The sequence below is a fragment of the Microcaecilia unicolor genome, chromosome 8 (genome assembly GCF_901765095.1).
Source record: "Microcaecilia unicolor chromosome 8, aMicUni1.1, whole genome shotgun sequence".
Taxonomy (NCBI): Eukaryota; Metazoa; Chordata; class Amphibia; order Gymnophiona; family Siphonopidae; genus Microcaecilia; species Microcaecilia unicolor.
The window spans coordinates 209,020,610-209,084,922 of NC_044038.1; the positions used below are offsets into that span (position 1 = coordinate 209,020,610).

A 64,313-nucleotide genomic window follows, 5' to 3' on the forward strand; every position below is an offset into this window, starting at 1 on the left:
TCTGCCATGTGCGGTGAGTTCAGTAAGTTCTTTTCTTCGTAGGCAGAGGGGGGTCCATTTATGATTGTAGTTACTTTATTAATATTTATTTATAATATATGATTTATTTATAATATAATATTTACTATAATATTTATATTGACCTCGTTCATATTTATATTGACCTATGACCTCATTCATATTTATATTGACCTTTGACCTCATTCAAGAATTAATTATTCTTTTTACAGACTTGTAATTCTTTTTATTGTTACTATGTAAGCCGCATTGAGCCTGACATGTGTGGGAAAGCGTAGGGTACAAATGTAATAAATAAAAAAAAAAAAAAAAATATTTATATTGACCTTTGACCTCATTAATATTTATATCAATATTGGGCCGGAAGATTTTTACCATTTGGCAACAGACAGTGGAACTACCCTTACAGGTAAGCAACTTCTATTTCTACTTACTTTGAAGCCCTGCTCAGCAGCCACAGAGCTCGATCCCTTTTTTGCTCCTGGGAATTCCATGATGTCACGCGGCTTGAAAGAAAGTGACGCGGTGGAATAAAACATTTCAGTTTCACTTTCTATTCACGGAGTTGAAGTCATCGGAATCTGACACGCGATTTCGTTTGCAGGTGCGCTCAGTGGGGAAGAACCAGCGCTCCTGTTTCCAGCTCGATCCGTTTCTGAATTGTCTCCGGATCATAGCAGAGCAGCAGGTACAGTGTACAACTTTCTCTGTAACTTGTCTCCGGCCTCGTGACGTTTTGGTGGTGCCACTCGAGACCCGGGAGAGAGGGAGAGTGACGTCACTCGGCTGCAGGAGGTCGCGCGGCTCCCCGGGACTGGCAATTGCAGGGCTGTTTTAATTGGCATCATTTGTCCAGAGTAGTACATTCGTGCTTTCGAACTATTGTATCTGCTGAACAAATGTGTCGCTGAAACAAATGAATCTTGCAAATAGATTTTACAGTAGGGCAGGGAATGCACGATAAATCAATTACCCACTCCTATCGGCAACTCTTGGTGCTCTCATGAGCGGATAGTGGACTTCGATATGGGCAAAAGGTAAAAAAACCGGATACAGCGGGATCCTCGGGATCTTCCCGGATTCTATCAAAAAACTTAAACGTCGACATGGCTGAACTGCGCCTTGTCGTTATATAACAATATGAATATGGTTGTGAAATATGAACAGGAGTGTGAATCTTAGATACATGAAATGACGTACAACATTGGAGAGTCGGTGTGTTACAGTTGAGCAGACAGAAACTTTGTTGTAGTTTTGTCCTGATTGGTGTGTTTCTTTATATATTATGATTTGTTTTATGATATGTTTTCATTAGTTTATTTTAAATTTTGAAAATTCTGAATTGTATGTATCTACTTTTGTACATTTCTCAGCCTGCAGAGATCTTTCCACCTGCATTGGCCTCATTGTTCCGTCTAAGCCAAGGGTTCTCAACCCAGCACAGTCAGGTTTTCAGGATACCCACAATGAATATGCATAAAATATATTTGCATGCCCTACCTCCTTAATATGCATATTTATCTTATGAATATTCATTGTAGGTATTCTGAAAACCAGACTGGCTAAGTGTGTTCTGAGGACTGGGTTGAGAATCTCAGCAGAGTCTCCACAAACAGTCCTGCCAGTGGAGGGCGATGTTTCACTATCACATTTTCAATAATGAGGGACAGACAAGATCTGCAGGACTCCAGGGACTCTGCATGTCCCTAGCAATTGAAAACACAATATTGAAGTGCCACCACCCTTTGACAGCAATGCAGTTGGAGGACTGCCACTCAACTTAGAGGGAACAGTGGTGAGCCCTCATCCCATCCCCCTCTGCAGTACTCACTGCTTTAAATCAGGACCAGTAGCAGTTGGCACTGATGTAGGGAAGGAGAGATGAGATGTTGGACAGCTAAGTATAGGGTAGAGGGGAAGGGGAAATGCTGAGAACCTTGGGGGGGGGGGGGAGGGGAGGTATAGAGCGGGGGAAAGGGAGATACTGGCAACCTGAGGGTGCAGAGTAGAGAATGACACAGGGACAAAGTGTATCCCCGTCCCCTCCCCTTCCCCATGGATTCTGTCTTCATCCCCGTCCCGTCCCAACGGGTTTTGTCCCCATCCCCGGTCCCCGCAGGCTCTGTCTCCATCCCTGCAGGCTCTGTCCTTATTTGAAGATCAAATCAAAGTAGGGTATACACAAAAAGTAGCACATATGAGTTATCTTGTTGGGCAGACTGGATGGACCGTGCAGGTCTTTTTCTGCCGTCATCTACTATGTTACTATGTATGAAAACACCTCGAACAAGTATAAAAAGGAACAATATGCTGTGCAACTGTTGTTTATAAATCACAAATAGAAAACAATAACAACTATAATAACCCTCCTCACCACCACCCTCTACCCTTCCAGCGCCAACAATAGTTGACTTCTACTACCCAAGGAATCCTAATCCACCCTGTTAAAATGTCAAGGGGTACAAATTACAACCCGTTTTGTATGCCCTAGTGGTGGAGAAATATGCCCTGTGAAGCACTGTTATGATTTTTTAATTTGTGGATGAATAAGAAAGTCATCAACAATCTCAGGATTCAGTCTAGCTCTCCTGTCTTCCACAGTCCTTCCTGCAATAGAAAATGTCTTCTCAGAAGATGTGCTGATAGCAGGAATGCACAGGCTCCCCCGTGCAAATTTGCCAGTTGTGGCCAGCACTTTTCCTTGTTTTTACAAAAAACGAAAACATCGTCGCCTGCATCACTCAAGCATAAATAACTGTCCAATTCATTAACAGCCTTCAAAGTAGAGAATGACATAGGGACAAGGGTTGTCCCCGTCTCCACAGGCTCTGTCCCCATCCTGCCCTGTCCACATGATATCTGTCCCCGTCTCCATCCCCACAGTTACCGCGTCATTCGCTAGTGTAGAGAAGGGAAAGGGAAGGAGGGTTTAGGGCCTTGGCACACCTGAAAGGCATGGAGTGGAGGAGTAGCCTAGTGGTTAGAGCACTAGCCTTGACATCCAGAGGTGTCCAGTTCAAATCACACTGCTGCTCCTTGTGGTCTTGGGTAAGCCACTTAACCCTCCATTGTCGCATGTACAAAATTGGATTGTGGTGAGCCCTCTAGGGACAGGGAAATAACCAGTGTACCTGAAAGTAACTCACCCTGATCTACTATTGAAAAAAGGGGTGAGCAAAATCTAAATAAATGGTTGAAGGTTTGCCTAGTGTATCCAATACCCTTGGGCTGGCCCCATCTGTATGGCTTCTGCTTCTTGAATGGATCATTCAGCCATCTTTACTTTGGGCAGACATAAGCCAAACTTTCCTTTTCCTGTCTCTCTGCTGTATCTTCTTAGAAGAGTGATGATCTAGGCAGCCTTAACTTTTATGGGCCCTTCTGTTTGTTATGACTTTCCTCTGTCAGTGTGGTGAAGATTAATAAAATCAAACAACCTGAATCTTCTGCTAAAATAATCCTTAAAAAACAAAGTATATGGGTAAAAGAAAATCATATGTATAAACACTCATTGTACTTCGGTGCTGCAGCCAGAAAATGTTTGTTTCATGTTGTTTCCAGGAATGTTTATTTCAATTTTTTTTGTTGTTGTCGGCCATTTTTGTTCATCTTGGGAGTAAAGTCGTTGACTGCGCACTCTTTCTGAAACAGTGTACAACTTTTTTTCTGATAGCATGCACAAAGCACGATGGTTCACATATGTGCAATCAAATTATTAGAGCAATAATTTTTCATAGTAGGGGCTCACGATTTTACCCAGCACTAACATATCACTCAAAAGTTTTTAAACACTATTGGGAAAAGAGTGTGCAGTATTTCAGCAAACAAAAAACACACATTTTTGTATTTGTTACTGCTCATTTTTGCATTTTCACACCATGCAACAGCATGGGATATCCATGTTGTTGCAAATTACAGCCCCTCTCTATCAGAAAAGGTTTGCAAACTGGTTTGAGAAAGCATTAAATATCGTATGGGTTCATTGCACTGCATTGCAAACCTTCTTCTAAAGAAGTTCTCACACATTCATTGCTCTCCGTGAATGTCTCTAATCTATCTCTTGCCTATTCCACAGTGACCTGTCTGCATTCTGTTGTTATTCAAGAGATAGGGCTGAAGCCTTTTCCTGTGGGACAAAATGGGATGGTCTCTCTTTAGTTCTCTTCCTCCTGTAATAGACTTTGTTGTCTGAGAGTTTCTATGAAATGATATCCATTGAGTTCCAGAAGAACCTCCTTTCATCATATCACAGTGTCAAATCTTGTACCTATTTGTCTGCCCCTACCCCCTGCAGTAAGATAAAGATGCTGACATTGAAATCTGGTGTGTTTTTCCATTAAGAGACCCAGCTGGATTCATCATCTCCTGTGGAATTGAAAAGATGTGCGAGACAAGGCCGCCCATTGTCCAGTCTCACTTTTCAATTTATTTCAGCAAATGCTGCCTTTGGTAATCAGAGCATGGCCACAAATTCTGCTGTCCCAGAAGACAGTGTCTAGATAACTCATGCCCGTAACTGAATGAGGATATTCTCCTCACATTTTAAGCATCCAGTGTTTAACGGTTTGGAATTCTCTTTAGAATGGGGTCTATTAGGTGCTGCTTTGAAACTGAATCACTTAAAGAATTATTATTATTATTGGCTTGGCAGTGCCTCCTTTTCTTCCTCAAATACTGTGTGCAAAACTGGTCACGGCATCTCAAAAAAGATATAGCAGAATTAGAAAAGGTACAGAGAAGGGCGACGAAAATGATAAAGGGGATGCGTGACTCCCTCTCCTTGGGGGTTGTGAAAGCTCCCTCTGCAGTGTCTCCGGTCCTCCCCAACCTGGGAGTGGAATAGCCAAGTCAGAGATCAAACTGAGTACTACCACTAATCCGCCAGGCTTACCCCCGCCCCCTCAAGAATTTCAAACTACGGGGGTCTAGGTATTAACACTTAGCATATATACAAATACAAACGGCAAGTCACTAGGGACCTACCATGCACTGTAAGTAGGTCTGCCATGGTCTTAACACATATGCAAAACAATCTACATGTAAATTAAATAACATTGTATGAAAATGATGCCTTAGCAGACCCACCATGATAATATAACATGATGTCTTGCATTTAATATCCGTTCAAGCCTGAAAATTAGCATCTGCCTCCAACCAGTTGTTGCTTTTTTTTAACATGAACAATGTGTCTTGTAATTTTGCATGCCAGCCTCCCCGTAGCAACCCCACATACCTTGGCTGGCGGGGGTTTCCAATCCCCATCAGCTGAAGGCTTTCTCTAGCGCTATTCTCTGTGCATTGCCTGCCCTGTTTCCCCTCACGTCACATGCTTGCTCGGTTTTAGTGAAACTGAGCATGCGTGAGAGTCGCTATTGAGACAGTCATGGGAAAGCCACTGCTTGCCCTGGGATTGGTAGCATAGAATTTTGTTACTAATTGGGTTTCTGCCAGATCCTGTTGACCTGGATTGGCCACTGCTGGAAGCAGGATACTGGACTAGATGGACCATTGGTCTGACCCAATATGGCTATTCTCATGTTCTTAGAAACTAAGCAATAAGCTCTAAATAGCTCTATAAAGTGACCATGTTAATGTCCATATGGTGAATAATTTTAAATGCTTTTAAATCAAGAGGCCTCAATAGCCTAGGGTACCAACTCAGTGGACACACCTGATAAGGCTCTGAAAAAACTTACAGAATGAAATACTTCAAACAATCTGTAGTAAAAAAACAGAGAGGTTGTAATATTAATGATAATAATTCAAATTTTGAACCACCTTATTAACATAGTCAACAATATATGAGCATAGAGATGACAAAATACCAATCGGAAGGGAGAAAAAAATAACCATATCAAGAGAAAAAAGGCAAAAAATGTTGTAAGATACTTTGGTAACAACTGGAGTACTTTGCTTCAAATCCCGGGAGAAAAACAAACGGGAGGCGCCTCCACATGCGAAGATATACAAACAGTCAGTCTCTTAATCTCTTAGAATTTCTCTCGCTCTCTCTTACATATATGTTCAAACCACTAAACCACAGCTACCTAGTCAATATAGTGGACAGGTTTTGTTGAATAAATTTGAGAGAGTATCTGAGTCGAAGGTACAATCTTTTCGAATGAAATTTGTCAAAGGGATTTGTCCCCTTGATCTATGCCCAGCATATCTCTTCAGAAATCTCCCAAATGAAATTTAGTTAACTCAGTTCATCAATGATATGCTTGCTCGGGGTTGTTACTCATCAATTTAAAGATCAATTGTACTTATTCCCATTCTAAAAGGGCATTCATTCATTTTGTAGCAGTTATAGACCAATAGCCAGTCTGCCTGTACTGGATGAACTTATGGCAGCCATAGCTGCTACTTAGGTGAAAGTCAATCTGGCTTCAAGAAATCAATTAGTATTAAGACAGGATTGGTGACATTATTAGAAAAGCTTTTACTCTTGAATGAATAAAGGCTATAAAATTTTAGTGCTGCAAATAGACTTTTCAGAAGCCTTCAGTGTAGTGGATCACGTAATCTTTTTCAGGAAATTAGCAAGTTATGGAATTTCAAGTAGGGTCCTGCCTTTGTTTAATTCTTTTCTTGCTAATTGGGAAGTGAAAGTTGATAAGGGAGAATTTTCTCAAAGCTTGGTGCCAGAATGTGAGGTCTCACTACTACTACTACTACTACTACTATTTAGCATTTCTATAGCGCTACAAGGCGTACGCAGCGCTGCACAAACATAGAAGAAAGACAGTCCCTGCTCAAAGAGCTTACAATCTAATAGACAAAAAATAAATAAAGTAAGCAAATCAAATCAATTAATGTGAACGGGAAGCAAGAGAGGAGGGTAGGTGGAGGCGAGTGGTTACAAGTGGTTACGAGTCAAAAGCAATGTTAAAGAGGTGGGCTTTCAGTCTAGATTTAAAGGTGGCCAAGGATGGGGCAAGACGTAGGGGCTCAGAAAGTTTATTCCAGGCGTAGGGTGCAGCGAGACAGAAGGCGCAAAGTCTGGAGTTGGCAGTAGTGGAGAAGGGAACAGATAAGAAGGATTTATCCATGGAGCGGAGTGCACGGGAAAGGGTGTAGGGAAGGATGAGTGTGGAGAGATACTGGGGAGCAGCAGAGTGAGTACATTTATAGGTTAGTAGAAGAAGTTTGAACAGGATGCGAAAACGGATAGGGAGCCAGTGAAGGGTCTTGAGGAGAGGGGTAGTATGAGTAAAGCGACCCTGGCGGAAGACGAGACGGGCAGCAGAGTTTTGAACTGACTGGCGAGGGGAGAGGTGACTAAGTGGGAGGCCAGAAAGAAGCAGATTGCAGTAGTATAAACAAGAGGTGACAAGGGTATGGATGAGGGTTTTGGTAGAGTGCTCGGAAAGAAAGGGGCGGATTTTACGGATGTTGTAAAGAAAGAAACGACAGGTCTTGGCAATCTGCTGGATATGAGCAGAGAAGGAGAGAGAAGAGTCAAAGATGACCCCAAGGTTTCGAGCTGAGGAGACAGGGAGAATGAGAGAGCCATCAACAGAAATAGAAAACGGGGGGAGCGGGGAGGTGGGTTTGGGGGAGGAAATGAGAAGCTCGGTTTTGGTCATATTTAATTTCAGGTGGCGTTGAGACATCCAGACAGCAATGTCAGACAAGCACGCTGAAACTTTGGTTTGGATGCAAGGTGAGATATCAGGGGTAGAAAGGTAGATTTGAGAGTCATCAGCATAGAGATGGTAGGAAAAGCCATGGGATTACTACTTCTAGCCCCCTCCCTCATGTTGTCCAACTTCTATGTACGGGATTTGAATGACATCGCACAAGCACATGATCTCATTCACCTTTCATACACAGAGGATTTCCAATTGGTGTCTCGGATTATGAGCTCATTGAGAGACACCCTGTCTTGGCTAGAGGGATTCATTGATTGGATGAGTTAAAATCATCTAAAGCTGAATCTGGAGAAAACATTGGTTTCATGGGTGGGGAAGGATCTTGAGTATATGTCGTCAGAGGTATTAGTGTTGCGTGGGATATCTACCCCTCTTCAGCTACAGATAAATTTTATGAGTTTTTATACATTCGACCTTTAATTTGAAGGTCTACATGTCAGACATCATGAAGAAATCATTTGAAGCTCTCAGGAAGATTAGACAAATACCCTTCGTACTTTGTGAGAATAACTTTACACAAGTGGTTCACGTTGTTGTCCTTTCCAGTACTGATTACTACAATCTTTTGTAATTGGGCTTACCAAAGAAAATTCATGTCCATTTGCAGTTATGTTAGAATACCACAACTAAGATGATTTGTAAGAGCAAGAGATGTGGAAGAGCTTTTGACCTTTCATGATCTCTTTGTATTGGCTACTTATTGACTTAAGGATCTTATTCATAGGCAAGGACCACAACAAGTTTGTGATGCAGTACCAGGTAGCTTGAACTTTGTGTTCACACATGGAGCTACCTGCAAGTGCTTGGCTGCATGAATACCTGTACATTTTTAGGGGAAAGGGTGAACTACAACAAAATAAATAAATATATACTTGAATGAATGAATGAATCAATTGGTGATTAAAATCCAGGAAAAATGAGGCAAATGCCCCCCCCCCCTGCCTCTTTTGTAGGTATCCTTGCCTCTCCATAGCTTTAGTGAAGAATGAATCTGCTCTATGGACTGCACCAGGTACATGTGATCTGGATAGGCCACTGTCGGAGACAAGATGCTGGGCTCAATGCATCTTAGGTGTGACCCAGCATGCCTATCTTATGCTCTTAGGTTCATGTGATGCCAGATAAATAAATGTACTTTTTCCTTAGGTAGAACTAAATATTTCCAGCTGCTGGAGGCAGCCACATGGCACAACTTGGGTCCAGGGGAACTCCTTTTACCACTCCTCTTCCTTCTTTCCTTTCATGTCCATTAACCCCCCTACTTCTCCACTTTGTCCCCTCTTTTTCGCTGTATTTCCTTTCATGAAGCCCAGAGTTAGACCTAGATTGGCCACTGCTGGAAGCAGGATACTATGCTAGATAGACCTTTGGTCTGACCCAGTATGTCTATTCTTATGTTCCCATCTTCTTACATCCCAAATCTCCCCCCCCCCCTTTCATTCTTCTTTCCACTCAGGTCTACTGATACCACCCACTTTAATTCCTACTCTTTGAATTATTTATTCATTTCCTCTCTGCTCCCAAGTGATGCCACACTTTGATTCTCACCAGATCCACATTCCTTCTTGCTTTCTCTAGCTTTAGCCCATGTGCTTGTCTTCTTTCTCCTTTCTCGCTTCTCTCACATGCTTATCTCCCTGGTGCTTACTGTCCTCTAGGACTGGAGCATTTTTTCCACCCCATACACATTCATAGTAACATAGTAAGTGACGGCAGATAAAGACCTGAATCGTCCATCCAGGCTGCACAACACTCACACTCATTATCAAGTCATGATTAAATCAACAATGAATGTGATATTACATACTTTATCACGAGTCTTTCTTTGGCGTTTCTGGAACATAGACTGTAAAAGTCCACCCGGCTCTATCCTTATGTTCCACCTACTGGATTTGCCATCAAAGCCCACTCTAGCCTATCTAAATCAGTCTTGCCATTTGTGGGACCCAGACCATAAGAGCCAGCCCAGCAGTGTCTTCTGTTCCAGCTACTGAAGTTGCCATTGAAGCCCTTTCTAGCTTATCTGAAATCGGATTGCCATATACCGACACAGACCTACAAAGTCTGCCTGGCACCGGCCTTAGTTCTTTACAGCCGGAGTAACCGTCCAAGCATCACTCACACATCCCCCCCCACCCCCACAGCCATTTAAGGTTTTCTTTTTTTAATTTATTTTTGTTTTCTACCATCTATTTTCCATTTTCAATTCACCTCCCTAAACAGCCATTTCTTTTACCTCCATAATTGATCAGTCCTTTCTCCTTTATCAATCCCTGTCCCCGACTACTCCTTCACTGTCTTTTTCTTTTGTTATTACTGCCCTCTTCAGCCCCAGTCTTCCCACACATCACGTTTCTGAGGCCCTCTTGAGACTTTTAGCATACGTACTTTCCTTCTCTTCCTCTGTCCTCTAAACCTTCTGGTCTCAGTTTGCCAGCCTCACACTTCTCCAGTATTCAGAGACACTGCTCATTCACCAGCATCTACACCAACCCACAAACACACACACACACACCTCTCTTCAGGTCCATGCATAAACCACCAGCAAATACCATGTTCATCCACATTACTAATTGAATTAGAAACACGTTTTCCTTAAGATTGACTCCTACTGCCACAAACACCAATATAAAAACAGTGTCAAAATGCAAAATGATTAACTATCACACAATTACAGGTTCATTAATATTCCACTCTAGTTATGACATATATATATCTCATATACTTTCCATAACTATAACCCATATCATCTTTTCATCTATAAATTTTATTATATCACAAATGTCTATTATACAAAATATTTGTTCTCTATTAACCAATAAAACGTTTCATTGATCATATGCATTCTGGTTTTTATATTTCTCAATCGATCCTCAATCAGTTTTATCTCTGCTTGTCTGCAGTATTTTCAAAAACAATGTTGTGCAGGAGATTTTATAAACCTTCATTAATCCTTTGTCATGACAGTGCCCATACTGCTACCATCCAAAGTTTTTAAACAATCATTCTGAAGAAAATAAATTCCAATTATTTATCTGCAGATATCGCTGTTTGTGACTGATGCTCTGAAGAAGTCTTAAATGTCTCGACTGATGAGGACCGATAGCAATGTCCACACTTCTGCGATCCAAACACTTGAACTAATTGGATTCAGAGTATAGTTCTCCTTTTCATGTTAATGTCACCAAACTACCGCTCACAACCCAACATGGTTCATGTTTCGCTATTGTGTCCTCAGGGGTTGAAACTGTAATATTACATCATTCACTAAAAATCCTGATTAGAGAGCCACTGCCTATTTGTTTAAATCTTAAAAGTCAATAAAAACATTCATGCTTACCTATTAATAAAATTCCACTGTTTGGATACAGGAAACCGAACAGCCCAAACTATCACTCCTCAACTGCCATCGGCTGAAAGGACGCCGATGCATGGACAGAAGAGCGCTAATGATTCTCAGCGGACAGATTTCCCATCGTTTAAATAACTGCCCAATCCACTTCCTTATTGAGACCGTATGGTATCACGGTTTTCCATTTAAAGATAAACCGTTGCTCTTAGCACACCAGCAACTGGGATATATTGTCCATCCGTCCCCCTCCTGGGAATTTTGTATCTGTCACAGCACCACGAATCGTAGCTCTGATATTTGGTGCTGAGCCATAATCCAGTGTGCTACCAGGGGGGCTCCTAATCATTGAACCCTCAGATGGCTTAAATGTGCTATCCTATACTTGATTTTCCTTCTAGTTTGATCGATGTACCACAAATTACAGGGACATTCTAGCCCATAAATAACCTGTTGCGAATTACAATCTGTATGTTGCAACAAAGTAAAAAAAAATTTCTGTAGTATATGGAATTGTTACTAATTGGGTTTCCCAAACATATTGGCAATAAATACAGGCATTACATTTAAAATGACCCAACTGTTGTTCCCCTAAAGGTAATTCCTCTTAGCTGTGACTACTAGCGCAGCCTTGAGCGGTCTCTCTGTGTGGCACGAGTGGGCCATTCTTCCGTTTAGCTGTGTCTACTAGCTCAGCCCTGTGCATCCTCTCTGTTTGATTCTGTTTGAGTGGGTGGTTCTTCTGTTTGCTGTGACTACTAGCTCAGCCTTGAGCTGCCTCTCTGTGTGGCATGAGTGGACAGCTCTTCCGTTTCGCTGGGACTACGAGCGCAGCCTTGAGCTACCTCACTGTGTGATTTCTGTTTGACTTGGTTAGGATTATTCGTTTATAGTTGTGGTTTTAACTCTGAGCTACCTCTCTGTGTGATTGATTGATTGATTGATTTATAGCATTTATATCCCACAATATACCCACCCATGGGCAAGCTCAATGTGGCATACAACAGTCTATAAAAACAAACAACAATTCAGCAAACAAACAATGTCGTAAAAGGGTAAGGGAAATAGCTAAGGAGGGAAAAGGGGAAAGAGTAGGGGTGAACAATGTGTCGCTATGTCAGTTGGAATTCAGAAGGCGGGTTTGAAGCGTATGCTCTATTAAAAAGGAAGGTCTTGTGGCGCTTCTTGAAGGTCGGGTGATCAGGAGTAAGTTTGACCAATTGAGGCAGCCCATTCCACAATTGAGAGCTGAGATAGGAGAAGGAGGATGCATAAGTGGTCTTATACTTGAGGCCATAGAAAACTGGGTAATGGAGGTTTAGGTACGAACGAGCTGATTTGTGAGAGTTCCTAGGCGGCATTAGAGTGTCCATGTAAGCAGGGGCGTCACCATAGATGATTTTGTGCACCAAAGTGCAAATTTTAAATGCGATTCGGTCCTTCACAGGAAGCCAGTGCAGCTTCTCACGCAGTGGTCTTGAACTATCAAATCTTGATTTACCAAAGATGAGCCTAACCGCTGTGTTCTGGGCAGTTTGTAGTTTTTTTTAGAAGCATGTCTGTGCATCTCCCATAGATTCCATTGCAATAATCAAGGCGGCTTATAACTAGTGATTGAACTAAGCTGCGGAATACTTCTCTAGGGAAATAAGGTTGTATACGCTTAAGCTTCCAAAGAGAGAAGAACATTTGCTTGGTTGTAGAGTTCGCTTGCTGCTCCAAGGTTAAGGTTCTATCAACAATGACACCTAATATTTTTAGGGACTCTGAGATTGGCAAGACAAGCTCAGGAGTGATTAATGTTGGGGGCGTGAATTTGTTATAGGGAGAGGAGAGAATTAGACAAAGGGTTTTCTCGGCATTGAGTTTGAATTTAAATGAGTTGGCCCAGTCAAGCATGGTGTGCAATCCTAGTCGCATCTCATTGGTAATTTCACTTAGGTCTTTTTTAAAAGGGTTAAAGATAGTGATGTCATCTGCATAAATAAACGGGTTGAGCCCAAGTTTGGAAAGGGCCGTGGCCAAAGGAATCAACATTATGTTGAAGAGAGTTGGCGAAAGTGGGGAACCCTGCGGCACACCACAGTCTGCTTTCCAAAGAGGCGACAAGTTAGAGCTGGAGGTAACTTGGTACATTCTTGATGTCCGTTTGACTTGGTTAGGACTATTCATTTATAGCTGTGGTTCTAAGCTCAGCCCTGTGCTGCCTTCCTGTGTTGTTTTCTTATCTTTTATTCGTGGTCTCTACCATGTGAGTCTAAGTGGGGTTGTATTTTCCCCTTCAGTTTCTTTGTGCCTGTGTGTAGGGTCTCTTGAGCCCTTGTTTGTGGCTCTGTTTAGTGCTGTGTGTGTGCACTGCTTGAGTAGTACTTGCTCAAGAGATTCTGTTCTGTTTCTTTTCCCTTCCCTCTGGTATGAGTGGGTTCCAGTTCGGCCTTGTGACCCGTATGCTTGGACTCTGTTACGGGTGGGTTCCAGTTCGGCCTTGCGGCCCATATGAGTGTCCTTCCTTTGTTCCTGGTTCCTGCTTTTTTTAACTTCCGTTCCTGGTTTTCGCTTTAGCCGGGCTCTGGTTTCACCTTGTCTTGAGCATGCTCTGTCTATTTGCCATGTCTGGTATCTTGTTTGTATTCAGTGCCTGGTTCGCCTCTGCTCTGCGCGTCCCCAGAGGACTTGTCTGCTGCAGCCCAAGGGCTCATTATCCCGGGTTCCAAGACACTAAGTATAATTTGAAACTGGATCAATCCAAGAAAATACCCCAATCCAGTAAAACCCATTATAGAACTCTGCCAGAGCGAATAAACCACTGGTGTATAACTGGATGAAATTATAACCACACTATCTTACAGAGCTCAAGGATTATCTACCTTGTGACTCGACCCACCATCTTGGGTTTGCCATCATCATTGCTTCACTCGGCACCATTTCTCCGAGTCTGGCTTGCTTATACCTGAAGTCTTCTGCCATGTAGACTGGACCCATAGGCATGAAGCTGTTCCTTACAGATCCCCTATTCTTATTTTTTTAATTACTTCTGGCTAACTGATGTTCTGTTCTTACTCTGTCTTTGCCCATTAATAGGCAGAGGAGAGTCTAAGAGGTAAAACGGGCTATTCTTTGTCGCATGCTTGTATTATACTGTGCATTATATTAATCCAGTCCCTAGAGGTACTGCTACTTTTACTGTCAAGTGGGGACAGCTTCTTCAGGTGAGTGTCATGTCTGTAGCAGTACTTTATGGGTAAGAGATGTCCATCAGCTCTTTACCATAGTAAAACATATGTCTCAGGCTTGTGAATTGCACTGGATGGTTTATGCACTGACTTTTGTCCTGTTCTCTTATTTAACAGTATAAGGTTTGTGTGACCTTTGAATGGTTGATGCAAATTTAAAGGTGAAAGGCTAAGGGGGGTCTTTTACTAAGCCCCGGTAGCATTTTTAGCTCACGGTGGACAGCAGCTAGTGAAATATAAGGGGCATCTTGGCATTGACTGCCATCTGATCTGTATCACGAGCTAAAAATGCTACCATTGCTTACAGGGCTGCCGAGAGGGGGGGGGGGGGGCAGAGGGGAGAAAATTCCCCGGGCTCGGCACCGCAGTCCCCTCCACCCGCTTCCCTCTGTCCACCACCGTGCCGGGCCCTCCTGAATTCAAATCATAGCGCCTCACCTCAACCTCGCTCCATGTGAAAGAAGCGCAGTAGCAGCAGTCTGCAGATCGCCTCCCTTCGGGCCTTCCCTCCCTGTTTCTCGCCCTCATCTGACGTAACTAGCGCGAGGGTAGGACACAGGGAGGGAAGGCCTGAAGGGAGGCGATCTGCAGACTGCCGCTGCTGTGCTTCTTTCACACGGAGCGAGGTTGAGGTGAGGCGCTATGATTTGAATTCAGGGCGGCCTGGCCCGGTGGTGGACGGAGGCGGGCGGGTGGAGGTGGTGACGACGATGACCTCGGGGGGGGGGGGGGGCCTTGCCCCAGGCCTGGCCTAGTCTCTCAGCAGCCCTGGTTGCTTAGTAAAAGAGCCCCTAACTTTGTTGTAGGAACCTTCCATTTTCTCTATGTGTTTGTGTGTGTGTGTGTGTGCTGGGGGGGAGGGTGAGGTGTGGGATTAATCTTTCTTGTACCCTTTAATCTTCATCTGCTTGATCTTCACTTACCTCATACTATGCATTTATGGATACACGGGGGAGGGGAGGGTTAATAAAGAATATTTAAAAATCTAAGTCAAATGTGCTCCTTTCTGAAGGCTTCCAAATTATATAAACTCTAGTGCGGTATGATAGCAAATATGGATTCATCTTTAACATCCTAATTCTATATATGGTGCTCAAAATTGCACACAGAAATATGGGTGCACAACCAATTTGTTCATTCCATTTAATTGATAACTGTGCCAATTAACACTGATAATTGGTCGCTAATTGGCATTAATTAAAATTTGTGCACACATCTTTAGGCGCTAGGATCCATGTGTAAATTTTACACGTGAATCTGAAAAAGGGGGCACGGCCATGGGAGGGGAATGGGTGGATCAGAGACATTCCTGGAGTTTGCATGCAGTTTTACAGAATAAGGGAAATCGGCACGAGAATTTGCACCAGGTTTTAATTGGTGTAAATCCTCGCACCCAAAATTGGGCACAGATCCTGGGGCCAAACGCTATTCTATAAACTGTGTCCAACTCTGAGTCCCATTTATAGAATAGCACTTAGCACTAATTTTTTATAAGCGCCCAAATTTGGGCGCCATTTATAGAATTGAGTCCTAAACATTTTTGGATCTGAAGAAGGTATTGCCTTCGAAAGCTAACCAAAAAATGTATTAAGTTAGTCCAATAAAAATGATAACATCTTATTTTCTTTTTAATTTCATTTTATTATCTTTAGAAGTGGACTGACATGGCTACCAAACCATTTTATCCGACAATAAACATGAAACCACTTCCTGTGGGAGACCAGTAAGAATGTAACTGTTGTGTGTTTTATCACATCCTTTTATTTTAGTTTTTAATAACATGTATGATCACTTTTTGTTTGTTTGTTTGGTTGACTTATGTCTGCTTTTTTTAATTTTTTTTAGCTTCTATGGCACTAGTTCCAGTAAACAGAAGAAAGAATGAAAATCTTTCTTCTGACAAACCGGACCGGGACCAAACCACAGAGCTAAGTAAGGACTTTCTCTTATCTGAGTAACTGCCCAGACACACAAACTCTCTTTTCATTCTGGAGTCTTTCCTGATGGGACAAATCTCTCTGTTATACATTCCAGTGACTTACAAACCTCCTATTACATTTGTATATGAGGCAGAGTCCTGTGGTTCCATCTCCTGGATAACTTTATTGATGGTACCTTAAGCAGAAATAACCAGTGTGGATGTAGTCCAAAGCAAAAGAGGAAAACACTCGTAGGTCAAACAATTTCAAAATCAAAGAACCGTAACTGTCTCGCTTAAGAAATATTGCTGTGGATCTGGCCACCTCTGGGAGGCTTGTTGGCCAGAAGTTATTTATTGGGATTAAGGTATAAACAAACTAGTTAGATGTATAGGGCTAAATCTTTTATTTATTTATCTCATCTGTTCATTTCATTATGTTGGTATTACATTTGATTCTGCACTCTCTTTTCAGATTCAGTTATCTAATCTTATGAAAGCCGGCTTTTTTGCCCTATGTAAATTTGTTCACTTCACTCCATACTCGACACCCAGGTCTTTCATACTGTGGTTCATGCCTTCCTGATTTTGTGTATTGACTAATGTAATGTGATTTACACGGCCTCCCTCAAGTCCATCAGACTCTTCCAAACACTGCTGCTCATTTCATTTGCCATGCCTGGCATTTTGACTGAGAGGGGCATAATCGAACGTAGCCGGCCAAATAGTTCGCCGGCGATCTATTTTGGCGGCGGCGCTATAGCTGGCCAGAACCGTATTATCGAAAAAGATGTCCGGCCATCTTTTCTTTCGATAATACGGTTTAGCCCGGCCAAATGCCAGAGTTCACCGGGTTTGAGATCGCTGGTTTTGTTTTTCAGCGTTAATGGAAAAAAAATGCCGGTCATCTCAAACCCGGCGAAATCCAAGGCATTTGGTCGTGGGAGGAGCCAGCATTTGTAGTGCACTGGTCCCCCTCACATGCCAGGACACCAACCGGGCACCCTAGGGGGCACTTCTAAAACTTAAAAAAAAATACAAAAATACCTCCCAGGTGCATAGCTCCCTTCCCTTGGATGCTGAGCCCCCCAAATCCCCCCAAACTCACTCCCCACAACTCTACACCATTACCATAGCCCTAAGGGGTGAAGGGGGCACCTAAGTGTGGGTACAGTGGGTTTTGGGGGGGTTTGGAGGGCTAAACACTTAGCACCACAAGTGAAACAGGTAGGGGGGAATGGGCCTGGGTCTGCCTGCCTGAAGTGCACTGCACCCATTAAAAACTGCTCCGGGGACTTGCGTACTGCTGTCAGGGAGCTGGGTATGACATTTGAGGCTGGCATACAGGCTGGCAAAAAAGGTTTTTATTTGTATTTTTTTAGTGTGGGAGGGGGTTGGTGACCACTGGGGGACTACGGGGAGGTCATCCCCCATTCCCTCCAGTGGTCATCTGGTCAGTTGGGGCACCTTTTCGAGGCTTGGTCGTGAAAATAAAAGGACCAAGTAAACCCGGCGAAATACTGCTTAATGCTGCTTTTTTTATCCATTATCCACGAAAGCCGGCCATCTGGTAGCCACACCCATGCCCGCCCATGTCCCACCTTCGCTAAGCCGCTGACATGCCCCCTTGAACTTTCGCCGGCAAGGCGACGGGAAAGCGACGATGCTGTCAAAAACGCCACTTTCGATTATACCGATTTCGCCGCTTTTGAGAGATCGCTGGCCATCTCCGGATTTATGTCGGGAAATGGCCGGCAGTCACTTTTGAAAATAAGCCTATGAGTGTCTCCTTTGTTTATTTAGTTACACTGCCTTCTGGTATCAGCTAGGATTAAATTTAAGATCTTCTGTCTAACTCACAAGACATACTATACAGGCTCCCCGCCTTATCTGTCCTCTTTGGTTATTCCCTATAATTATTATATGTTGACCTCTTATTGTATATTTATTACTTATTTGAATGTTTTATTTGATTCTGTATATGTATTTGTTTGAAAGATTTATTTGATTTATGTATATTTTTATTTTATTTTTGTTACATTTGTACCCCGCACTTTCCCACTCATGGCAGGCTCAATGCAGCTTACATGGGGCAATGGAGGGTTAAGTGACTTGCCCAGAGTCACAAGGAGCTGCCTGTGCCTGAAGTGGGAATCGAACTCAGTTCCTCAGGACCAAAGTCCACCACCCTAACCACTAGGCCACTCCTCCACTCCTGCTATGTTTTTATAGACTCCTGATGCAGGCCCGCAGGCCGAAACACAACAGTTGTGTCGAGTCTTTTCTTCAATAAAGAAGTTTTTAAGATATTGTCTCCAGGATTTGTATTTCCGTGGTCAAACATCCCACTTTTTACCTATATCTATAATTAGGGTTACTATAGAGCTCCAGAAAAAGGAGGACACGTTGATCCAGTCCTCCTTTTTCTGGAGCCATATGGTAACCCTGCTCATAATGCTACAGAAAAATTTGATCCGTTCACTTCCACCACTTGGTGTTCCTTCTCAGATACCAAGGAATAAAAGAGACTTTTTAAAATAAATTGCAATGGACCAGTCTTTCTGTGTGATAAACAAGGTGAAACGCTGTAAGGTCACACAATGGCAAGGGAAGAGCCAGGAATCACTCTTTTTTGTGAGATGATTTCTGGGTCTTAATTAAAGACAGAGATACAATTGCCTGGTACATTTTCGGGGCAGTTTTCACAGAAGTGACGTGTGAATATCTTATTTTATTTATTTTGGTTCTTCTATCCCACATAATCCGAATATCAATTGTTCAGCTCTATGTGGCTTACAATAGTTAAAGTAAAAGCAGATACAAATATTGATGTAAAGATCGATTTGTTAAAGCAGCTTAGCTATAGAGTTCATAGGCTTTTACAAAAATACCAGAGTTCGATAGATAATGTACTTATTTCAGGAATTTTTCAGAAAGAAAAGTTTCCAGAAATTTTCAGAATATTAGATAATTAGAAATATGTTTAATTTCAGCTGGTAAATCATTCCACCATTTAGTGCCTATATGAGAAAACTCTTTGCATAATATAGACTTGATTTTGATATTTTTTAAGCTAGGATTGAAGTGTAAAGTATTCTCTGGATTTTACGGATGAATTTAGAACTGGTAAATTCGATTAAATCCAACATGTATCCAGGTGCCAAACCATGAATTATTTTGTAAATGAATGTGCAGGTTTGAAGATTATTCTAGCTTTGATTGGAAGTCAGTATAGCTCTTGAAGCTCTCAGGGCTGTGTTTAAGGTAGTTTGCAATTTTTTGATTAAAGATTCTTTCTTCCCTAGGTAATATTTTTTGTTCAAAGAACTTTCCTAAGTCCTCGACACAAGGAACAGGTTCATTTGATGATTGAAGGTCTTCGGTGTTAAATTTTTTTTTTTTTGTTACATTTGGACCCCGTGCTTTCCCACTCGTGGCAGGCTCAATGCGGCTTACATGGGGCAATGGAGGGTTAAGTGACTTGCCAGTGCCTGAAATGGGAATCGAACTGAGGCCCAGATGATCAAAAGCCCCACGCTGTTCCAAACAGCGCCCTAAAAATAGCGCTGGGACAGCGCAGGGCTTTTCTGCATCGATGATCAAAGATAATGCATGCAAAAGGCCAAACCTGTCAAACAGCCTACCGAGGCCCGAACAACGAGGGCTGGAGGCCCGAACAACGGGGGCTGGAGTTCCGGTGGGTCTCCAGCCCCCCCCCCCAAACCCCCAGAAAATGTCGTGGCTGTCGCTGGCCAAACGCTCTCCCACCCTCCCACCCAGCGACAGGGGGAGGCTGGAGGTCCGGTGGACCTCCGGTCCCCCCCCCGACGATTCCACCCCTTCCATGTTCAAACCAGGGGCGTAGCCAGACCTCGCCGGGAGGGGGGGGCCAGAGCCTGAGGTGGGGGGCACTGTTTAACCGCCCCCCCGAGCCGCCGCCGCCACATCGGACACCCCCCTGCCGGCCTGCCCACGATCCCCTTCAACCCCCCTCCCGCCACCAACGCTCCCCCGCCGTCGCCGCCCGCCCCGTCGCCGCAAATGATACCTTTTTTGAAGAGAGACTTCCTTCCGCGCTCGAGTAGCGCCTTTCTTCAACGAAGTTCCGGCGATCAGCTGTTTCGCATGCTGGACAGGGCTCACCATTCCTCCCCAATGATCCGCAAAGTCTAACGCCAGCTTGGAGCTGGCGTTGATTTTGCTGCGGCCAGCGACTCAATCTTTGGCGCGCTGGACGCTGATCATTGGGGATGAATGCGTTAAGCGCTAATTAGCATGCATTTGCAAGCTAATTGCGCTAAGAGCCCTGTTTAGCATGCATTTGCATGCTACTTGCGCTAAGAGCCCTCGAGTGCGTTGCAGGTGCTCGAGGGCTCTGATCATGGGTCGGCTGCAAACTCCGGCGCTAGTATGGCGTTTAACAGCCTCTAGCTCCGGAGTTTGCTTTTGATCATGAGGGCCTCAGTTCCTCAGGACCAAAGTCCACCACCCTAACCACTAGGCCACTCCTCCTTAAATAGTTTAAAAGTGGATTTTTGATCGTCACCAATATATGTTTCTTAGTATTTATATTTGACTTGTTTTATAAGCAATTTACACTCCTTGATGGCTTTCCCCCATAGATAGTGAATATACTGAACACATGGCAACAGACTCAAAAAAGGACACATTAGCACAGATTTAAAACTCGTGATCAGTAGCACCAATCATCGAGGTTTCGACCCTGGTTATTGTCTATGAGCACAGCTTTCAGGATATCTCACATTTACTAACCTTATATTAGAATCAGAACTGGTGGAGTAACAGTGACGCAGCAAACCCATAAGCATTGTCCCTGAAGCATGTAAATATCCATAGGGAGCAAGGATGGCATCTGTAAATAGAAGAATTGGAGCCAACAGAGGCAAAACAGGCATGGGGGAAGGGAAGGGAGGGGGCTGCAAGTTAAATTGACATTTCCACAGGACTTTGAACTTGTCCGGAAAAAAATGAAGTTGAACGGCTCCCTTTGTTTTGCAGGACAAAAGATTTGTGACTTTCTAACCAAGGGTCCTCAGAAAGCTGTAAGCATCGCTCGTAATTTTGGGAAAAAGACAGCCAAGGAAGTGAACCCTGATTTGTATCACCTGAAAAAGACGGGTGACCTGTCCTTTGATGAAGAAACAAAGCTATGGGCCCTCAATAGCTCTGCAATGGCAGCCCACACAGGTATGTGAGAATCTTTTCCAAAATAATCTTACTGGGGGCACAGTTAGCATCTGATCATCAGTGCAGACTTCAAAGTATGCCAGGGCTCAAGACCCTGCATTTCAACTCATTGACAAGCATTGGGGGAGTGAGGGTGAACAGGGTGAAATATACCTTCTGTAGCACTGCAGTGCCAAAGAGAAATGGCAAAATTGTCTGCAGTAAGCTGTGTTGTCTTGCAGTTTGTGCATCATTTTATCTTTCTACTGCATTAAATCCCCTTCCTGGGATACCATTGAGATAGTGGTGCCTTTCATTGGACCAGCTGTTACCTAGGATCACATAACAACAGAGTTCTTTAAGCTATTAAAGTATCTTGAAAACTCCCCCCCCCCCCATCCGAAAGAATTAACCAATTAGCATTCCAGATCATCCTCAAACCTTGTGCTGCCTGTGCTCCCTACAATTTCATGTTTGAAATGTTATTGTATTGTGCTTTCCATAATATTCTTCTGTGGGATTCCCCTTTCAAGTTACAATAATTTGTCTACAGTTTGAATTTGTTTTGACCTGCAAATATAACCCTTAGCTGCAAAAATACCTGTAGATTTTTTTTTAATGGGGGGAGGAGCATAGGAAAACAAAAAAAACAAATGTACAAAATCTATTGGTGTTTAAAATCCAAGGAAAAGGGGGAATCCCCCTTGTCTCCTCTGGAGGTATCCATGCAAAGTTCTGGGAGGTACCTGCAGGCCATGAGGAATGGATCTACTCTCTGGACCGCACCAGGTATATATTATCTGGTTGGCCACTGTCAGAGTGTTGGGCTCAGTGGATCTTAGGTGTGACCCGGCATGGCCTGTCCTATGTTCATATGATGCCAGATAAATGTCCTTTTTCCTTAGGTAGAACTACATAATTTCAGCTGCTGGAGACAGCTTGGCTCCAGGGGGAACTCCTTTTACTACTACCTAGACCTCCTTCCCCCTCCTTCCTCTCTTTCATGTTCATTAATCCCTTACCCCCTCCACTTATTTTTTATTGAATTTCCTTTCATGAAGCCCAGACACAGGGCTTATTCTCTTTTTATGTCCTAAATCTTCTCCTGCCTTCGTCCTCTTTTCACCCAGGCCCACTGCTACCACCCAGTTTATTCCTTACTCTTTGAATTATTTGTTAATTTTCTTTCTGTTCCCAAGTGACTTTGACTCGCACCAGTTCCACATTCCTTCTTGTTCTCTCCAGCTTTAGTCCTTGTAACTGGCCTCTTTCTCCTTTCTCTCACGTGCTTATCTCCCTGGAACTTTTTTTTGTTCCATTCCACACACATTCACCTCCCTAACCAGCCATTTCTTTTTCCTCCATGAATGACTGTTGCTTTCTCCCTTATCGATCCCCCTCCCCAACTACTCCCTTACTGTCTTTTCCTTCTTTTATTACCATCCTCTTCAGCCCCAGCCTCTCCACACATAACTTTTCTGAGGCCCTGTCAAGACTTTTAGCTGTACACACTTTCCTCAGCCTAATGTTTCTGGTAATTTGCCAGCTTCATACTTGACCAGTATTCAGAGATACTGCTAATACACCAGCATCTGCACCAATCCACAAACACACACACACACACACACACACTCAAATCAGTGCATCAACCTCCATCCACGTTATTAATTTTAGAATAGAATGAATTTCCTCTTAAGATCAACTTCTGCTGCTACTTATATCAATGTTCAGGTCTGGAACTTTTGGTTGTAATGTTTAGTTGATATATTTTATATGTTGTTTTGTATGTGATGTTTTATTTGATTATTGATGTAGACTGTGATATTTGGTTTTGTTATTTTTATTAAGATAACACGGAATATAAAACTTTTTCAACAGACAATAAAATGTAAAAGCAATGTCCCAGTGAATAGTTACTGAAGCACTTCTTTAAACCATAGGTCAGGTTTAAAGAACTGTAGGGTCCATGATGGATATGTAAACCAGATCTCAGGCTGTTCCTTGGTCTTAGAATACTTCAAATTTGTCACACTTGAAATTGCATTCCTACCATGGCCCCTGAGAGCCAGAGCCAGGCCCGGGGCAGGGCTGCCACAGCTGTTGCCACCCCCCTGCCCCCCCCCACTCAGGCAGCCGCCCCGCCCCTAACCTTCCTGCATCTGCTCCTCCATCGGTCTCTCACTCTTCTGCTCCTGTGTGCTGGGACCCGGGTTAGCGGGTTAACTCAGTCACCCAGATCCCAACACACAGGAGCAGGAGAGAGAGAACCCCAATGCCTGCCTTAGAGACCAGGCCTGGGGAGTCTTGCCCCCCACTTCCCGGCTGCATTAATTTCTACTAAGTAGAGTTGTATCCTAATGGTTATAAGATAAGGCTGAGAACTAGGGAATATAAAACTTGAGAAACCTACTTAATTTAATACACAAACTACTATATCCTATACGTCACAAGTAGTATATAATAGTGTGTGGTTGTGCTCAGATTGCCATGCATGTAGCTTAGCCATAAAATAGCTTATAACATGCCACTGGGATCCACCATCATAGCACGTCCCTCCCTTCCTACCAATTGAAAAATCAGTCAAAGATGGTGATACTCAACTTAAGCCAATTGAAAAAAATCAATCAAAGATAGTAATACTCAGCTTGAGAAGTTGTTCTGTGTAATATGCTGGATCATGGTGTCCCTGTGGAAAATCGGCTGCAGATTAATTTGGTGACCTTCAAGGCTATGCCGTCCCCTTGCATTTTTTTTACTTTATTTGGCTACTGGGTACAGGTAGTTTTAAAGTAGGAATAGGCAGGTCAAAGACATTGCTATACTGGACTGCAAACCATGTATTATGCTCCTTTTGGACCTATTTTCTGGCAGGTAAGGGTTATTGGAACCAAGATTTAAGATTCTTCCCCCTCTGGATTACTGTTATGCAGAATTCCCAATTGTACGTTCCCATACCTATCTTCAGCTCCTCTTCCTTAGGTAACTTGCCCCTGGCATGCAATGGCGCTGCTTGCCCACCCTAATTCTCTCCTGTGCAGAGGTTGCCAAGCACACAGAGCTACCTACTTACTCCAAGCAACAAGTGTCAGGATCCTCAGTCACTCTTCAGCCTTCTTCTCAGTTTTCATCACTGCTTTCTCAACATTCTTATTAAAGCAGATGCTGAGAGATGGGCAATGGAAGAAAACCCCTGACTGGCACACGTCTTGTGGCATGACTTCGCAGTTGTTGCTTGCATTGATCGATGGGACTTGTGATGTGCTCCACTCATTTTCTGGGGTAAATGAATAGCCCGTGCAGTCTGCACATAGATTAAATTCACTTGCCTTGCAACTGCATCATCCCATCCAACTGTTTTGCCAAGGTGATGAACTAATATATGTGCAGACGTGTCTGCATTGTCTCTTAAGAGGCTCTCTTGTTCCTATAAGTGCACCGAGAATCTTGGTGCCATATTCCCTGAACTGCATTCCTTAAAAGCCTGCCCTGTAACTTTGTTTTTGCAGGTGCAAAATTAGGGGTGGTCGAGCCCCAGCCCTTCATCATCTTTTGTTTTATCACGTAGGGGTCCTTTTACTAAGCTATGTTAACCTCTAACACATACTTTAATGCAGCAAAAATCGCCTAACACGGGATGTGCTACAGCTAACCATGTGCTAATTGTTTTGTAACTTTTTTTGAGAGGGTGTGTCAGGAGCGGAGAGTGGGCATTCCTGCATTAACCAGTTATGGCATCTACATTACCGCACATTAATGGGTTAGCACAGGATTAACACTGGCACTCTTATCTACATCTAAGTAGGTGGCGGAAAACGCTCCCAAATAATTTTTTTCTTAATGGCCATGTACTAATGCTAGCATTGAAAAATTGAAAAAAAGCCCTTTTTGCCATCCACGCTAGAAAGGTCTATATAAGTACATAAGTATTGCCATAGTGGGACAGACCAAAGATCCATGAAGCCCAGCATCTTGTTTCCAACAGTGGCCAATCCAGGTCACAAATACCTGGCAAGATCCCAAAAAGTACAAAACATTTTATGCTGCTTATTCCAGAAATAACCAGTGGAGTTTCCCCAACTCCATTTTAATAATGGTCTATGGACTTTTCCTTTAGGAAGCTGTCTAAACCTTTTTTAAACCCCGTTAAGCTAACTGCCTTTACCATATTATCTTTCAACGAATTCCAGAGTTTAATTACACGTTGAGTGAAGAAAAAGTTTCTCCAATTCTTTTAAAATTTACTACTTTGTAGCTTCATCGAATGCCCCCTAGTCCTAGTATTTTTGGAAAGAGTAAACAGAAACTTCACGTCTACCCGTTTCACTCCATTCATTATTTTATAGACCTGTATCTTATCTCCCCTCAGCCGCCTTTTCTCCAAGCTGAAGAGCCCTAGACGCTTCAGCCTTTCCTCATAGGGAAGTCGTCCCATCCCCTTTATCATTTTCGTCGGCCTTCTCTGCACCTTTTCTAATTCTACTATATCTTTTTTGAGATGCGGCGACCAGAATTGAACACAATATTCGAGGTACGATACAAAGGCATTATAACGTCTTCATTTTTGTTTTCCATTCCTTTCCTAATAATACCTAACGTAAGACATGCCAATCCCATTTCTTAGCTTACCTTAGTAATTTTTATTGATTTTTAATAGTATGTACTGTTGGGACAAGATGTTACTTGGTTAAATTCTCTAATCAGGGGTTCTCAACCCAGTCCTGGTTTTCTGCATATCCACAATGAATGCATGAGATTTGCATGTTAATACTTTAAAAATGAATAGGAGGAAATATTTTTCACTCAATGAATAGTTAAGATCTGGAACTCGTTGCCAGAGGATTGGTTACAACGGTTATCATATCTGGGTTTAAAAAAGGTTTGGACAAGTTCCTGGAGGAAAAGTCCATAGTCTACTATTGAGATAGACATGCTTGCCCTGGGATTGGTAGCATGGAATTTTGCTACTAATTGGGTTTCTGCCAGATACTGGTGACCTGGATTGGCCACTGCTGGAAGCAGGATACTGGACTAGATGGACCATTGGTCTGACCCAGTATGGCTATTCTTATGTTCTTTTATATATATATATATATATATATATATATATATATATATATATATATATATATATATATATATATATATATATATATTCAATCTACTAAACCGCAGCTGCCTAGTCAATATAGTAGACAGTTTTTGTTGAGTAAATTTGAGAGAGTATCTGAGTCGAAGGTACAATCTTTTTGAATGAAATTTGTCAAAGGGATTTGTCCCTTTGATCTATGCCCAGCATATTTCTTCAGAAATCTCCCAGATGAAATTTAGTTAACTCAGTTCATCAATGATATGCTTGCTTGGGGCTGTTTATCATCAATTTAAAGATCTATTGTACTTATTCTCATTCTAAAAGGGCATTCATTCATTTTGTAGCAGTTATAGACCAATAGCCTGTCTGCCTGTACTGCATGAACTTATAGCAGCCTTAGCAGCTACTTAGGTGAAAGTCAATCTGACTTCAGGAAATCAATTAGTACTAAGACAGGATTGGTGAAGTTATTAAAAAAGCGTTTACTCTTGAATGAATAAGGGCTGTAAAAGTTTAGTGCTGCAAATACACTTTTCAGAATCCTTCAGCGTAGTGGATCATGCAATCTTTTTCCAGAAATTAGCAAGTTATGGTATTTCAAATAGGGTCTTGCCTTTGTTTAATGCTTTTCTTTCTAATTGGAAAGTGAAAGTTGTTAAGGAAGAATTTTCTCAAAGCTGGGTGCCAGAATGTGAGGTCTCATAGGGATATTATTACTTATAGCTCCCTCCCCCATGTTGTCCAACTTCTGTGTACGAGATTTGAATGACATCGCACAAGCACATGATCTCATTCACCTTTCATACACAGAGGATTTCCAATTGGTTTCTCGGATTCTGGGGTCATTGAGAGACACCCTTATCTCGGCTAGAGAGATTTGTTGATTGGATGAGTTGAAATCATCTAAAGCTGAATTTTTATTTATTTTTATTTATTTTTTTATTTATTGCATTTGTATCCCACATTTTCCCACCTCTTTGCGGGCTCAGTGTGGCTTACAATAAGCTATGAATAATGGAAATACATTTGTTACAACTTGGTTATGGGTTACATTGTACAAGTTATGCGAATCTGGAGAAAACGTTGGTTTCATGGGTGGGGAAGGATCTTGAGCATATGCTGTCAGAGGTGTTAGTGTTGGGTGGGATATCTACCCCTCTTCAGCTACAGATACATTTTATGAGTTGTTATACATTTGACCTTGAATTTGAAGGTCTACATGTCAAACATCATGAAGAAATCATTTGAAGCTCTCAGGAAGATTAGACAAATACCCTTCGTACGTTGTGAGAATAACTTTACACAAGTGGCTCATGTTGTTGTCCTTTCCAGTACTAATTACTATAATCTTTTGTGGAAGAGCTTTTGACCTTTCCTGAACTCTGTATTGGCTTAAGTATGTGAAGGTACCAGGTAGGTTGAACTTTGTGTTCACACGCAGTGCTATCTGCAAGTGCACCCCTTGGCTGCATGAGTACCTGCGCATGCTCAGTTTCATTAAAACAAATGTGCACAGCGACTGAAAACAGAACAGGGCACCAGGCAATGTGAGACCAGCACGGGACAAAAGCTTTAGCTGGTGGGCATTGGTGACCTCCGCCAGCCAAGGTACCTTCACAGTGGCGTTGGGGGGGAGGGGAGAATGGCGGCTGCTGGGAGGCAGTAGCGGCCGCGGGTGGAGGGCAGAAGTGGCGGCAGGAGGGCCAAAATGTGCCCCCCACACACACTTTGTGCACTGGCCCCCTCTCCCGTCGAGGTCTGGCTACGCCCATGTTTAACAGTATAGGGTTTGTATGACCTTAAAATGGTTGATGCAGATTTAAGGGTGAAAGGCTAAGGGGCTCATTTACTAAGCCACGGTAGCGTTTTTAGCTGGTGGAATATAATGGCATCTCAGCGTTTACCGCCAGCTGATTTCTACAGCGAGCTAAAAATGTTACTATGGCTAAGTAAAGGATCCTCTAACGTATGAGGAGAGACTTGTGGACCTGAACCTGTATACCCTGGAGGAAAAGAGAAACAGGGGTGATATGATACAGACGTTCAAATATTTGAAAGGTATTAATCCGCAAATGAACCTTTTCCGGAGATACAAAGGCGGTAGAACGAGAGGACATGAAATGAGATTGAAGGGGGTCAGACTCAAGAAAAATGTCAGGAAGTATTTTTTCACGGAGAGAGTGGTGGATGCTTGGAATGCCCTCCCGCGGGAGGTGGTGGAGAGAAAAACGGTAACGGAATTCAAACATGCGTGGGATAAACATAAAGGAATCCTCCTTAGAAGGAAGGGATCCCCAGAAGCTTAGCCTGCGGTGGGAGGCGGGGATAGTGCTGGTCAGACTTATACGGTCTGTGCCAGAGCTGGTGGTGGGAGGCGGGGCAGGTGGTTGGGAGGTGGGGATAGTGCTGGGCAGACTTATATGGTCTGTGCCCTGAAAAAGACAGGTACAAATCAAGGTAAGGTGTACACAAAAAATGACACGTGAGTTTATCTTGTTGGGCAGACCGGGTGGACCGTGCAGGTCTTTTTCTGCCGTCATCTACTATGTTACTATCCCCTAACTTTGCTGTAGGAAGCTTCCATTTTCTCTATGTGTGTGTGTGTGGGGGGGGGGGGGGAGGTACGGGATGAATCTTTCTTGTACCCTGTGGTCTTTATCTGCTTGATCTCCACTTACCTCATAATATGCATTTCAAATTCTAGTGTAGTATGATAACTAAAATGTGTTAACCTTGTACACTTTGACACCCATGGGAGCGATGGTAGTATAGAAAATATGGATTCAGCTTTAACTTCTTAATTCTGTATATGGTGCTCAAAACTGTGCACAGAAATATGTGCACACAACCAATGTGTGCATGCAATTTAATTGAGAAATGAGCCAATTAGCACTGGTAATTTGATTCTAATTGGCATTAATTGGCATCTTTAGGCACCAAGATATTTGTGTAAATTTTACACATGGATCTGAAAAGGGGGCATGGCTGTGGGAGGGGCATGGGCGGATCAGAGCCATTCCTGGAATTTGCATGCAGTTTTACTGAATAAGGGAGATCGACATGAGAATTTGCACCAGGTTTTAGTTGGTGTAAATCCTTGCTCCCAAAATTGGGCACAGATCCTGGCGCCAAACGCTATTCTATAAACTCTGAGTGTTGTTTATGCTAATTTTTTATAAGCACCCAAATTTGGGTGCCATTTATGGAATTGAGTCCTAAACATTTTTGGATCTGAAGAAGATATTGCCTTTGAAAGCTAACCAAAAAATGAATTAAGTTAGTCCAATAAAAATGGTATCATCTTATTTTCTTTTTAATTTCATTTTATTATCTTTAGAAGTGGACTGACATGGCTACCAAACCATTTTATCCGACATTAAACATGAAACCACTTCCTGTGGGAGACCAGCAGGAATGTAACTGCCGTGTGTTTCATCATATCCTTTTTATTTTAGTTTTTAATAACATTTATGATCACTTTTGTTTGGTTGGTTGGCTTATGTCTGTTTTTTTTATTTTTTTTTTAGTTTCTATGGCACTAGTTCCAGTAAACAGAAGACATAATGAAAATCTTCCTGCTAACAGACTGGACCAGGACCAAACCACAGAGCTAAGTAACTGTCCAGAAACACAAACACTCTCTTTTCATGCAGGAGTCCTTCCTGAGAGGACAGATCTCTCTGTTACACAGTCCAGTGACTTACAAGCCTCCTATTATATTTGTTGTCACAAAATGCCTAGCCACCCGCCTAGGGCTACCCCATGCCCACTTAGATGGTCTATCCCTAGCACAGCTCAGGTCTGCCTGCACCTGCCGCTTGTGCTGTATACTAGCACCCTCCTCCCACCAACTGGGTTACAACCAACTGCCTCTGGGTGAGTCTCCCACTCTCAAATTATCCCCAGTGATTTCTAGGTTACTGGAGCCACACTCCCAGTGGTCCCACAGTTCTCAGAAAGCACTCACAGATCCAACACACAAAACACCAGGATTCTTTATCAGTCCAGACATGCAGAAGCAACAAACTAAATTGTTTATTGTCTTAAAAATTAAACAATGGACAAAAAATGTGCAATCAGCAAACAATAACAGGTAACTGAAATATGGATCAATTATAACACTAACTAAACATTTGTTTACTTTCTAGAAAGTACCTGGGGAGATCAGGACATACAGCTGTTCACCAGCTATCAAATATAACTGTTTTACAGGGCTTCAGCAAAGTGCTTTCTCTCTCTCTCTTCTCACGGGCTGAAACTGGAGCAAAAGCCAGTACAATCCAAATGAAATGAGCTCCTGGGCCCCCCAGAACAACAAGTTTCAAAAATAGCTGGTTACATCACTACAGGCATTTCTTTTATCTGTGTACTAACTTAAAGAAGGAACGGTCATTCCTCTAACAATTTTAAACTAGAGAGTTGCACGGAGACAAAAATTCAGCCCGTCCCCGCCTGAATCTAACCCGTCCCTGTCCACCCCCATGGGAAATGTAGCCCGTCCCCACCGCAAGTAATCTCTTCCATCCCAACTCTCGGCCTGCCAAGCCCTTGCCGTGCCACAGTCACCTTGACCCTCCCCCCCCCCGCCCCAAGAAAGGCAGATTCTATAAGCAGTAAAAATACTAGTAAAAGTAACATAAATCATTTTTCCATACTCTGCTAAGACAGCAGATGTACAGATCAGCACAGGACCCAAAGTAGTCCAAATTCCAAAACAAGTAAAGTCAGAAACAACACAGTTTATACCTAATTGTTCAGCCACCCTTAGGATTCACCTTTGGGATTAAAAAGCAAAACCATGGGTATGTAAGGACTGGATAAATGAATTAAAACAAAGTTTAAAGCAAGTGCTCTTAATATGTAATACTTGGTAGCAATAATGAAACAGTGATGGAATATTCACATAGCAAGCAGCCTGAGGCAACAGGTGTATTTTCTACTGAACATAATTAACTTTGTATGAACTTGGTGGCTAATAGTGTGCTGAACTGCACAATGTTGGCATATTTAGACTGATGCTGGACAAAACTTCTACATGAAGGAAGCCCTTTCCTAATTATTCAGTACCTTTCTGTGAAAAAGTAGTAATAAAAAAGGCAAGTGCATTTTTATAATATACCACTGCAATTCACAAAACAAAAGGAGCAAGTTCCCACATACCATCTTTTTCTTTTGATGTAAGCACAGGAAAAAAAAATTAAATGCTCCCAGGTTTCAACCTAATTCATGTTTAATGTGGGATATAAATGTCACAAATAAGTAAATAGATAGATAGAAACTTTGGATGTTGAGCACCTGATTCTCATAACATGTTGTCTGTTTTAGTGGCCCTTTACCAGGAGAAAAAAATCTCTACACGAATATAACAGTGCTAGGTTGTCCCTATAACCAGCCCCTCCAAATGACTGATTACGATTTATAAGAAATTACTACTCTAGCTATGAAAAGTTATTCCTTCATTATACTTCCTCCGTGTACATCCATATACTGCACAAGCTGGCATGTTTGAAAATATAAGGGAGATTAAATTAAAATGCCACCAACCATAAAGAATGATAACGTGGATGCAGCAGCTCATAGATTTGCTCGCTTTGCTTTGAGTGTATGATGATGACGGTGGCGTGAGAAAGTGGAAACAGAGACTCACCTTTTTTACCATCCCGAATCCCAACTCCATCCATCCACCTTCCCTCCAAACCTGGGTGCCCTCCCATCACAAAGCTCAAGGCACTCTGGTGGTCCAGTAGCTTCTTCGGGGCAGAAAATGTCCCTACTCTTTCCTGTTCTCTGCTGCAGCGATGATCCTCTCCTTTCTGCTTTTTTAAAATGGCTGCCAAGACTTCCAGCAGTGGCCTTGCAAGACTTCTGTGGAAGTTTCGCAAGGCTACCACTTGAAGTCTCAGCAGCCATTTAAAAACAGCAGAGAGGAGAGGATCGGCGCCACAGCAGAGGGCAGGAAAAAGTAGGGATCTTTCCTGCCCCGAAAAAGCCACTAGACTACCAGGGTACCTCGAGGTATGTAGAGGGAGTGCATCCTGCGCTCGGGGGAGGGAAGGCACTTCTGCAGGGATCCCGCAGGACCTGGGTCTATCCCCACAGACATGGAGGGGATCCCCACTGTACCCGTGGGATCCCCACTCCCATGCAGCTCTATTTTAAACAAACATGCTTCACCTGCTGGCCAAACTAGAGAAATACACTTCAACTAATATTCAATACAATTTACAGGCTTAAAACCCACTGTTTTGTCACATTTGTATATGAGGCAAAGACCTGTGGTTCCATCTCCTCGATAACTTTATTGATGGTACCTTAAGCAGAAATAACCAATGTAGATGTGGTGCAAAACAAAAGAGAAAAACATTCTTAGGTCAAGCAATTTTAAAATCAAAGAACCTTAACTGTCTCTCTCAAGAAATATTGCCATGGATCTGGTCACCTCTGGGAGGCTTGTTGACCAGTAGTTATTTATTGGAATTGAGGTATAAACAAACTAGTTAGGTGTGTAGGGCTAGAATTTCTATTTATTTATTTGTTTTTAGTTCACACCTTTTTCTATACTAGCCCAAGGTGTGGAGTGGAGGAGTGGCCTAGTGGTTAGGGTGGTGGACTTTGGTCCTGAGGAACTGAGTTTGATTCCCACTTCAGGCACAGGCAGCTCCTCGTGACTCTGGGCAAGTCACTTAACCCTCCATTGCCCCATGTAAGCTGCATTGAGCCTGCCATGAGTGGGAAAGTGCGGGGTACAATGTAACAAAAATTAATATTCAGGTACACTATGCTGGATCACCGGAGATCTTCCTCCTTCTACTCAACCTGTCTACCTTTTCAGACTGAGTATCTCACCTGTCAATTCATTTCATTATTTTGGTATTATACTTGATTCTGCACTCTCCTTTCAAATTCAGATATCTAATCTTATGAAAGCCAACTTTTTTGCCCTTTGTAAAATGTGTTCACTTCGCTCCATCCTCGACACCTAGTTCCTTTAAACTCTGGTTCATGACTTCCTGATTTTGCATATTGACTATTGTAATGTGATTTATACGGTCTCCCTCAAGTCCAGCTTAAATGTATTCAGATTCTTCCAAATACTGCGGCTCATCTAATTTGCCATGCTGGGCATTTTGACCGAGCGTCTCCTTTGTTCATTCAATTACACTGGCTTCCAGTATCAGCTAGGATTACATTTAAGATCTTCTGTCTAACTCACAAGACGTACTATACAGGCTCCCCTCCTTATCCATCCTGTTTGGTAATTCCCTATAACGCTACCAGAAAACTTCGATCTCTTGACTTCCACCACTTGGTGCTCCCTTTCTCCGCTTTGCATGTTGGGAATCCTTTTTTTTTTTTTCTTTCTTTGGAATGACCTTTCTTTTCTGTGTTGAGATGGTGTTCCTTTTCTAGAGAAACTCTATTTACATTGATTTATTGTAAACCACTTTGGCCTGAACGCCAGAAAAAGCCTTATACCAAATTTACCAGTAAACATAAACTAGGTATTTCCCTGTCCCTGGAAGGCTTACAATCTAAAAAGGTGATTGTGTAAGCTGGGTGCCAATAGTGCCCCCTTTTTATAGAATAGTAGCACTTCTGTGTGATTGGTGCCAGTAATTGGCATTTGTTCACTCACATAAGAGCTAGGTGCTATTCCACAAACAGTGTGCCTACATCACTTAGGGTTCTTTTTCTAAAGCTTAGTGCATGCTAGCGGAGTTAGCGCGTGCTAAATGCAAAGAAGCCCATAGGTATACAGTGGGCTTCCTGGCATTTAGTTTGTGCTAATGGAATTAGCGCATGCTAAGCTTTAGTAAAAGGGCCCCTTAGCGTACAAGTGTCAAGGGACGTAGATCTGGGTGGAGCATGGGCGTGTCACCAAATGACGTTGATCCCTTATAGAATACTATCAATTGCGTGCATTGCATGGTTCCCTCAGGTGTGCCCACTTATGCCATTTATTGACTTGCCATAAGTAGGCATGCCAATGCGGCTTTGTGCTACAATGCTATTACAGCTTTGACGCACTTAGGAGCCCTTTTACTAAAGGGTTGGCACGTGGCAATGGGCTTGCTGCATGCCAATCTGGAACTACTTCCAGGCTACCGCAGGAGCCCAGTGGGAGTTCCCACCCCCAGCGTGTGCCATTTGTGGCGCTACAAAAATATTCTCTATTTTTGTTGTGCCAGTGCTTACCCAGCAGTAAATGGCCTGCGCAGTTCTCGTCAAGCTAGCATGGCAGCCCTTACTACCACCTCGATGGGTGGTGGTAAGGCGCTGCCAAATTCTCAGCAAGTTAGCATGGGAGCCCTTACTGCCACCGATAAGTGCTTCTCCCCCCCCCCCCCCCCCCCCCCCCCGAAATGGCCGTGCAGTAAGTGGTTCACTTACCGCATGGCCATTTCATTTTTTTTTTTAAGAAAAAGAGACAGCTACTGTAAATGGGGGCCTCAGCGCACGTGAAAAACATGGCCCCCTTTAATGCAGCTTAGTAAAAGGATCCCTTTAAAGTGAGGCAACAATTTGTAGAATTGTCATCTAACTATATACCTGGGGCAATGGAGGGTTAAATGATTTGCCCAAGATCACAAGGCGCAGCAGTAGGATTTGAACAGGACGTCCCTGGCTGTTAGGACAGTGCTCTAAATGCTAGACTACTCCTCAACTGTACCAATCCAATGCCTTCTAAGGCAGATTTTCAGAGCTTTCATAGTACTCATTTTCAGGAGGGAGATTTAGACCAATCTTGGATTTCTGACAACCCCATTGGTGGTATTAAGGCACCTGCAACACTGATATCAATGAGTAGAAAGAGGAACTACAGTATCACAGGTCTTTAGGATGTAAGTTCAAAACTAGGACTGATCAAAAAGTCTCCTTCCTGGAGCTGGGTAACTTGACAATTCTGGATTCTACCCCTGGTAAGTCAGCTTCTGGTAGCAAAAAGAAGTGTGTGTGTGTGTTCTTGTGTGTGTTCGTGTTCAGGAGGACCTCAGTTACTGGTTCAGATTTGTGGTGATGCTCTGAAGCTCCCATACTCTGTGTACCTGTCTTCTCCTCACAATCTCCTCATGCTTTGAACATGATCACCTTTATGTCTCCTGAGCAGCAGAAAAGCAAAAATGTCCCCTCCCCCTGCAGCTCATCACATCCTTTTTGTGTCAGTTTTTAATAACATGTGCATTTTTTTCTAGCTGACATGGCTCTAGTTCCAGTAAACGGAAGAACGAATGAAAATCTTTCTCTTGTCAAACCAGACCGGGACCAAACCGCAGAGCTAAGTAAGAAGTTTCTTGCGTATAACTGTGTAACTGCTCAGACACACAAACAGTGGCATAGCCACGGGGGGCCTTGGGGATCTGGGCCCCCCCCCAAGGTCTGCTGGCTTGGTTGGCAGGGGTCCCCAAGCCACGCCAGCAGAAGCTTTTCTGTGGCAATATTTGCCGCTGCGCTGCCTGCCCTTTCCCCCTCCCCCGTGCACATGCTCGTTTTTAGGGAAACTGAGAATGTGGCGCATGCTCAATTTCACTTAAAACAAGCATGTGCACCGGGGCGGGAAAGCAGGGCAGGCAGCGCAGTGGCAAATATTGCCACAGGAAAGGTTCTGCTGATGGAGCTTGGGGACACCCCCCCCCCCCCCCGCCAGCCCAGGTATGTGGGGTTACCATGGGGGTCAAGAGTGGTGGGTAGGTGGAGCCAAATATGCTTCCCCACACACACACACTTTGGGCTCATGCCCCCTCCGAAATCGGGGTCTGGTTTTGCCTCTGCACACAAATGCTCTCTTTTCATGCAGGGACCTGCAACACTCAGTTAAATGGATAGAATCAGGGACTACAAATCCCACACTACTTTGGGATATAAAACAAGACTGGTTAAAATCAAAATGTCTCCCTTCTGGAACTGGGTAATTTGATAGCTCTAGAATTTTAGCCCCTGGTAAGTCAGCTGCTGACAGAGAGAAGATTGGGTGGTGGTGGTGGGGAGGGGAAATGAGAAGCCAGGTCAGAGCCTTGGGTGCTCGCAAAGGTCTGTTCGTTGCCCTGCTGCAGTCATCAGGAACAGTGCTTCTTACCTGATTCTTCCTCCTCTGCAAGCTTTCATCTGTATTTAGAACCACATAGGTCTCCACTTGTTGGAGCTTTAAAGAGCATTTATATTATGATGAAGGGCCTACCAAGCTTGATTCCATCAAAAGGTTAATTCTGCTGCTCTGACAGTAGGTGGTACTCAGGACCTCAGTTGCTGGTCCAGATTTGTGGTGACCCTCTGATGCTCCCAGACTCTGTGTACCTCTCCTCTCCTCTTGCTTTGGACATGAATAGGATAGAAGATGGCAGATGTTACCTCTCTGTACTTGGTCATGTTTATTCCTCCTGAGCAGGAGAAAAGGAAGGATGACCAAAGACTTGCTGACCTGAACATGTATACCCTGGAGGAAAGGAGGAACAGGGGTGATATGATACAGACGTTCAAATACTTGAAAGGTATTAATCCGCAAAAAAATCTTTTCCGGAGATGGGAAGGCGGTAGAACGAGAGGACATGAAATGAGATTGAAGGGGGGCAGACTCAAAAAAGATGTCAGGAAGTATTTTTTCACGGAGAGGGTGGTGGATGCTTGGAATGCTCTCCCGCAGGAGGTGGTGGAGATGAAAACGGTAACGGAATTCAAACATGCGTGGGATATGCATAAAGGAATCCTGTGCAGCAGGAATGGATCCTCAGAAGCTTAGCTGAAATTGGGTAGCGGAGCAGGTGGGGGGAAGAGGGGTTGGTGGTTGGGAGGCTAGGATAGGGGAGGGCAGACTTATACGGTCTGTACCAGAGCCGGTGATGGGAGACGGGACTGGTGGTTGGGAGGCGGGAAATACTGCTGGGCAGACTTATACGGTCTGTGCCATGAAAAAGACAGGTACAAATTCAAGATATGAGTTTATCTTGGGCAGACTAGATGGACCATGCAGGTCTTTTTCTGCCGTCATCTACTATGTTACTATGTGCTCCCGCGCACACACACACATACATTCCTATCTTTCTCTTTCAAGAATGGTTCCCCTAGCTATTCTTTGACAGTTTGCCTTGTCATGTGCTAGCAGAATTAGGTACTAGATGCTTTTCATTAAAACTCTACTGACAATTGTAGCCTTTTGCCACTACACAGCATTCTTTATCAACCTTAAACATGTTCTACACCTGCAGTTGCCATATGGACAGATTTTCAAGGTACAGAGCACAAAAGGTTCTTGAAAACTTGCGATGATTGTGCTGTACCATAGAGTGGTCCAACCTTCCCGGTCACCAAACACAGAGGGTCTGGGTTGTGTGCTTATCTTTGAACAACCTGTTGAGCAGTAGCACCAGCTATTGGGGTTTTGACCCTGGTTATTGTCCATGAGCACAGCTTTCAGTATATCTCACATTTATTAACCTTATGTTAGGATCAGAACTGGTGGAGTAACAATGACGCAGCAAACCCATAAACATTGTCCCTGAAGCATGTTAATATCCATAGGGAGCAGGGATGGCATCTGTAAATAGAAGAATTGGAGCCAACAGAGGCAAAACAGGCATGGGGGAAGGGAAGGGAGGGGGCTGCAAGTTAAACTGACATTTCCACAGGACTTTGAACTTGTCCGAAAAAAATGAAGTTGAACGGCTCCCTTTGTTTTGCAGGACAAAAGATTTGTGACTTTCTAACCAAGGGTCCTCAGAAAGCTGTAAGCATCGCTCGTAATTTTGGGAAAAAGACAGCCAAGGAAGTGAACCCTGATTTGTATCACCTAAAAAAGACGGGTGACCTGGCCTTTGATGAAGAAACAAAGCTATGGTCCCTGAATAGCTCTGCAATGGCAGCCCACACAGGCCTGAATAGCTCTGCAATGGCAGCCCACACAGGTATGTGAGAATCTTTTCCAAAATAATCTTACTCGGGGGGGGGCACAGTTAGCATCTGATATCTTCAGTGCAGACTTCAAAGTATGCCAGAGCTCAAGACCCTGCATTTCAACTTATTGACAAGCATTGGGGGAGTGAGAGTGAACACCAGCTCTTTCTACTGCATTAAATCCCCTTCCTGGGATGCTGTTGAGATAGTGGTGTCTCTCATTGGACCAGCTGTTACCTAGGATCACATAACAACAGAGTTCTTTAAGCTATTAAAGTGTCTTGAAAACTCCTCCCTGCCATCCAAAAGAATTAACCAATTAGCATTCCAGATCATCTGTGTTGTCTGTGCTCCATACAAGTTCATGTCTGAGGTGTTATTGTATTGTGTGGAGGAGTGGCCTAGTGGTTAGGGTGATGGCCTTTGGTCCTGGTGAATTGAGGAACTGAGCAGTGTTGCCAGGTGGGCGGTTTTACCGCCCAATTGGGCGGTTTTCAGCGACCCGCGGCGGGTTGCGGTTTTTTGGGCTGTTTTTTGGGCTTCCGGGCGGTTTTTTGTGCAGCTTTTTCGGCCGCGGGGGGCGGGGTTAGTGACGTAGGAGGCGGGGCCGATGACGGGGGAGGCGGGGGCGGTGACGGGGGCGGGGTTAATGACGGCGGGGGCGGGGCGATGACGCGGGGGGTGGGGGTGTCAGGGGCGGGGTTTGAGTTTGGGCAGGTTTTGGGCGGGTTTTGTGCTGGATTGGGTGGGAAAAAAATTTTCCACCTGGCAACACTGGAACTGAGTTCAATTCCCACTTCAGGCACAGGCAGCTCCTTGTGACTCTGGGCAAGTCACTTAACCCTCCATTACCCCATGTAAGCCGCATTGAGCCTGCCATGAGTGGGAAAGCGCAGGGTACAAATGTAACAAAAAAAAAAAAATTCCTCTGTGGGATTGTCCTTGCAGGTAACAGTGTCTACAGTATGAATGTTTCAACCTGCAAATGTGGCCCTTAGCTGCAAAAATACCTGTAGATTTTTTATGGGGGGAAGCATAGCAACAGCAAAGAAAAGGGGGCGACTCCCTTGTCTCCCCTGTGGGTATTTGTGCCTCTCCACAGTTTAATAGTTATGTTGACACAGTTCTGGGAGTTACCTACAGGCCATTCAGTGAGGAAAGGATCTGTTCTCTGGCCTGCAACACCTACATATTATGTGGATTGGCCACTGTCAAGAGACAGAATGCTGGGCCTAAATGTCCTAAATCTTCTCCAACCTTCATTCTCTTTTAACCCAGGTCCACTGCTACCACCCAGTTTAATTCTTACTCTTTGAATTATTTGTTCATTTCCTTTCTGCTCCCAAGTGACTTTGACTCGCACCAGTTTCACATTCCTTCTTCTTCTCTCCAGCTTTAGTCCTTGTAACTGGACTCTTTCTTCTTTCTCTCACATGCTTATCCCCCTGGAACGTTTTTTTTTTCCATTCCCACACACATTCACCTCCCTGCCCAGCCATTTCTTCTACCTCCATGAATGACCAGTGCTTTCTCCCTTATTGCTTCCCCTCCCCATTGGTGGCTTTTCATTTACTCACTAGCGTTTAAGCCCGTAAAAACGGGCGAGATTTCCAGCTACTCTCGTCGCCGCCGCTCCCTCCCTCCTCCGTGCCGGGCCCCCTGCACTGACCTGACAGCGCCTCTCACCTCCGTGTGAAAGCACTGCAGGCAGCAGCACTTCCACAAGGAGGTGAGAGGTAAATCAGGTCAGTGCAGGGGGCCCGATGCAGAGGAGGGCGGGAGAGGCAGGGGGAGGGGGAGGGGGAGTGGGGAGATTGGTGCGCGCGATGTTCGTTTCCAGGCGGCAGCATCTGACAGTGACTCCAACTCCGATTCTCTCTCTGTTCCGCTCTCTGACGTCATCAAGTCTTGACGCGAGGGCGGGACAGAGAGGGAAGTCGCTACTGCGCATTTGCAGGTGAGTCGGTCACTTGCCGTTTATATGTTTGATTACCATATTCTTCAGCCCCAGCCATTATGGCTGTAAAAATGTGAAGTATTCTAAGCCTATGTTATCCCACCCCTGAAATGCCGCCAACATGCACCCCTGTGATTTGGATGCACTGCAGATGAATTGCAAAATAGGTTTGAAAAATACTGATTTGGACATTTTGAGTAGAAAAACATCCCACTGCTGCTTTATGACACTTTTTGGACATTTTTCCTCTTTCAAAAATGTGTCCCACTGTATCTTAAAACTTGATACCTGAGATAAGCTGGAAGCCAATGAACTTGAAACAGCAACAGTGAGGCCCGATTGGATTGTTTTTACATTACATAATAACCGGGCTGTGGTATTTTGTAGGGTCTGAAACTGTTTAACGTGACAGTAAGTTTAATCCGACATCGATAATTACAGTAATCAATCCATGACAAAACAAAGTGCTTGTATTAAGGCATGTAGTGCTGTCCTATTCAAATTACTGTGAACAGAAGCAATACGTCTTAGCCAGAGTTTAATACATTAAGAGATCCGTTTATGAAATTAAAGTTCAGAATCAACGATAATACCCAAATACCGAAAAGAAGTGACTGGATTGATCACAGTTTCATACAATCATAGTGGCTTGCCCCACCTTTTCTGGAAGGATTATGACTGTAAGCTTTCTAGGGACAGGGAAATGCGTAGTGTACCTTAATGTAGCTCAATTTGAGCTACTGCTGAAAAAGGTGTTGTTGAAAAATCCAAATAAACAACAGTCGGATCATCTTGCCATCTGAAAAGACATGGACCTACCTGATCGTCAAGAGAGCTCACATCCAAAGATTATCTTTCTACTGGTGCAGTGGATGGGAGCACAACCTTCAAAGACAGTTCCCTATGTCTGAATGCCTCATACCTATACCCGAGATAAATATTTTTTTTTTTGTTACATTTGTACCATGCGCTTTCCCACTCATGGCAGGCTCAATGCGGCTTACATGGGGCAATGGAGGGTTAAGTGACTTGCCCAGAGTCACAAGGAGCTGCCTGTGCCTGAAGTGGGAATTGAACTCAGTTCCCCAGGACCAAAGTCCACCACCCTAACCACTAGGCCACTCCTCCACTGAGATCACATAATAAAGAAATGCTGAGGGAAACAAATAGAAACCTGTGAAAAAGGTAGGAATATGTTAATTCTGCTCAGTACTTCTTAAGAATTGCCATGTGTCATGAATCATATAAAAAAGGCTCTTTGATAAGGCAATGTTAGTCAGTATTCAATAGCCACATTTAATCCTGTATTGATTTAACCTACTTTTCCCCATTCCACGTCTGCTTTGAAGCCAGAAACATTTCTTTCAATTTCATTTGTTCTTTTATTCTAACAGATGTTTTTTAGGGCAGCGAGGGAAATCGACAGCATGGCATAATCAAACTCATTCCATTGCTAATTGTATTTGAAATTGGATCAAGCCAAAAAAAATGCCCCCAATCCAGTAAAACCCTTCATAGAACACTGGCACAAAGTGAATAAACCACAGATCTATAAATGGATGAAAATTATAACCACACTCTCTTACAGAGCTCAAGGATGATGTACCTTGTATCTCGACCCACCATCCTTAATTTTTTGGATTTTGCAGTCTTCACTGGTTCTCTCAGAGGGGCATAATCGAACGGGGCACCCAAGTTTTCATGAGGGCCTCCTCGCAGGATGGCCCCGTAAAGGGGCAGGGCAACCCATATTATCGAAACAAGGTGGGCGTCCATCTTTCGTTTTGATAATACGGTCGGAGACACCCAAATCATGAAATTTAGGTCGACCTTAGAGATGGTCGTCCTTAGGTCGTTTTTGAGATGGTCATCCCCGGTTTTCGGTGATAATGGAAACCGAGGATGCCCATCTCAAAAGCAACCAAATCCAGGCCATTTGGTCGTGGGAGAAGCCAGCATTCATAGTGCACTGGTCCCCCTCACATGCCAGGACACCAACCGGGCACGGCAGTGGACTTCAGAAAAAGGTCCCAGGTGCATAGCTCCCTTACCTTGGGTACTGAGCCTCCCAAACTCCCCCAAAACCCACAACTGTACACCACTACCATAGCCCCGAGGGATGAAGGGAAGTACCTACATGTGGGTACAGTGGGTTTGTGGTGGGTTTTGGAGGGCTCACAATTACCACAAGTGTAACAGGTGGAGGGGGGGATGGGCCTGGGTACACCTGCCTGAAGTACACTACACCCACTACAACTGCTCCAGGTACCTGCATACTGCTGCGATGGACCCATGTATGGCATTTGAGGCTGGCAAAAAAGTATTTTTAAACTTTTTTATGGTGGGAGTGGGTTAGTGACCACTGGGGGAGTAAGGGAAGGTGAGCCCCGATTCCCTCCGGTGGTCATCTGGTCAGTTCGGGCACCTTTTTGATGCTTGGTCGTGAAAAAAAAATGCTCCAAGTAAAGTCGCCCAAGTGTTCGTCAGGGACGCCCTTCTTTTTTCCATTATCGGCCGAGGACGCCCATGTGTTAAGCACGCCCCAGTCCCGCCTTCGCTACACTGCCAACACGCCTCCATGAACTTTGGTCATTCCCGCGACGGAAAACAGTTGAGGGTGCCCAAAATTGGCTTTCGATTATGCCGATTTGGACGATCTTGCAAGAAGGATGCCCATCTCCTGCTTTGTGTCGGAAGATGGGCGCCCTTCTTGTTCGAAAATTCACCTCTCAATGTGCCAGTTCTCCAAGACTGTCATGCTTATAGCCAAAGTCTGTATGCCAGTGAATTGCCATGTCTGTGCAACCCTAAAGACAAGGGGCAGTGGGCAATCCCCTGCATAGATGCACAGATACAACCCCAGCCACTTTTCTAGCCAGACTGGATGGGTCATGCTGGACTTTATCTACTGTCATTTACTATGTTAATATGATTTTCAAGGTTCAGAGCACAAAAAGGTCTTGACAATTTAAGATGCCTGGTGATGACTAACAGTGCTGTACCATAGTGTGGTTCAACTTTCCCAATCACCAGTCAGTGAGGGTGTGCCTTGTGTGCTTATCTTTCGCTAACCTATTATGCAAAGACAGAAATAACAAGGAATAAAAGACGTGAGGCTTCGTTATAAATTGCAATAGTCCAGCCTTCTCATGTGTTAAGCAAGGGCCACACAATGGCAAGGGCAGAGCCAGAAATCACTATTTTGTGAGATGATTTCTGTAAATAGAAGTACTGGGGGCTAACTGGGAAGCAAACTAGGCAAGGGGTGGGGGGGGGGAGACAAGTTAAAGTGACATTTTCACTTGACTTTGAATTTGTCTAAAAGAATGTTGACTTTGAACTTGTCTAAAAGAATGAAGTTGAACAGTTCCATTTGTTTTACAGGACAACAGATTTGTAACTTACTAGCCAGTGGCCCTTAGAGATTTCTAAACATTGCTCAGCATATTGGCAATTCCGCCCTTGGCCCACACACCACTCCCCCTCCAGGCCCGCTCGCTACCTCCCCCACCCCCTCAGCCCTGCTTACTTGATTGTCTTCTCTCCTGCTAGCTCCACTCTGCTGTACAGGTTCTTCTTCCTCCCGCATCCAAACAGGAAATACTTCACAAAGGAGGCGGGACATGGCAGTTAACGAGATACCTCTGCCGTGCGGCACACAGGAGCAGGAGAGCCATGCTAGCGCTGAGCGAGCATCGGGGGCCCTCCTGGGAGTCCGGGCCCTGGGGAATTTTGCCCCTCCCCCCCTCTCAGCGGCTCTGGCAAAGGATGTGAACAGTTTTCTGTACCCTTTGAAAAGAGGCAGGTGACCTTTGCTATGATAACAACCGAAAGCTATGGTCCCTGAATAGCCCTGAAGTGAAGGACCATTCAGGTGTGTGAGCAACATCTAACTTTTACAAAATAATCTTACTTGTGGCAGAGTTAGCATCTGGTCTGCAATGCAGCCTTCAAATTAAGCTATATCCCATATCTCAACTCATTGACAAGTAGTGGGGGGAAGGGAGGAGAACAAGAGCAGTGCATTTAAAGTATGTGATTTCATTTGATTTATTGACATTATATACCACTTAACACAGCTATAGTTCTAAAGCAGTTTACAATAATAAAAATATACAGTACAGAATAATAGAAAAAAAAGCAATAAATACAGATCTAATTCATAACACTACTGAGCAAAAAATATTAAGATTTATCCAGTCTATAGCTGTTCTCAAATAGCTAAGTTTTCAAAGCTTTCCAAAAGATCAGATAATTAGAAATACTGCTTAACTCAGGTGGAAGTGAGTTCCGTAATCATGGTCTGGCATAGCAAAACACCTTGCCCTGGTAGGTTAGTTTGATGAAACTCAAAGAAGATAGTTGAATCATACATTTCTGAGAAGAACGTAACACACATTGAGATGTGTATTTTTGTAGTTTGTCTTTAAGATAATTGGGGACACCCATATTAAAAGCTTTATAAATGAAGCACAGCAACTTAAATGAAGTTCATCCCACAAATGAAAGTCGATGTCGTTCAATAAGTACAGGTTTTTACATGATCACTTTTTTCCCCCCCTGTAATCAGTTGAGCTGCTGTATTCGGAATGAGCTGCAGCCTTTTGAAGCGTTTGAAATCAGTCCTTGATATAAATGAATTACAGTAGTCGACTGGTAATCAAGGCATGGACCACTTTGACTAAATTTGACAATGAGCTACTGTAGCATCGCAGTGCCAAAGACAAATGGCAAAAGTCTCTGCCGTAAACTGTGTTGTATTGCAGTTTGTGCATCATCCTATCTTTCTACTGCATTAAATGCCATTTCCTGGGATGTGTAAATAATTTGCGTGTTCCCACCAACTATTTAGATCTCATACTCCCCCAGACTGCTCTTTACACAGTCCAGGAATTAACAAACTCCATAATTAGAAGGACTCGCTGGGATATAAGAAGACTATCTCACCAACAGTAGTACAGGCAAATCAGGCATCCATCTCTGGATCACACAGCAGGTGCAATCTGAGCCCTCTCTTCTGCCGGCTAGAGCCCTAGCGCGCGGTACCCTTCAGACTGTGTTTTTTATAGCATTTTGGCTCCATTGATTCCAGTGGACCCCGGTTTTTTTCACCAGAGCTCTTTGGCCCTTATCAGTTGATCAGAATGACTTCACATGTTCCCAAACCTTCCTCTAGCCCCCCCCCCCCCCCCACCCTTTTGGTTGTTCTCACCCAGGGTGCAGCTGACCTAGTACTATCTCTACATAACCACAACAATCTTGCTCATGACATCTTGTAGGTGCCAGTCTCCTCATTGTTTACAGAGTAGATTTCCCCCACCCTCTGTCACCTCTCAATTACCTCATTTTAACACTTGCCACAGTGAAATGTAACTGTCAAAGGTGATCTCTGATTTTAAGAAGCCTGAGCCATTGACCTGTATTTCACTGAGAGCAAGGACTAGCATATTTCTACAGATGCTGTCGAGATAGTGGTGGCTCTCATTGAACCAGCTGTAGCACAGCCTGAAAACTAGCCTGTTTTTATAGGGGATCATATGACAGCTCTTTAAACCATTATTTCCATCTCTCTCTCCCCCCCCCCCCCCCCCCCCCATGATGCATTTCTGATCATCAAATGGCTGTATTAACCTTGTGTTGTCTTTGCTTCCCAGAATTTTATGTTTGAGGTGTTATTGTGTAGTGCTTTGCCTAATATTCTTCTGTGATGTTTTATTTGCAGGTCATAATATCGTCTTCAATCTTACTTTGGTGCAACAGCATGCTACAAATATTATCTCTCAGCATGGCAAAGCCAGCAGCCTCAGTATTTCAAACTCTCAGAATATTCAAGTTGGCAACCACAATAGCATTAATATATTGCCTGAAGGTGATACAACAAACAACCCTTCTCCAAAAGGTACAGACTGTTGCTTGTTGGGTTGCTAAATGCTATACATGTCAATTTCCAGGATGTGATCTAAGCCTGCACGTGAAGCCTACTTCGTATTTGACAGGCATAAACTTGGATCCGATAACCACTTTATAGTACATTGTCTTTGTTGTTAATGGTGTCCTTAATGTTACAAAACAGAGAAATAGGTTATAACCCTTTGTGCTGGAATTCAAAACATCGTGTGGATTAGGTCAAGGCCCCCAACCATGGAGTCTGTTAAATGCAACCTACTTTACAACAAAGGTTTTGCATCTTACTTGAAATCTGATCAACAGATGCAAAATTGTAACTTTTTTGCAACTTAAAAAAATGTTTTTTCTTTCCTATCAGTTTTATTAGCACAGGAAAAACAAAAGAAACAAGGTCAAAGAGCTGACGGTACATTAAGTACATTAAGATAAACAGAATTCCCAAGAGGACTTGGGTTTGATTGCTGTGTCAGGTCTTCCAGTCCCTTGGCCACCTGGGAACGTTGCAGAGAAAATGCGTAGACAGTGCCCCTGAGTGAAGAGGAAGGGTCAGTGACAGCTAGTGGCCATGTTTCAGACAGAGATGAGGGACAGAGGTACACAGAGCAGATAAACAGGCATGGGGGAAGGGAATGGTATATGTCTAAATCTCATTTCAACATTTTATAGAGGGGAGCACTGGTGGTCCCCACTTACCACAGTGGCTAAGTTAAGGAAGGAAAACTTAGTTTTTACCTGATAATTTTCTTTTCTTTAGTCGTAAAAGATTAGTTCATATTTGTGACTTGTGCCCATCTACCTGCAGGTGGAGATAGGGAGCAAATTAGTTCTTTGTCACACAAGGCTCCTGTACACTAGGTTCCACTCTGTATTTGGCGAGTCGAGCAGTAAGAAGTTAATAGAAAGAAATGGAACTCCTGCCTCTAACAAATTTTTTTATAAACTTTGAAGAGCACTAATCTTGTGCCTAAGAAACAAGAAAATCAACAAATAGCCCAACAAAACAGAAGTAGAGAAGGGTGGGGTGTGGACTAATCCTTTGTGACTAAAGGAAAGAACTATTTTTTCCTTCCTTAGCATCTCCAAAGGATTAGTCCATACTTGTGGGATGTATAAAAGCAGTCCTCAAATTGGGAGGGAATGCGATAACCCTTCTGAAAGAACAAAAGCACCAAAGAAAGCTTCTACCCTAGCTGCCACATCTAGAAGATAATGCTTAGAAAATGTATGAAAATGTTGTGGATTATGTGGTGGCCCTACAAATTTCATCTACAGAAACAGTTTGGGTTTCTACAAAGGAAGGAGATAGCGCCCTTGTAGAATGGAGCTGTAAGATGGAAGGGAGTTCTTTTCCCTGCTAACAAATAGGCTGAAGAGATTGTGTACTTTAACCAACGAGCTATAGTTGTTTTAGAAGCGCACAAACCCTGTTTGGGTCCCAAGAGAAGAACGAAAAGATGAACTGAGCGCCTAAACTCTTAACAACAAGGAGGAAAATTCTTATCCACAATCCTATTCAGAAAAGGAGTATAAATACGGAGTTTGATTAACGTTAAAAGTAGAAACCACCTTAGGTAAAAAGGAAAGGACCGTATGGATAGGCACTCCAGCTTCAGTAAAACACAGAAAGAAGTCGGTACAAGATAGGCTTAAAGCTCTGAGATTCTTCTGGCCAAAGACAGAGCTACTAAGACAACCGTTTTAAAAATAAGATCCTTAAGAGTAGCTTTGCGTAGGGTTTTTTAAAAAGTCTGGTTTTGAAGGGCCCGAAGAATGAGATTAAGGATCCATTGGGGACAGACATGTCTAGATGGAGGCCTAATGTGACTGACATCCCTCAAATGCCGCAAAACATGTGAATGTGATGCCAAAGAAGACTGTTGGATAAAACTAAAAAAAAAAAAAACAAGCCAGAGTTGCTGTCTGAACTTTGAGAGAATTGAAGTAAAGACCTTTTTTAAAGGGCTAGAATTTTTTGCACTGACACTTTAGATGGGATAAAGTTTCTTTCTGAACACCAAGATTCAAAGTTCTCCATACCTGAACATATAGAAGTAGATCTTTTGGGGGGCTTGCAGAAGAGTAGAAATGAATTCTTCCAAGTAACCTTTCTTTCTTAGGTGTGACCTTTCAAAAGCCATGCTTTTTTAAGACCAAATGGGGAGGGATCGTCCATTGGAATTGGACCCAGAATCAGAAGACCTCTGTAATTGGGTAGAGACAGCAAAGTATCAATCTTCAACCACATCAGATCTGCATACCAGAAACCTCTTAGCCAATCCACAGCTACAATGATAAGCAATGCAAAGAAGTTTTCTGCTTAACATTGGCCATGGAGGAAAAACATATATGTGATCTGTTTGCCACTGTTGTAGAAGAGCATCCAGACCTCGATATCGGGGTCCTTCATAATGGCTGAAGCAACTGAGGACTTAAGCATTCCTCCTGGATGCCATTAGATCTATCCCCAGGACCCCCTAACATGGCGTAAATCAGATAGAATGCTTTCACAGTAACTGCCACTTCCCCAGATCCAGTGAAACTTTGCTGAGAAAATCCTCTTGAGTATTCAGAGTTCCTGCAATAGGAGTGTCACAAATTCAAGGAATGTGAGCCCTTGGCCTGCTGCCGGAGACTGGCTAGCAGCAGGAGAACAACAAGGAAACAGGAGCCCACCACAAGAACCTGAGACTTAGACGTCATATCGAAAATGCCCCTCTGTGTCTTTTATCTTATGTATGTAACATAAGCCACTTAAGTTTAAACAGGATAAAGCAAATTTTTAATTAATTAAAATAAAATAAAGGCTATAAATCAATATAGGCTAGTTCCAGGATCAGGAGGAAACTGCCAGACTAAATAAATAAAAAACAGAATTGGAGGTTGAGGAGAGGAATATAAGCAGGGTGCCACATCAGCCAGACACAAGAGGCAGCTCCCAGGAGATCCAGGAGCTTGTAAAAGAACAAGTATCAAATCACATGAAACAGTGACAGGGTAAGTTAATGGATGAGAAAATCACCACCCAGCACTGTCCCGTCCCCCCTTTTGTCTTGTTACTATGTTTAGGATTACTCCATAGGCGCCCCGTATAAGAGGCTTGGGGTGGCTAAGCCTCCCCAGCCCGCCACACCTTTAAATATTATAGTTTTGCTGGAGTCGCAGGCAGCCGGCATTGAAGACATCGGCAGGCTTACGCCGGTGCCAGCAGCCTTCCCTTCCCTCGTTGCAAGTCAGATGATGGCTCCGCCCTCTTCTGACGTATTTCCTGTTTCTACGAGGGCGGAGCCATCATCTGACTTGCAACGAGGGAAGGGAAGGCTGCTGGAACCGGCGTAAGCCTGCCGATGTCTTCAATGCCGGCTGCCCGCGACTTCAGCAAAACTATAATATTTAAAGGTACGGCGGGGGGGGGGGGGGCAGGAAGGAAACAGGGCAGACGGGAGAGGAGAGGAGGGTTACTGGATGGAGGGAAGGGGAGAGGAGGGTTGCTGGACATGGTGGAAGAAGGGGAGAGGAGAGGGCAGGGGAGAGGAGAGTTGCTGGATGGAGGGAAGGGGAGAGGAGGGTTGCTGGACATGGAGGGGGAGGGAGGAGTGAGGAAGGAGATGAGATAACAGAAAAGGAAGAGAGTAGAAAAACTGCACATGGATGAAGAAAATAGGCAAAAGCTGGATCCACTGGACAGTCAAGTTTGCGGAGGACCCAGCTTTTACTTATGGAGGTAGGACAAGAAATGAAGAAGAAAGGCGGAAAGTAAACAAATAAATGGAAAGGAAGCCCTGGAAACGGAGTTAAGAGGACAGATAGCAGCAAAATCGGATACTGGGCCAGCACAATCAGAAAAACAAAGTCACCAGACAACAAAGGTAGAAAAGATTATTTTATTTTCATTATAGTGTTTGGAATATGTCCACTTTGAGAATTAGGTGTTCAACATTAAAAGTTGATTTACTTATTTATGACATTTTATCCCACATTAAACATGAATTAGGATGTTTTGTGGCTCTACATGAGAATTGTGATATTATGATCCCTTGTTTCAATATTGTTGACGGTCTGCATTTTCCGTATGGTTGGTATATTGGTGTATTAGGTTCTGCCCAGTGTAATATTTATGGTACAGTAAGGTTCAGAGTGTGTTTTTGCACAAAGTTGTGCATAGTGTTTTACAGTTGAGCGATTGTGTTAGTATATGCTTTGAGCAACCACTTTATTCTTTGACATATGATACATAGCTAATATCTAAATTTAATAAAAGGTATTAATTGTGACATTTATTTTTTTTTCTGTGTGTGATCAGACAATTATGGATTTAAGCCCCACCCCTAACCCCGCCCCCTTTAGCCTCCCCAAACAGTTGGGCCACCGACCGCCTATGGATTACTCAACGCTTCGAATACACTTTCCATACTTGGTAGCACCAGTTCATTGGGGGAGGAGGGGGGCACTACAGTCAATTTCTTCTTTATATACACTTCTGGGCCCCAATGCTCAGAACCCCTGCTCTGTTCTGAACAGTGTGGTAAAAATACTGCCAGAAGAGCATGGGGAACAAACTCCCTAATGATCAATGACAACATGCAAATATAGGCACGTTATTAACGTTGATCATTAGGGAGTTCTTCGGGAGGCTTGTGCCTTTGATTCCTTTAAGGATCATCTCCTAACTGGTCAAATCCAGATGGAATGATGAATTATCATTGGCACTCGAAATAGTGGCACAATTGCAATCTCACACAGGTTCAACTCACCATAATACACATAATCCCTGGTACACACAAGATCTCCACCGACATAAACAACAGCTCCGCCAGGCTGAGAGGAAAGGGCACCATCATTCCTCTTCTACCACTTTAGCTATCTATAGAAGTACAGCACACTTATATAAAGTCGCTAGTTCTACAGCTAAACGGAATTATTATTCCAACCTGATTCAAAAGGCACCAAATACTTCAGTTCTATATAAGATCCTGAAGTCTTTATCCACCTTCAAAACCTTTCAAGTAACTCAGTCATAGACTCTTTCTTCACAGGCATTAGCAACTCATTTTCTGAACACGGTATGTACATTGCAAAATACTCTGTCTACAATTTCCTCTTTGAAATCACCCTCATTCACTTCTGACAATCCATCTGTTCCAGTTAGTACATTTGAGAGGCATATTTTCAAAGCACTTAGCCTTCCAAAGTTCCATAGAAACCTATGGAACTTTGGAAGGCTAAGTGCTTTGAAAATATGCAAAGTATCTTCAACTTACCTTCCAAAAACTGAATTAGGTTGCCTTGTTATTTCTATGAAGACTACCACAGCACCCACTGATCCTATTCCATCTACTCTGCTTAAACGTTCATTAGACTCTTCTGTTTATTCTTTCAGTGATTACCAAAAGTCTGTCTTTAGGGTTAGTCCCAGATTTCTGGAAACTCACTACTGTCAGACCTAAGTTAAAGGATTCTTCACGTTCTTATCAATGAGCTTAACAATTATCGGCCACTTGCTAACCTTCCATTTACATCTAAGATAGTGGAAGTAGTAGTATGTTTGCAACTTCTTGACTTCATTTCAAAAACCTTAGTTCTTCACCCTAATCAAACTGAATTCAGGAAACATCATAGTACTGGAACCTCTTTGTTGGGTATCACAACCTTCCTCTATTATACACTAGATCAACATAAATCAGTATTTTTTCTATCATTAGATCTCTTGGCAGCTTTTGATCTAGTTGATCACTCCATTCTACTATACTGTTTTCATACTTTAGGCATTATCAGTACCATATTAGTTTGGTTCACATTTCTTACAGACTGCACATATACTGTAACGTTTAACAGATCCACATCTGCACCCTTTAACCTGGGGCTGGGGGTTCCTCAAGGATCTCTCCTCTCACCAACTCTTTTCAATATATTTTTGATTCCTCTCTTAACCCTGGGCCAAACTCTTGGACTGATAATGTATGTCTATGCAGATGACATTCAGATCATGTGATACTACCCAACTGACTGGCTCCGTGACAACAATCTGGCCCTGAACCCTGCAAAATCCAGTGATTCTCTTCTCAAGAACAGCTAATTTACAGTTGCCCATACCAATTCTTCTTTCAGGAAGTCCAGTACCTAAAGTTGATAAAGTTCATATTCTCAGAGTCCTATTGGACTCTGACCTCTCCTTTCAGCAACAAATTACCCAAGTAGTCCGTAGTTGCTTTTACAAACTTCGACTGATTCGCATACTACAGTCTCTTGCTACTTCCTCCAGCTTTCAACATTCTAATTCATTCTCTAGACTATTGTAATTCCCTTTATCAAGGAATTCAGGTTAAAGAAATTTGCCATCTTCAGATAATGCAACACTCTGCAATCAGGTTGATAAATAGGCTTAGGAAGTTTGATCACATCACATTGTATCTTAAAGAAGCTCACTGGCTGCCTATAACTCACCATATTAAGTTTAAAATTCTGTTACTGGTGTTCAAAACCTTATGTCATCATGAACCACAATACCTTTCCCAGCTTCTCATCCCATATTGTCCAAATAAGACACTGAGATGTGTCCAGCAGAACCAACTTGTTATTATGAGCTATCATGTACTAATTCACGAGCATATCAAAGACTCTTCCATTCTAATCAAATTTTAAAGCTTTTTTGGATGTCAGGATGGAGTAGCCTGTTCACACAGAACACTCCTATTGTTTTATCTCACCTTCTTTACTATCAGGATTGTACTTATCCCCTCATTACCCTCTGTGTCATATCATCTATTCTTTTTTTTTTTTTGCTTTTGTCTTTCTCTTTTTCTATTTTTAGATTGTAAACCGCCCTGACAGTCTCCGTAGGGCGGGATAGTAAATAATAAGGAAACCTGTCTGGGCATGCACTCAAGAACCCAAGCACAATCCTCCTACAGAAGCCCTGGTGGTCCAGTGGATCTCAGGCCCCCCCACACACACACCAAGCACAAGGGCCTGGAGATCTGGTGGATGCCCAATCCCCCCCCCCCCAAAAAAAAAAACAAAACAAAAAAAAAAAAACACAAGGGCCTGGAGGACCGTTAACCCCCAGACCCCTCTCCTCCCCCAACACATATACCACCCCCCCACTGAAAATGCATAGAAACCTGGTGGTCTAGCAGGGTGCCACCTCAAAATGGCAGCGTCCTGCTGTGCTGCCCAGTGCAATTTGAGGCAGCACCCACAGAAGGATGGAGGGAGTGCTAGTCCTTCTTCCTTAAGGTACGAGGGGGTTTGCAGTGGGGTGGGGTGAACCACTGCTAGAACATCTGGGCTAGACATCGGGGAGGGTCAGGTTCTATGTATTTTCGGTGAGGGGGGGGTTATGTGTCTAGGGGTCTACTGGACCTCCAGGCCCTTATACTTCAGGGGGTTGTGGGTGGTGGGCCTCATGGTCCTGCAAAGCATGCAAATGCATGCTGAACAGGGTCTCCCCATTCCTCAATACCCTGCCAAACGCTAACGCCAGTTCCAAGCTGGCATAGGATTTGCCGTGGGAGGAGCATCCTTTTATGACACGCTGCCCACCGACCATTAAGGAGGAATGCAGGAGATCCTCTTTTGCATGCGATTTGCATTCAGAGCCAGCAAGCTCGTTATTTCACATGATTACTGGCTGTGAACATTTTGCAGTAAGAAATGCGTATGCTAGTCTGGAGCTAATGGCTTCTACGCCCGTATTTCCTTTTTTTTTCTTCTTCTTCAACTTAGTGGTATATAATCAATTTACAAGTCATAACACTTGATCAAGAAATTCAAAAAAGAATATAAAAGCTTTACCTCAGTAATATAAAAGCAAAAGAAAACAAATGTTTAATCTTCTTTTAGACCACAATTGAGGGGGGTAAGTAACATACAGCTCAGGAGATAAGCTACAAAATATCATTACACAGGTCACAAATAAACGCTATAGTACGCTATTCCCCACCCCTTTTACTTATTGTAAACCGAGGGTAATACAGTGTGAATCTTTTTCAAATCTATAAAAGCGTGTAACTGTCCCAGAAGGAAAAAAGACATTTTATGCCAACATATTTAACAACACATTTGCATGGGTAATTAAGATAAAAGGAAGCACCCAATGCCAAAGTGTCCATTCTTAATGCCATAAAAGCTTTCCTCCTATCTTGTGTTTGCTTTGTTACGTCTGGAAATATCCAAACTTTTTTCCCATAGAACAAAGTTTGTAAATTACAGCCTTTTCACCGCTTCCAAATTTTGCTCAAACACAAATGAAACCAATAAGGCCATCCTTTCCGAATCTGAAGATAATGATTGTTTCCAAAAGTTCAGATATATTTAATAAGTCTTTCTTTTCTTGACCAGACATTTCCAAAGAATTCTCCGAGATTTTCTTATTAGGTAAATAGAATATCCGATTTATCGGTGGAATCGTTTCCGGGGTAAATTTCAAGCAAATATTTCTTAAATACTTTCAAAGGGGTAATACCCAGAAGTTCAGGAAGCGGAGATTTAATCTACGGTTATAATTGTCTATCTGTTCAATCTTGTGATATAATATCGTTTTATCTTTTACCACCATTGCGGCAAACAATCTTGCCAAGTTCTTTACCTCTTCTTTAATTTTATCCACTTGAGTGTTAAATTCTGTCTTTACGTCCGCATTTCCTTCTTAGAGCCTTAGTAGGGATGTTCCAGAAAACCATAGGAGGGAAGCAACTTTCCAGGTATTGCATTTGTAAGTGCATTCAAGGGCTACAAAATATATTTAGTAAGCAGAAAGAAGGGCTCCCCCCATTTAATAAAGTGGAGTGGAGGAGTGGCCTAGTGGTTAGGGTGGTGGCCTTTGGTCCTGGGGAACTGAGGAACTGAGTTTGATTCCCACTTCAGGCATAGGCAGCTCCTTGTGACTCTGGGCAAGTCACTTAACCCTCCATTGCCCCATGTAAGCTGCATTGAGCCTAACATGAGTGGGAAAGCGCAGGGTACAAATGTAACAAAAATAAAACAGATACTATTGGAGATTCTACCTGGAATGTTGCTATTCCACTACCAACATTCCATGTAGAAGGCTGCGCAGGCTTCTGTTTCTGCGAGTCTGACGTCCTGCACATACGTGCAGGACGTCAGACTCACAGAAGCAGAAGCCTGCGCGGCCACATTGGTGATCTGCAAGGGCCGACTTCTACATGGAATGTTGCTAGTGGAATAGCAACAGTCCATGTAGAATCTCAAACAGTAGCAACAGTGGAGGAGTGGCCTAGTGGTTAGGGTGGTGGACTTTGGTCCTGAGGAACTGGGTTCGATTCCCACTTCAAGCACAGGCAGCTCCTTGTGACTCTGGGCAAGTCACTTAACCCTCCATTGCCCCATGTAAGCCGCATTGAGCCTGCCATGACTGGGAAAGCGCGGGGTACAAATGTAACAAAAAAAAAATTGAGAGTCTTGTTCTTTTTCCTCAGCATCTGGTAAAGAAAAGGCTTCTTCACGCTCCCCTGCCACAGCAGTGAGTGAAAGCGCAATACCTGGAGCTGCCGCAACTGAAACATCACCACAGACCGTCAACATTAAGAATTCGTACCTACAAAACACAGTAATCGGTAACAACAATGAGATGAACATTTGCTGCAAGGACGGCAGCACTGACGGCTCAGGGATGACAGTGCAGACAGATTTCGTCTGGGAAACAGGTGATACAGATGTTTTCTAGAAGTTAATAAACTGACATTTGGGGCCAGATTCTATAAAGTTGTGCATCCAAATTTCTGGACTAACATGCACATTTGGGCGTGCAAGTTATAGAATAGTAAAACTATAACCTTTTCTTCCACAGTGTTATAGTATTAAATCTATTGGTCTCAGTGGTATGACTTGCTGCTGTGAAAACGTTTACACTGTAAGATTTACAGCACCCACCTCTTCATCGACCAGTGGAGGGGTGGATTATAGAATAGTGCCAGTTGTGCACCTATCTTAATTGTTAAATGAGGCACTAATTGGTCTTAAGTACCTATAATAGCCCTTAAGTGGTGTTAATTGAGCTACTTGGCAGTAATATGTGATTATATATGTATCTGCACTTAGGCGCTATTCTATAAGGGCCAGATGCACTAACCTTAACGAGCCATTAACGAGCAAGTAGTAAACCCTGGCATGCACTAAAGGCTTCTCCCAGCCATTTTCTGATCACGGTAGCAGCTAACGAAAACGGAATGCAGGTGAGCAAATTAGTGTTATAATGTGTAGAAACCGTATTGTAATGAGATGCACTACCGTTTTCCGATTGCCTAACCGTGGAAAATCTAACGAGAGGTCTGTACCTCTCGTTGGGGCGGCGCGGGCTTGAAAAACTTTTATAAATGTTAAAAAAAAAACAAAAAACAAAAAAAACGTGTAAGTGCTCATCAGGGACGTCCTTTACTCAACATCCTTAAGCCTTAGAACTGGTTATTATTTGTCTTGTTTAATACTGTTGCATTTAAAATTGTGTTCCTGTAGATACTAATGGGCAGCAAGAGATGGTCCAGGAGGAAGTACCGGAGCCCAAATTGTTTGATTTTTAATCCGGGCTACTTTTTTTGTTCTCTGAAACGTCAGATGCTCCCGTTCTCTACCCCAAATGTGCCTGCATGTTTCCACCAGATAATAAAAAGGAGTTTTCATGATTTCAGGCAAATAGCGCTTAGCGGCTCTGATGCAGCTCGATCCTAGCAGAAGAGTGCAGTTGAGGACGTCCATCCAAAAAGACTTCCTTTTTGGACGTCCTCCCCCTCCCCCCCCCCCAAATAATATAAACGTCCTTTTTGGACGTGCTTCACTCAGCTCAGCTAAACGCGTTGTGATTGGCTCAGAGACTTCCAGGTCTCTCAGCTGTGTGAAGCATGTTCAAAAAGGCCGTTTTTATTATTGTGTGTGTGGGGGGGGGGGGGAGGAGGACGTCCAAAAAGGACGTCATTTTGGATGGACGTCCTCAACTGTACTCTCCTGCTAGGATCGAGCCGCATCGGAGCCTTCCTGCAGCAGGCCGTGGAGGGGGTGAGCGGTGCGGCGTCTTCTTTTCGGGCGGCACAGAGGCGTATTTGGCATGCACAGACCAGCCAGCATAACGCTTGGCTGCTCTGCGCATGCTCGACCGGCCGACTTTTTACCGATGGAATAGAGAATGCAAGTGAGCTACAACGAGCAGCTCATTTGCATTCCTTTTCCTTGATGCATGCCCGTTCCTTACTGATTCGGTAAGGGAAGGGCTTTAACAAGTCTTTAGTGCATCGTCCCCTCTGTGCCTAACTGCAACAGCGCACAACTATAAAGAGGTTGTGCACACGGGCAGATCAGGGGCGTGTCTTGCAGTTACACATGTAAGTTATAGAATACTATCAATTACACTTACAACTGCCTACCTTAGGCACGACCATTTACAACAATCTTTGACGGGTAAAGTGTTCACGCCTAACGAGTTAGCTGCTCGCATTCCAACTTATGCTCTATTCTGTATCAGCAATTTTAGACGCAATTGCCATTATAGAATTGGCATGCTTGATGTGTATAGGTGTAGTCACCTGCATTAAATTTATTAATTAAACATTTATAGCCCACATGGTCTACAATTCTAGGTGGGGTACAGTGTGTACATATCATTTATTGCTTTAATATCCCGCTTCTATTTGCCAAGCAAAGCAGTTTCAATCAAAATATAAATAAATGTAGGAACGGAACTCCATAAATTTGTAGGCAAGAAACCACACAATCCCAACACCCTCCCAGAGAAGGAAATCATTCACTCAGGCACAAGTAGAAGTAGGCATCTCAATAGAATACAATCATAAATAAAATGCTCTGCCCATCATAGGATCCAGCCAGAAAAGGACCCTAAGTATCAAATGCGAGTTGGAAAAAGTGGGTCATGAGAGGTCCAAAATAGTGAATTAAGATCTCTTTAACTGGTGACGCTGAGGAAGCAAGTTCCATAATGCTGGTGCTAAGAAATAGAAGGCAGAAGAGCGAGTGGATTCCCACCTTGCTTTAGAAGGGTGGGGCAGGACTAGCCTATTATCAGCTAGAGCCCTCAGAGTACGGGATGATGAGTATAGAATAATCAACGTGGCCCAGTAGGAAGGAGTGGAGGTGTGAAGAGTCTTATGCATCAAGGTGAGGATCTTGACTTTAATTGTATATTTTATTGGTAGCCAGTGAAGGTACTATGGAGCGGTGTGACTTGGTTATATCAGAGTCTCAACAGATGATGCAGCAGTGGTGTTTTGAAGCATCTGAAGGCATTTTAAATTTGCTTTAGGTAATTCCTATGTAGGAGACATCCATAAAATACATTAGTCATACAAAAAAAAAAACCCGAGAGTCCTCCATAAGTGACATAAATCATATAAAACCTGAAAACAAACATACACCACCTTCAGACATGTCATCAGATACAATCATAAATATTATACAGATCAAAGGACCACTACAAAAAAAAAAAAAAAAGTTTTCAAACATGTTTAAAAACTATTAAACTTTCACTACTCTACATCGTAGAGGGCAAGTAGTTCCATAATTTAGGACCTGCAAAATCGATACATAAAAAAAAAAAATCAGTAGTTCTCAAGTCTTACTGAATAGAATGAAGAGATGTCTAGAAGATCCTTTGATGCCGATCTTATTGTCATTAAAAACTAGTAACAACATTTTTGTTTTAAATCCTAAATTCACTAGGAAGACAATGCGGTTTTATACAGGAAAAACCTTTTTTTAAAAGTTAAGTGGCAGAGTGTATTTAGGAGTATGCATTCGGTTTGTTTAAGCACCTGAAAACTGAAGGCCTTGCTTTCTGCTCTTTCCCCTTCTCATTCTTGTAGAATACAGTACAGGAGAGGGAGAAGCTACAGCTGGAGCCTGTGCCGAGAGCAGCCCACAACCATCAGTGTACAGGGAAACAGGACTCGTCTCTCTATGTGGAAAATTTGAACAAGTGAGCATAGGAAACAAGAATTGGATTCTGATAGAAGACATCCTAGAGAGCAACAGTGAATCGGAAGAGGAGTGCGTGAAAGATGAGATGTTAGTGGCAGAGGAGCGGCTTTAATTCCACTACATCATTTTTGAGATGTGGTGACCAGAATTGCACACAGTATTCAAGGTGCGGTTGTACCATGGAGTGATACAAAGACGTAACATCCTCATTTTTGTTTTCCATTCCTTTCCTAATAACATTCTATTTGCTTTTTTAGTCACCATCACACACTGAGCAGAGGGTTTCAACGTATCATTAACGATGACGCCTAGATCCCTTTCCTGGTCAATGACTCCTAATGTGGAACCTTGCATCAGGTAGCTATAGTTCGGGTTCCTCTTTCCCACGTGCATCACTTTGAACATCATCTGGCACTTGGACGCCCAGTCTCATCAGGTCCTCTTGTGATTTTAGAACTTTAAATAACGATGTAATTAAATTTGCTAATGGCACAACACTAGTTGCTCCCATCTCTAGATCATCTATATATATAAAAGGCACTTTGAAGCCTCAAGCCGGAAACTTGAGGCGCCCGAGATATCCGGTTTGGCCTGCAGGCTCCAGTCACTGTAGCTCCGCCCTCGCGTCAAAACGCGATGACGTTGAGGGCGGGGCGGCCCTCGCAACCACGTCACTGAGGGACGAAGGGACGAAGAGGAGAGGTGTGCAACTCGGAACGGAGGGGGTGTCTGCAACTCGGGAGGGAGGACGGGGGGGGGGGGGGGGATTACCCTGCTAGCGCCCGTTTCATTTTTGCCAGAAACGGGCATTTCTTACTAGTTTATAAATATGTTAAAAAGCAGCAGTCCCAGCACAGACCCCTATGGAACCCCACTATCTACCCTTCTCCAGTTTTTAATCCACAACTGAACACTACCTCCTATCCCCTAACTCTCCAATTTCCTCCGAGTCGTCTCTTATGAAACAATTTGTCAAATTCCTTTTGAAAATCCACATATGCAATAGCAAGCAGCTCACCGGATGGAAGCCCCTCATTTTGAGAAGGGCTCAAGATGCTACAAGGATTTTTTTTTTTTTTTAAAAGGACCGCTGTGCATGCAGACAGGATTTGCTCATCCTCAGTAGTGCTTTAAATGTATGAAGATGCAAAACTCAACTATTGGGAAGAAGCATAGTTGAAAACAGCAGCACCTGAAAGGATCAATAAAATATATTCTGTTTACAAGATCATTACTCTCAGGGAACCAAGGCGAGTCAAAACTTGCGAGGAATACAAAAACTATACCTGTCTGCTTTGTGATAGAGATATTCTCAGCTCTCAAGCACTGGTGCTAAACATAAACTGAAAAACCTCACACAACAGGAGGCTTCATGCTGCTACTTCTCCACACCCCAGGGTGGGGGTGGGATGGGTTGCTGAACCACTAGGGAGTTTTAAATGTTAGGGGGGGTATCAGATGAGGTCTGATCATTCCTGGATGTGCCTACTGCACAGCTGCTGTGGGCATGGGACAGGAATGCTCAGACCCTTTTACCAACCAATGCTCAAACAGCATACATCGAATTTGCATTGCTGAGCAGTGGGGCAGGTGTTTTTCTGGCACTGTTCGCGAATGTGGTTTTAGCCAAGCTTTTTAAATGACATTTGTGGTATGCTTACATGTTTTATAGTTCTGATACTGTATTATGCTAGCCCTATTCCTAGGATTCAATTTGCCATCTCCAAAAAAACTTCATTGATCGTAAATATTCTTTTATATTATGTCATTTTACTATTGTGATACTGTTAATAAAATTGTACATTTTATGCCAAGTCAAACATTGCCTTGTCTATGTATTCATACAAAGTGGCCTTTTATAAAGTATCCTTGTTAAAAAAAAAAAAATGTAAGAAAGGGGGAATGAAGGGATATTTGATTTGGGGAATTACATTAACTTTACTATGTAATGTTTTAAGGACATGTGGTCAGAACATAAAGACCAGATATTCACCTTTAAAATATTTATTTACAATACAGGTAATATAATAATGTTAAAAAGGAAGTTTTTATGGATTTTACACAAGGGAAATGTGCCACAAGATTAGAAAGTCTGGATTAATAGTAACTCACTTTGATGGAGGCCGCTGGTTGAAGTGATGGAGGTCCTTGCTGGAAAAGAACTCTTTTTGCTACTGGAGAAAGTCTTATTTTGGACATGAGAGGAGTCCAGCAAGGCCCAGGGATTCAGTGAAGTTCCATAGGAGGTGCAGATCAGGACTCCCACATGCAGGGTCCAGGCAAGGAGAGGAGCAGAGCACAGACTAAGAATGTTCCAGAGTTTTATAATTGCCTGTTGGACCATAGGCTGAAAGCAGGTAGGGTGTTTTGATCCAATGAAAGAAATAGCTGAAAACTAGTTCCATCTAAGTTTTGAGATGGGGCATGGTAACTGGTCACATCTTTGATAACATCATAAGAGTTCCTGGCTAGCCATCTGCTGGTAGTCAGAAGGTATTTGACAGTATCAAGAGTGTCATTATCTGGAGTAGATGGGCTTTCTTTTGTTAGATTAGGTAGGTAGATGGGATTTTCAGTCTGAGTCATTGTAAGTTTTATCCCATCTTTAATTGCTGTCAATATGCAGACTTGTTGTTCTTTGGAGAAGTGATGATTGATGTTTTAAGTATCCACCCAGCTAGCCTGTATCAGTGGTTTTCAGGGGGAGGGTGAAGGTCAGACTAGTTTTTCCGATACTACTCGGTGAAGTCTTTGCAAATATATATTTGTATCCGATACCAGCAAAAAGACAAATAACTGAAAATAAATCATATCATGCTACAGCATTAGATGGTAACATGTACCTAATGGCCCTAATACAGAACATACTAGAGCTTTTCATGTTTAAGCAATTATTTTTCTTACTTTTGAGGGGCATCTCAGGGGTGAAGAGCAGGTGCTCCCACAGTAATTTTTGTAAGTAGCCATATGCTAATATTAACATTAACACATAGCCATATATTGAGGAAAAATAACCCTTTCAGGACTGAGAAGAAAATGGCCTAAAGTACTTGGCAAGGTTTAGGTCAGCTGTTTTGCAGTCACACAACCAAAACAAACAACAACAAAAAATCTAACCACTATTTTCACAAAGACCAAGATACAGCAAGATCTTATAAGAACCCCCCTACTCATACTGGATTACTCAAAGTCCTTGACCAGGAAAGGTAACCTACACAATACTTCCATTAGTTACTTAGGACAGGTGGCCAGAAGCTTCCATGTCATGTTTCTGGGGGAGGTGGAGGTTTGTCTTATTTTTTGCCTCATGGGAGCAGAGGCAGAGTAGACACTGCACATGCTCACTGGGCAGTAAAGTTTACATAAGTATTGCCATACTGGGAAAGACCAAAGGTCCATCAGGCCCAGCATCCTGTTTTCAACAGTGGCCAATCCAGGTCACAAATACCTGGCAAGATCCCCCAAAAAAGTACAAAACATTTTATACTGCTTAGCCAACAAATAGTGGATTTTCCCCAAGTCCCTTTAATAATGGTCTATGGACTTTTCCTTTAGGAAGCCATCCAAACCTTTTTTAAATGCTGCTAACCGCCTTTACCACATTCTCCAGCAACAACTTCCAGAGTTTAATTACATGTTGAGTGAAGAAAAATTCTGATTTTAAATTTACTACATTGTAGCTTCATTGCATGCCCCCTACTCCTAGTATTTTTGGAAAGCGTAAACAGACGTTTCACATCTACCCATTCAACTCCACTCATTTTATAGACCTCTCATATCTCCCCTCCGCCGCCTTTTCTCCAAGCTGAAGAGCCCTAGCTGCTTTAGCCTTTCCTCATAGGGAAGTCATCCCATCCCCTTTATCATTTTTGTCGCCCTTCTCTGCACCTTTTCCAATTCCACTATATCTTTGAGATATGGAGACCAGAATTGAACACAATAGTCAAGGTGCAGTCGCACCATGGAGCAATACAAAGGCATTACAACATCCTCATTTTTGTTTTCCCTTCCTAATACCTAACATTCTATTTGCTTTCTTAGCCGTAGCAGCACACTGAGCAGGTTTCAACATATCAATGATGACACCTAGATCCTTTTCTTGGTCTGACTGCTCACATGGAGTCTTGCATGACGTAGCTATAGTTCGGGTTCCTCTTTCCCACATGCATCACTTTGCACTGGCTCACATTAAATGTCATCTGCCATTTAGATGCCCAGTCTTGTAAGGTCCTGTTGTAATTTTTCACAATCCTCCTGCAATTTAACGACTTTGAATAACTTTGTGTCATCAGCAAATTTAATTACCTCACTAGTTACTCCCATCTCTAGGTCATTTATAAATATGTTAGAAAGCAGCAGTCCCAGCACAGACCCCTGGGCAACCCCACTAACTACCCTTCTCCATTGAGAATAGACCAGTTTTTAATCCACAATAGAACACTACCATGACTCTCCAATTTCCTCTGGAGTCTTTCATGAAGTACTTTGTCAAACACGTCCACATGTTTGCTTACCCCCTCAAAAAAATGCATTAGATTGGTGAGGCAAGACTTCCCTTCACTAAATCCGTGCTGACTTTGTCTCATCAGTCCATGTTTTTTTTTAAGAATAAAATTGCAGAGCATATACAAAAACATGGACTGATGAGACAAAGTCAGCACGGATTTAGTGAAGGGAAGTCTTGCCTCACCAATCTAATGCATTTTTTTGAGGGGGTAAGCAAACATGTGGACAATGGGGAGCCGGTTGATGTTGTATATCTGGATTTTCAGAAGGCGTTTGACAAAGTGCCGCACGAAAGACTCCTGAAGAAATTGCAGAGTCATGGAATCGGAGGTAGGGTATTATTATGGATTAAGAACTGGTTGAAAGATAGGAAGCAGAGAGTAGGATTGCGTGGCCAGTATTCTCAGTGGAGGAGGGTAGTTAGTGGGGTCCCGCAGGGGTCTGTGCTGGGTCTGTTGCTTTTTAATGTATTTATAAATGACCTAGAGATGGGAATAACTAGTGAGGTAATTAAATTCGCCGATGACACAAAATTATTCAGGGTCGTCAAGTCGCAGAAGGAATGTGAACGATTACAGGAGGACCTTGCGAGACTGGGAGAATGGGCGTGCAAGTGGCAGATGAAGTTCAATGTTGACAAGTGCAAAGTGATGCATGTGGGTAAGAGGA

The 64,313-nt window shown here is 43.2% G+C and overlaps 1 protein-coding gene across 1 annotated transcript; it reads left to right on the top strand.

Moving 5' to 3' along the window:
- Window positions 1-616: 616 nt before the first annotated feature.
- On the top strand, window positions 617-59,317 carry ZBP1 (Z-DNA binding protein 1). The gene is made up of 9 exons (XM_030213498.1): window positions 617-706; window positions 16,101-16,187; window positions 21,193-21,381; window positions 29,977-30,063; window positions 35,644-35,730; window positions 38,125-38,346; window positions 46,015-46,191; window positions 55,634-55,861; window positions 59,024-59,317. Exons 2-9 carry the CDS (start codon window positions 16,106-16,108, stop codon window positions 59,248-59,250), a joined length of 1,299 nt encoding a protein of 432 aa, XP_030069358.1. The 5' UTR covers window positions 617-706; window positions 16,101-16,105; the 3' UTR covers window positions 59,251-59,317.
- Window positions 59,318-64,313: the final 4,996 nt, after the last annotated feature.

Excerpts from the sequence above, each read along its gene's own strand:
- ZBP1 (XM_030213498.1), top strand. The coding sequence starts at position 16,106 with ATGGCACTAGTTCCAGTAAACAGAAGAAAGAATGAAAATCTTTCTTCT. Across the intron at positions 16,188-21,192 it reads GGACCAAACCACAGAGCTAA|GACAAAAGATTTGTGACTTT; the intron begins GTAAGGACTTTC and ends TTTGTTTTGCAG. Across the intron at positions 55,862-59,023 it reads AGATTTCGTCTGGGAAACAG|AATACAGTACAGGAGAGGGA; the intron begins GTGATACAGATG and ends TCATTCTTGTAG.